The following is a 61,841-nucleotide window of genomic DNA, read 5'->3' as shown; positions in this document are numbered from 1 at the left end:
ACGTTTTCCCTTTTTCTAATACTTTCTTATCTAGAGATATTCACAGCAATCAATTTCGCATGTCCTGACATAAAAAGCTCTATCGCCATTACCTATGTTATTATGAAAATTGGCTTTTGGCTAGAGTAATTTATGTTTTTATGCTTTTCAAAATCAAAATTGGTTCCTAATTTTTTTTTTTGGATATGTATTTACTTTTTTTTTATACATTTTTATGTAACATAGCATTTATTTAATTTATTATTTTAAAATACGGAACTTATAATAATAACCAGCTTATAGAAGTATGAATGTAGAACGACTTAACTATATCCATTTGGTGAAACTGACAACAATTGATTTAAATATACAATACAATACTTACAAATCAATTTATTTGCCTATAAAAATTAAGACTTAGAAAATGTCGGCTTACAACATGGTCGGTAGCAATGTCAATTCCTAAACATTGTTTTAAAATCAGATTGAATGAGATATACGTTCAATCATACAACCAACATTATAGTAAAGTTTACTTAAACTACAACAACATAGAGTCTACACATGTTATGTTATGCCACCCAAGTAATACGCACTTTTATCTAACCCAAGTGCAGACACCTTTATGGAAATGTGATAAAAATATTGTTATGAATGCTGTTTATATTACGTCTCGTGTTGGCTACGTGTAAATATAATATAGTGGTCGGTTGATAACACGACCGTAGAGGACACCTCAGAGAAGGGATGTTTGGGAGCTCCGAAACGTTTGGATATCCGATTACAATATCCGAAACCATATCTTAAAGATTCGGATTATCCGAATTATTATGAGTATAAATAATTATCTTTTTATTTAAATGATGACATATCTATAGAACCATTTTTTAAGGAATTTCAAAGTTAAATACATAGGTTAGTTAGGTAGGTATTTTATATTGCTTAAAAATATAATATCTGTTACCGAAACTAACAGATAATCGAAAATAATTTAATATCCGTTTTAGATTATCTATCGTATCCGATTTCATATCCAAAACATTCCTGCCTCGGAGTAAAATAAAAAAGTTTGTCACCATAAAAACAAGGGTGTGATGCTAGTTTCAAATTAAAAAAGATAAAAAAAAACTTAATCATTAAAAACATTATCCAAATCGTTTATTGAACAATTTCTAAATCCATCGCCAAATGTTAAACGGGGTCAGAATCCGAATGGCAATAAATCGCAAACAATTGATTCGCCATTGACATCAAGCGGGAAGTATATAATCCTGCAAATGATGATCAGCGGCCACGCAAACACAGTTTCAGGTGCTCCAATCCTGGCGCTTTAAGGATTTACAGGAGGATTTGCTTTCAATATTAGCCGGGCGAGCCAGCTATTCCGTTCCACCGCACCTTTTTTATTATTTTGTCGCGTCGTTTTGGCTCTAAATGGAATCATTCCGCCATCTACATTTTTATTTTTCAATTGCCCTCCGATTAGTCGGATTAGCCGTATCGCTTTCCGATTCTTTGCTCCTTTTGTTGGCGTTCGCGGACTAGCGCGCGCTCTAATGACTTTTTAGATGGGATTGGACGCTGGTTTTTAGAACTATTCGATGGCAGTTTAGTCTCTCTAGACATAATGTTTTTAGATGTGAATTCAAAAACTCCAGAGAATTTAACGTAAAGCTATGTGATAAACAAATTTTCATAAGTTTTCACGCACATACCTTCATCTTATTCTACAACAGAGTTTTAGTTACTTAAAGAAATCGCGTTTTATCTCATACGGGGTAGACATAGATAATAGTCACTAAGAGTCGAACGTGCTTAGCTAAAGCTTGAGAATCTAAAGCAAGGTGGAATTGAAATTGAGAAAGGAACCAGCTAAATAAATTCAGGTTACGAAGTAGCTCATCACCTAAAAGGAGACTCCCAAGCTCTTGTGTTTGTTGTTTGAATCGTACCGTAAGTCGTTACCGTAAGAGATAAAGACGTGATATATGAATGTATGTAGATATTTGAACATACATATGTGTGTTTGTTTATTCTTCTTTTACTTAATTTAACTAATTCGGCTAACAAATTATTTAGAGACTTCCCTTGAAAACAATTTTTTTATCGTTTAAGAATAAAGTTTTGGGAAGTTAAGAAATTTAGAAACTAACAGATAATACGAAATCATTTGATATTCGTATTAGATTATTATTCCTATATTCGTATCCAACTCGCATCCATAATTTAATGTCCATAACATTCCTGCTTCAGAGGATTCTACATAAAGTAAATAAAGTTTGCCGCCATAAAGATAAGGGCGTGACGCTAGTTTCTACCACGACCACCGCACACGTAAGGCAACCGTAAGTAAATACTAATTTAAATGAAGCAAATAATACAAATGCGGTTTAGACTTTTTAAATAGTTTACAAATAGTGACGTCCTTTGACGTCAACGATAAATAGTTTGTTTTCAATGAAAGTGTTTAGTAATTTCTTACTTCCCAAATACTACCAAATTTCGCTCTTAAGTTAGAAGGTGAAGGGTAAACAAACACACATATGTTCAAATATCTATTAGTAAGTTTACGATTAAGAAGTAATAGTAAGTACATGAAATTACGGGGCGGATTAACGAAAAATCTAGAAAACGGCGATAAGCTAGCAATCTGAATTTATTTAGCTGATCACTACTAACCTCAATTTGAATTTAAACGCATTTGAGTCTGAATTACCATTATCTACATATGTCTACTCCGTAAGAGATACTAGCTTTATTTCAATTTTCTTCAGACCCTTTGAAGCTATAACTATAAATGGAAAATATTATGAATAGAAAGACTACCATATACTTAGTTCTAAAAACCAGCGCTCTGTCCAATCGGAAAGTGATTAGAGTGCGCGCTAGTCCGCGAACGCCAACAAAAGTAGTAAAGAATCGAAAAGTAATACGGCTAATCTGACTAGTCGGAGTGCAATTGAAAAATAAAAATGTAGATGGCAGAATGAGATTAATTTAGAGCCAAAACGACGCGCCAAAATAATAAAAACGGTGCGGTGGAACGGAATAGCTGGCTCGCCCGGCTAATATTGAAAGCAAATCCTCCTGTAAATGCTTAAGGCCTGAGCATACTAAACACAGGTCAGAAGCAGCGCAGTTTGAAAGAGGAGGAGCACCAAGAAGCTCTTCGAACTCATCACACCAAATTAAAATGGGGAGCCTTTCTCGTATTGTTCTGCCGCCGCGCCGCAGTGTGACGACTTTGAATAGTATCTTGTTTTACAAATTGGTGGGAGCTTTCTAACTGCGCTGCTTCTGTATTTGGTGTGCTTGGGCCTTAAGATCCAGGGTTGGAGCACCTGAAATTGTGTTTGCGTGGCCGCTAATCATCATTTGCAGGATTATATACTTCCCGCGCTATGTCAATGGCGAATCAATTGTTTGCAATTTATTGCCATTAGAATTCTAACCCCGTTTAACTTTTGGAGATGGATTAAGAGATTTGGTGCTTACTGTTCAAAAAACGATTTGGATTTTGCTATTTATTAATAAAGTGTCATTTTAATATAAATTATTGCGTAACAGTTGTATTACTTAGTTTATGCGTAGGTATTTCAACAGTCAATCAAATATCAAATGAAAGTAAGTAACTATTTTTCTGCCACATGACGGGGAAATATATGAATAAAATTGAAAAAAATATCTTTTTAATATCTTCTAAGTGCTGCAGTTAGCTAAGTATTTTCTGTTTTAGTCAAGTTAATCTTTGTAAATTGGCATACATACATATCTCCTGTTTACCATTGGGATAGGCAGAGAATATGGATTTCCAAATCGAATATGGAGTTTCTTCGGTTTTTCTATTCTTTTATTTTGGAAGTCTTACTACTAGTTCGCGTAGTGTAAGTACATATACATATATTCTTTGGTACGTGCATATTTCTGAAATGAATTGCATCCTCACCCCTCTGGAGTATGCCTTTGACCATGGATCCTGGATTGGGTGAATTAGGTTTTTCCAAGAAGCGATACAATTTCTGTTTCGCGTCGCATATACCAATTTTGATTTTGAAATCTTGTATCCAAAAATTTGTTTTTGTTATAACTTCTTTGTTGAAGGTTTCTTATAAGGAATGTTGCCTGAGCAGACGCTGCCGTCATATCATCGCAATCTATCTTGCAGTCACCGCTCTACGAAATACATAGCTCAGAGTAATGCGAAATTTATTTCCATTCCCATTTAATGCACATCCACTGCAACTTTCTAAAGGCGAGTTTATCCTGCATTCGGAAATATCTTATTGAGTGGTCTTGATACTTTTACAATCGATTTTAGATAAATATTTGAGACGGTATTGTAATATTAAGTAAAGAAACAAAATAGAATGTCATTTTTCATGAATTATTTAGCGTTGAATAAGTTTCCATACCTCAAAAATAATAAAAAGCATCCCAAACTTATAAATAAACCTTCGGCATTATAGATATTTTCAGTTTTCACTTGCTCCGTAATCATGTGAATGCATTTGCAGTTGTAACCTCAGCTTTAATTCATATCACAACTGTGGACCAACATGACCCATGTGCAATGCAACCTGACCAAAGATAGTAAGACCGAAACCTTAGCACCAAGGTTAATTAACCTTTATAAAGGCTCTGATATAAGTACAGTTTATAATCAGAATTACCCTCAGATTAAGAATTTACCTACTTCCTCTTTCATCAGGGAAGTTATATCAATTACTTGATCTAATCATCAGCTTCAAATTTTACTTCACTATAAATAACTTTTGCAAAAAGAGCACCGTTTCCAATCAAAATTCTCCTTTTTGAAGTATGTTAAATTTACAAAATCTTATAAGTGTAATAAACATTTTTCTGATAACCACATCAAAATCGGTTCAACGAAACGCGCAATAATCGGAGGCAAACATACATACGTTCAGATCATTCGGATCGGATTTTTCGATATACTTATGTTTCGATATACGCCAGCTGAGCTACGTAGCTGTGCCGTGTAGTTCCCGGCACCAATACAAAAAAGAATTGGACCACTCCATCTCTTTCCCATGGATGTCGTAAAAGAAGACTAAGGGATAGGCTTACAAAATTGGGAGTCTTTTTTTAGGCGATGGGCTAGCAACCTGTCACTATTTGAATCTCAATTCTATCATTAAGTCAAATAGCTGGATGTGGCCATTCAGTCTTTTCAAGACTGTTGGCTCTGTCTACCCCGCAAGGGATATAGACGTGACCATATGTATGTATAAGACTATAAGTACTTACAGGATTTTTCGATATACGCCAGCTGAGCTATGTAAAGTCTTCTCTAGTGAAATAACAAAGGCCAAAAGTACTTGGTGATATTTTTTTATTATGACTAGAGGTTTTTAAGTTACAAAACAATATGTTCCTTAAGATATTTTACAAAATAACAATCGATTGCAGATATTTTCTTGATATGTATAAAACGAAAACCTCGATTAGTTAACTTTTGATTAACGTTAAGTTTAATTTATTTACAATATTCATTCATTTCATACGTCCTAAATGATCACAACATTCTGATTCGGTTAAAATTTTATAGAGTTATTTTACATCATATTCTTATCAGAGTTTGTTCAGGTTGCATCCTGCTCTCTGTCTTCTGTGACCATGATTCAGGATCAGGTAATCCAATTTTTACATGAGGAAATCCCGTCTGACTTCTTTATAACATGCAGTTGCCTGAGGAATGGTTAGCAATGAAACTATGTACGAACTTAGACAAGAGACATTATCCGCTGTAAGTAAGGTAAGTGTTCCAATATTTTTAATAATCAATTTGGTTTTCTTCTTTTAGGCGATGGGCTAGCGACCTGTTACTATTTTTTTTATTTTATCATTAAGCCAGACAGTTAAATGTGACCTCTCACTGTTTTTAAGACTATGGGCACTGTCTACCCTGTATAATATATGTGTATAAACACAAGCACGCTGTACAAGCGTTATTTACGCGTCATCTTTACTTTATAAACAGTACAAAAATATTAAAATCACAATTATTACAGCGCATGAAACACAATACCTTTAAATAGAAATTAAGATTACCTTTAAGGACACCCAAAAGATATAATGAACTAGGCTTTTTTTTAAATAAAAAACAAAATTAACCTTTCAGAATGTCGTTACATTTGGGCTTAGAATCCATCAATAGGCACACTGATTTAGATATTTATAAGTCCTGCCTTACTTTCATTATTTACAATTAAGCTTGTGTCCATAAATGCAAAGTTTTCAAATTTTGCTAAATTTCAATACAAATATGCATCGATGTTGAATAAACGTAATGATAATTTAATTGATGATTAAATGCATAACACGAAAATTTACACATACGAGCATGTAACGCATAAAAATGTGTAAAAACTTCATGTCTATGGACAGAAGACCTAATGATCTTTCATATTATGTACACCGCAATTGGGCAATAAATATTAAATAAATAATGAGATCCTAGTTATATTAATCTCATATGCGTAGGCGGTAGTAATGATATGAATGAATTTTAATAACTTAAATACTCCAATGAATTTCGTAGGCTTTAACTGACATAATTAAATGTTTTGGCTGTAACATATAAGGTATAATTATTTACATTTATTTTATTTTATAAATAAACTAGCTTTACCCGCAAATTTAGCGCCACCAACAGAAGAATGCAGGCTTTTCTCAAATCCCACGGGAACTAAAGTTTTTACCGTATTCGATGGCCTTCTCCAGACTCTTAATTATATATAGATACGCAAAATTTCAAGAAGATTGGTTCAGCAGATAACACATTAAGAGAAAACAAACAAAAAAAAATTCTTTCGCATTTAATATATTAATTAGTTGGGATTAATATGATACAGTCCGTGGTTATACAAAACAACTTTCAATCACATGTTGGAAATGAAGTATTGTTTCATTTAAACCATTTTTGCTTTCACATCCCTCATCCCTTTTATAAAGTTACAATCAGCCTTCTCAACACACAATCTACTTGTACGTATTTCAAAACTTGTTACATTAACATTTTTGTAAAAACATTTAATTACTGGATATTTCGCCATAAAACGCCCGCTACGCCATTACTTAGCCCGTGTGATACGGGTCGTAAGGCCGTGCTACGAAAGTTGAAGAGCTACAAATTATTGTAGACCTTAAAAAATTGCGCACGAGCAATGGTATGTAAGAAAAGATATATTAAAACATAATTTCTGTTGTCAGTCAGTTTTATAATAAAACAAGTTTTGTCTTTATCAAAAGTACTGTTCGCTACATTATGCAAAAAAAGTCTTTATGAATGAAAATATTGAAAAGTTTTCTAATTACAAATCAGTCTACAATAAAACAGAACTACTGTAAATTAATTATGATTTAATTATATCCATTCAACCGGATTACGACAAGCCAAAGGTAGTTTAAGCCAAAAGCATTGTAAAGTCACCCAAATTATCAGAAAATATTACATTTTGAACACAATTTTATCAAGTTGTTGATAAAATTCTGGTTTGAAAACATAATATCTTCATTACTTCGTTTTGCCTGAATGGGTTTAATAAATTTATTTTTAAAATAGGTAAGTATTCCAGTCGCTATACTTATGTAAGTTTTTTATATACCATCTTGACATTTATGGCGCCTTTAAAACCACTTAACAAAATAACATATAAGTACAAACCGGACAACAATGGGTAATGGCACAGTTACCAATAACTTACTTCATACAATTTCGCATGATACGAAACAAATAAATAATCTAATAAGTGTATATTTACAGCTTCAAATAAGCTACACTCTTAAAAGTAACTTCGTAACCTAACTACATAGTAAGCTTGTAAAAATTGCACACATCGCTTTGGTATACGTACATACATAACTACATATTTACAAACTAGACCGAATCGTTAAATTTATTGCCCGAAGTTTCGAAACGAACCTTGATCAATAGGAAAACACCGGCACGGCACACGGCGGGAACAGAGCGTACGTTAACCTTCCATCGCACACGGGGTTTCAATCGAACCAGTCCCACAGATGTCTGTAGAGGCCGTGCGTGGCGTGTGCGGCGTCGGGTTGCGGCGACTAGGAGGCGCGCGCGGCGGCCAGCAGAGCGGGCGAGCGCGCCTCCTCGCGGCCGCGGGCCTCCTCTCAGAGCACGCGGTCCGAGACGCCCACGCCGCCCGCGTACTGGCACGCCGACAGCGGCGCCGACCCGGCCCGCGACACCGGCGACACGGCTCCATAGCCGCCCACGAACCCGGTGGAGTGCTGCTTCGCTTTTAACCTTAACGACGCTATAGACGAGGACATCGCGGGACACGGCTCCGTGCGGTACATGCTGTACGGGTTGGGAGGCGCGGTGTACGGACACGGCGCGACTCCGCCGCCGACGCCGGCCGAACTGCCCACGCCGGCCATCCCGCTGCCCCCCACCCCGCCCATCGACGTCGCGGTGTTGAAGCAGTTCACGGAACCCTGGTGATGACTCGCTGGAACTACGGACCCGAGCGGATTAACGGGCCACGGAAAACTTTTTGTGCCTAAAGGACTAGGCACCTTAGCTGCCCAGTTGTTGTATGGATATGATGAGTATAGCGCGTCGGTGTCGGGGAAGGGTTGCATCAACCCATTGAATTGCGTGCTGAAGCCATTTTTGAAGTCTGCTGCGGCCGCCGCAGCTGCATTCATAGCGTTACGTTCTCGTTTCCGCCATTTAGCTCTCCGATTTTTAAACCATACCTGCCAAAGAAAAATAAATATTAATAGAGGGCTTTTATTTTAGGACAAGATTACAATTGAAGATAAAAAGGGCAAGTGAGAAGGGAACCATTTATACGACATTACCTATGCTACCTTCGTACTCTATTAGGGCAAGAGGCAACTTCATGTAAGGGGCGCAACTAACTGCCGTGGACCGCCACAGCGAAATCTAGAAACTTTTAACGAGATTCAGAACGAGGACGCGACCTGCGTGTAGCTATTAACTTTACTCATTACAAAGTTGACAGAGCGGCGCGGTGTATTCGAGCCACGTAGTGTTAGCAAACGACTCCCCGCGCCCGCAGCCAACGACCCGTCTAATTGCGGCCGCGAAATGAAGATAAACGAGCATCGCGATTGGACGGGACGCGGGACTCGCCGCGAGCCCGCGGCCGAGCCCCGACTCGAGCCTCCGAATCGATGTTGTTATTTAGCGCAGGCGGAGGCGGACTGATGCCAGCGATAAGTTGCAGATAACGCGTACTGATGTATGGTGCGCGTCCGTCAGCGCGATCGATCGACGACACCTCGGCGATAAATTGCGCAATCCACGTAGCGAGCGCAATAAATATCTCCGGCGGCATATTTGTCTCACTCACAGTGGCGGGTTCACCCGGGCGAAACGGTAAATAATACCCTCTTTCCTCGGTTAAGTGAACATAAACGGTCGTTTCCACCCCATATACAAACGTTTATTTTTCGAAACATAAATTTCTCTAATTCACAAACTCGTGTTTCGTTCTCAGGTTAATATGCGATGAGAAACGTTTATCATATAAATAAATTTGGCAGAAATCGTAACGCTACTTATCATAAAAATAACTCAAACAATCAAGAAAAACAATGCCCTAATGAGGTAATCTCCATAGCAATCCGTAAACATATTGGAGCACGTCGCATAATAAAAAGTTTCATACCATACGTCGCTTCCCATGAAAACCGCGAACAGTGGGTGAAAATGCCTCCGCTGGGGCGTCCAATAATGACAATGATATTTATTTAGGTGCACATATGTGGAAATAATTTTCATTATTTGAATAGCGAGAGAAGGGTCGCGATATTGCGACGGGTTAATCTTTTAAATATATTATGGTCGTGCGCGCCCTACCGCGGGGAAGACTTCTTTTTAACGTTCTGAAATCGATAGCAATGTTTGTGAGATTTGTAAAGAGATATTTGATCTCTTTTTTTCTTGAATGTTACTGGCTGCAAAGTTATTTTAGCTAAATCACTTAAATTAGCTATATCACACATTATACGTGATGCATGCTGTTAAACAATAATTACTATATCTTTTTCTGGAGAGAAGCCGAGGTTGATCCTTTTTGACCATAATCCTGGACTGGGAGAGTCCGGTTTTTACACTAAACGACCCCCGTCTGACCTTAGCAACCTTTGCCTAACACATATTAGATCATGCAAAAAGCTGCACAAGAGGAATGCGCATACTCCCTTAGTTGCCTTTACGTTATTCATTGGAAAGAGATGAAGTGGTCGGCCGTAAAAGGCTGGAACCACACGACACTCGGGAAGTTATTTAAAAGGTGATTTGCCTGATTTTCTCAACCTATCAAGTGGAAATTGTATTTTGAAAATCTATCACAGACCTCAAATACGTAAAAATAATGAAGGATTCCCAGGAATCATAACATTTGATTATTTATCTATATTTATAATTATTATATAAGTTATTATTCTATCATTAAGCCACTCAGCTGAACGTAGCTTTTTAGTCTTTTCAAGACTGTTAGCGCTGTCTACCCCGCAAGGGATATAGGCGTGATCATATGTATGTATGTATGAATAAGTTTAATTTAACTAGATTTATAATTATTCATATTTACAGAACTTAATATTTTTATAGTTTACATTATTCCATCTCAACATGTAGGTACAGTACACAACATCCACTTTAATTATATGGCTTGTTTATCTTCTGCCATTGCCAGTCAATTGGACCATATCGAACAGAATACGTATAGCGCATTACAGATATCCCCTTTATTGTAACGGCTAGGTCGCAGCAAATACGATGATCTCTATATTGGAAATGTCTGGGTAGCTCGAAGTCACCGATTTGATTTTGACTTGATTATAGAAATGCCGTGTGGTTCCCGGCACCAATACAAAAAAGAATAGGACCACTCCATCTTTTTCCAATGAAAATGTCGTAAAAAGCGACTAAGGGTAGGATAGGCTTACAAACTTGGGATTCTTTTTTAGGCGATGGGTTAGCAACCTGTCACTATTTGAATCTCAATTCTATCAAGACTGTTGACTCTGTCTACCCCACAAAGGATATAGACGTGACCATATGTATGTACATATATATGTATTATAGGAATTAATCCTCTCAAATAAGACAATGGTTTTTTGTAGAATATGTCATGTTATTTGATTCGATTGATTAAAATATTTTTTATATATATTGCTAATAAATAATTTTTATTAATATATCGCAGTATGAAGTCGCCAACATAAATGTTAATCGCCAAATGTTATGCTTCAAAAAGGTAAATATTTCAATTTTATAAAAAGCGTGGTTTTTGAAAACTTATTTAAGTACCTATTTTAAAATTTAAAAGTACTGACTAAGTATCCCAAATTACTAGAATTTCAGTTTGAATTATTAGCCATTAAGTGTAATTAGTCTAACAGTTTTATTCAACAGGCCGTGAAAGGCGTTCAGCATTCTATTCGGACAAAAAGACAGTGCCTAGCGACTGGCCTGTATTTTCCATATTTTCGAATGAAGTGATCGATCAACTTATGACCGTTTGTTCACTATAAATTATATTAAAAACAGAAAAAAATACGTAATTTATAAATTGTTTAGTTCCTGTAAATCGTTTGCCCATGGCAACGTACCCAGAAGGCTGGTTGCATTTCGTATGTTCACTTAAATTACAAGCAGAGCCTAAGTTCGAATAATCAATCGTAAGTTTTCCTACATTACATATATGATCTTTGAACTACCATGATTACACCCAAAAGGAGCAATGGGTTAAGAGCAGAATTGCACAGCGAATGGGTTGGCACGTGACAAATTCGCGGGTAATCTTGATGGATGACGCGTCGGCCGGTTTCCAATAATGAAGCCATTTTACGGTCAGCAAGACCGCAGGGTCTCCAAATTGCCTTAAATTTAAATTAAACTGGAATCACAGTTTTATTAGTGTCATCAATCAAACAACGCTTTATCCGAACTGGTGCTTAGTTTGGACTAAATCAAGAACAGTTCGTATTGTCTAGTCTTAAAGTTTAGTTTCGTGTGGAGAGACACTATCCCAAAGTCAAATAAACACTCGCTCGTATAAATGGATAGAGAATATAAACTCGGAATTGACACGTGGCAGGGCTGACACTGCTCATTTTAGCGAAATGAGAAAAGGAATGGTAATTTTATGGAGCGGCGGAGAAAGTTTATAACTGATTTTACTATTCCGTGACTCATGTAGAGAAAAGGTCGCCACTGTGTCTACGAAAAATGTGACAATCTTAAAACCTGCCAAGTGTGTGTCGGTCGATGAGTAACTTGTATTTCCGAGTTGCCAATCACAATAAGCTACTTGTTTTGCACCGCTCCAGTGTTATGTAATTATAATGTTAAATATTTGTAATACGACATAATATTATTTTTCTTGGTGGTAATTTACTTCTCATTTCATTATAATTGGATTTTTTTTACAAAGAGTCATTAGGAAAAGAAATACTTTATGATCCACTCAATGTTTTAGAAAATCTATTAATTGACTCCAAGTTACAAAATGCAATATTTTTTTCATTTTAAGTATCACGAAGGTATAACATGAACCTTATTAATACAGCTTTATCCTTCCACAATTTTAATATTACTCTCCGCAGACTAAACATAAAATAATAACAATAAAAATAACAGTGGGCTTCATAAACGATTCCCTGTGTCATAACTGTCACATATCAGCCGCCGTGACAGCGTGGCGGGCGGCCGTCGACAACCCTATTCGGTTGGAGGTAGATTATATTAAATGCGCCCTGCGGAGACGCGGCGACTTGCTCCGCGGAACTCTTTGCTAATGACACCAAGTTTATGTACGACTAGCGCTCCACTACTGCTTCGCCCGAGGTACGCACATAGCCTATATCACCGGCAGATAATGTACCTTTTTTAACGGTGAAAGCATTTTTATGATCGGTTTAGTAGTTTCAAAGATTATGCCAAATAATCAAGGTGCGAACTTTACCTCTTCTAAATATTATTTATAAAAATAATATTATAAATAAATGTCGTTAACCTTTAGAAATCCATTAATAGTAGGTATGTAGAGGTTCTTGCATAGCTCCATTCATGCTGATATGCTTATTAGCCCATAGCCTTAAAGAAGAATTCCAAGCTTATAAGTTTACCTTAATTGACTTTTGCAATCTACATGATCAGCCAAGCAACACTCTGTTTTTCTTTTCTAAAGACAGCGTGAAATTCTTCTACTTACACGAGTAAAATTACAATACAAACTAAGAACTACGATATAAAATGATAGGACTACTTACTAAAATATAATAAACGTCTTCAATATCTTTGTAAAGTTATCTCTTCAAAGATATTTAAACCCGATCGGACACATGAAATCCGTTCTATCACAACTAGACTATGCTCCTATCAAAACACCACAGAATAAATACTAGATGTTTTACATTCATGCAAATACCGACTCTATTATTCATGTAATAGAGCTCTAATCTAAATAACATGGATATTTGGCATTTGAATCAGATGGATAAATCTGAAATTGAAGTGAACTAATGCGGAATCACTTGTTTACTGAAACAAGGTCTTAACCGGGATTTTATTAGGCTTTGCTTTGGGCCGAAGCCAATCAGTGTTATTTGATAATTGCATAACGTCTTCGTTTCACATCACTTTGTGATTTTACATCATGTTATGTATGAGGAGTTCAGCTGAGCTTATGACGACAGATTTTCATGTTTAATTTTGGACACTTCAAAATATGTTCTTTTCCATGATATTTATATTCTGAGTTTATTATCCGCATTAGTTTGATAGAGAGACGTATGATTTTTGCGTTAAATAAACATACATATGTCTTTATTCTTCACGCAGTAGACAGAACTAACCATCTTTAAAATACTGAAAGGCCACGTTCAGCTGTGTGGTTTTATTAATGACTTTAGCATAAATCCGTTTTTCAATATTGCTGTATAAACAAATGCGTTCTTCAAAATTTTTCGAACATCCATAGACCATGTTGGAAAAGTACTAAATTGTTTGAAATGCCGGTATACAAAAAGCACAGAAAAACAGCGGTTCGGGTGGCGTGGACGGTTACCACGTAAAATAAATAATGTCGTTTGTACAAACTCGCCCTGTCCGCGCCGAACGTTTTTTGCACCTAAAATATTAAAATGTTGTCCGTCCGTGTGTAGGTTTTGCAGGAAAATAAACGTGTAACCTTTATCAACGTCAGGGAAATTCGTTGTGGAAATGTTACCTACCTTTTACATATCTACGTCGTATGGCGATTAATAATAATAAAAAAAACATTAGGTAGTAAAAAAGTGTAAAAAGAATATAAAAAAACTACTAAAATAATACTTATTGTAACTGGAAATGTTAAATCAAAAATTTTTTAAGGGGGTGAAGCTGGCAGGTAACAAAATGAAAACTAACATCGGAAAGAATGTTACACCAAAAACACTCTCATTCACTATCAAATAAGCAAAGCGTCAGGAAAATAATTTATTTGTATCGATTTCGAGAGGCGGGCGCGAGATTCGCACCAAATGAAATGTGTCAAGAGCTGTTTCATGGTCGGTTGGAGTCGTTTCTCCGCCTAACGTACCGTGTCTCACAAAAACTATAGACATAAATAATGTTGTTGTATTTTCTGTTTATAAGAATTTTTTTTTAACTAGCATTCGTCCGAATGAAGAAATCGCCGAAAATCTTTTAAAGTTTAGTGAGAAAGAAAGTGATGTTAAGAGTACCGCTTCACATATTGTTAATTGATGAACTACTATTAAGCTCAATTTAAACTTGTGTATAAATGAAAATTGTATCTACATGAATACTGAACATGTATTAATTGATCTAGTTTACTCATTTACATTCCTAAAAGACGATTAAGGTAAGTAGAGAGATCAAGGCAAGCATTCAAGTTTCGTACATAAAATATTATTATTAGATTTCATGGAAAATAGTTGACAAGAGAATTAATAAGACGGGTACCTAGTAAAAAAGTTTCTAAGAGCCTGAACACCTTGGCCAGTAGTTATACCATCAACTTTATTATCACACCCTAATTTCGTCACAATTTTAACTATTTATTAGTCATCTTTTCTAGCAATTTGCGTAGTCAAATTAAGACTTAACTTCACGAAATTGATGTTTGATTTGACATTTATAATTTTCAGCTAAACGGTTGAAGGAGATAAAAGACCTCATATTTAACGGTCTAATTGAGATATGCAAGCAATGACCCTAATGAGACTGAAACAAAAATAATACTTTAAACCAAGGAGTTGTAATTTTTTGGAGATTGTATTTATTAGTTTAAAATAAACGATGATTGGGTATTTTTAGTGTCGTAGATTACAAGAGATGACTATAGTAATGGATAAGATTGGGTAAGTTACTTGTATACAAACAGAATCATATTAATTAATTGGATTTACGAATAGCAGGAACTTAGGTAGTTTTTAAACAATCAAAGTATAAAAAAATATAATTTGAAACTTTATAAAATAGTCAAATGAATACGTATATGTAATATAAGTAATGTAGAATAAATCCTTAATTGTATTTATTTAAAAGAAAACTTGGTATAATTCTCAGCTTCTTGGGCGGCAACAAAAATAATACGCAACGATTTATCGGCGCACGCGCACCCAGATTTATGCGAGTGCGAGCCGCCTAATCCCATGTCAGGGCTGCTAGGCTAAATTAATAAATATACTCATAAATTTAACTATAATAAAAAAAGTAAGTCGTGTTTTACGGCTGATACCGAAGAAAACATAGTAAAAGATAGTATTTATGTTTCTTTTTTGTGAAACCCAGTATTAGATTATTTATCCCTTTCTCACTTTTCATAGGATATGCAACCGAGAAATTTATTTTCAGGCACTTGACTCAAAGTTCAGAGTCCGTGACGTGCTGTCAATTTTTTACGATCGGCCACCCACTAGTCATCCGGGTTGGTGTGGTGATCCTTTAAATAATCTTGACTAGCACTAGTAGTTAAACATTTTTGTCCTTCAGTCGCTCCTTTCGATAGTGGATAGTGGACCACAAAGCAATTCTGTGGGTGCAATCGAGGACATAGAGAGAGAGGTGTCCGTCAGAAATTAAAAAAAAAATAGTTATCAATATAAATAGTTAAGTACGTGCTACTTATTTAAACAAAGCTTTCTTTGAACTTTTAAACTTATGATATTATTACGTAAATAAATTAAGTGAATGATGAAAAAGAGGGCAGAGGTAACCCTATATAATACTCTATCGAATGCTGTTACAAAAACACAGTATGCTACAAAATGCATGCATGTGAGCTGCGAGGCATATAAAGCCATATCGACCTCTTGATTTGAAACTGAAGACATGCATTTGCTTATATAGATAGGGATACTGAAAATTTGGCTTACGAGTAACCTATTTCGTTACTCGTTATTAAACAAAAGGCCCCGTAGCATTCTTCATAGATTTTTTTTAAACAAACTTTACCACAGTGAACAACTTAAAAATAAAATTTTACTTAATACTTTTAAAAAACATAAACATAAAAATTTCCAAAAAACCCAACAGTATTTTACGGAAAATTCTAAGCCCATTTTAAACAACTATTGAGAAACAAGAATTCGTCGAATACACATGTTTTTAAGATTATCTGATCAAGAACGGAATACCGAAGAAACCGAAAAGTATGCTCTGAATCCGGCCCTGTTGTAAATACACAGGGCCGGCGGCGACCGCAGAATCTAACGGGCCTTCCAAAACTATTGACAGTGAGTGTGGATGCGATCAAAATTAAGCTAGGGATTATGAAGAGACCGAAATAGACGGTTCAAATCCAGTAGGATTAAGGGATTCCGTGTTCCGTCCGACGGTACGGCACAAAAATATCGAAGATGCGCCGGATGAGACGATTAGCCTGAACATCTAGAGCGTTAATTTGTGATGCCCTCAGCTGTCACAATCCACATAAGGTAAATAAGTGCTCAAAACGTGCATGCAGTTATAATTTCCAAACTCGCGAATGTAAACAACGGATTTGCTGCAACGCGCAATGTTTTTATACGATGTTTTTACTGAGCTGTTTTTATAATTGATCAATTTATTGATTCAAGATGCTTTATTTTATTATAAAGTGTAAGTGATAACATTCATACAAGATTGAGCATAATGTTGTCAGATAATTATTTGTTAAAATTTGCAAGAAGACAAAATACAACTGAAATTCGAACGACTTTCTTCATAGAACGACTAGGCTAAGGGCAGGTAGCACAGGTATTGTATGACTTTCATATATATCATCATCATAATTTAAACTTAAAAAAAAATCTATTTTGTCCACTCACCCTCACTCGCGCTTCCGTCAAATTAGTCCACATAGCGATCTCTTCCCTCGTGGACATATCAGGGTATCTGTTCCTCGCGAAGGTAGCTTCCAATTCCTGGAGCTGCTGGCTGGTGAAGTGGGTCCTCTGACGTCGCTGCCTCTTGTTCTTCTTGTCCCCTTTGTCGTCCATAGAAGGCTCGTCGGGACCAATGCCAGGGGTCGTTGACTCCGTTTTTATCGTTGGTTCCGATGTTAGGGGACGATTGCCTGAAACAATACGGTTGATTAAGTTTTCTGTACGTTGTAATACAATTTTTAATAATAACAAATACATTATACATGAACATCTTAATAAACTATAGTATTCTGAAGGTCTCAGGCAGAAATCGGATGATTTTTGACAAAACAATAAATCCCTACTTCACTAAAACTATTTCAACTTCCTTACTAATATTATAAATGCGAAGGTTACTCTGTCTTAACTAATCCTAAACCATTGAACCAATTTTAATCAAATTTGGTACATAGTTTACCTTAAATTGTAAAAAAAAACACGCGGAAAAATTTTGATTACGTACGTACAATTTATATGTAAAATAGCTCTTTGAAAATAACATTTCACTTAATTCCACCCAACTACAACAAAACAGACTATCACTTGGATGACAAAAGCAACTTACTCACGGAAAGAGGTAAGGTTATTTGATTAAAAATAAAATGATAAAATATAAAATAAAAAATAAAAAGTAGGGTGAAAATAAAAAACAGATCTATAGTGTTATAAATCAATGATCTATATATATATACATACTCGACATTGAAATTATCAGGGTCTTAACTGCCAACACGGTAGCGGTTGGTAAGCGCGGATTAGTAGGTACGCAAATAATTCCTTTATGACGTCTTGTCAATTCGCTGTTAAGATACGTCGATCTTTTGTAATTTTTTCACAATTCCTGCACATTCCTTCGCTTTATCCACATTCACAAGTTTTTTACTAACATTTTTAACTAGGACCGTCTTTTCATGACTGTAACTTTTTTTTTTTTTTTTTTTTTTTTTTTTTTTTTAAATAGGTCAAAATATCTCAGAGCCACTCAAATGGAGATATGGAATTGACAGATGGCTTCATATACCACGTAATTATAATGGGTGTCATCGAAACGAGTATCGCGGGTTCGATACGGAATATTACATCAATTCGTTACTGATAACAGCGATTGTAATCTGTCATATTGCTTTTATTTGTGTCTGTGGAGGTGTTCAGAAAAAAATTGCCATGTTACGTCTGAGGATTAGGCCCATAGCTGCGCCATATTTGATTAAAAATCAGTCAGACTTGATGACTGAAGTTTTGACTTCATCCACACTTTATAATAATAAAGAAATAAAATATTTGTATTTTTGTATATTTTAAGTAAAAATTAAGATAATGTGAAGCTTGAGTAAGAGATCATATAGGAAAGAACAGTAGAATTTACTATTCCCGGCATAGTCATGCTAGAGTTCGCCCGCAGCTCGTGCACAAACCAAAAAAAATGGTTTGTTTCTTGCCCAAATAAGTATCTTAATAAAATTTTAGATACATAGCACCGTTCTTGTTGAATTGGTCACTAGCAAAGAACTAGGAATTTAATAGTCTTATATGATTCGGATTTCTATGGAGGAAATTCTGATAGGATTTCTAATGGACATTGAATTGGGTCTTCAGCTACCTACATACCAAATTTCATGGTAATCAGTTCAGTAGTTTTTGCGTGAAAGAGTAACAAACATCCATACATCCATACAAACTTTCGCCTTTATAATAGTAGTAGGATTCAAAGACCATGTGCTACGTATCACAGTTGTAATTCTTGATTATATCTGCTATCGTTATCAAAAGGAATGTATATAAACAGAATTTTAGTACCAATAAATGTAGCAACGACACAGATATAAAATATCCAAAAAAATATATTGATTAAATTTTTCAAAATAAACTGAAACGGAGATATAATCGTATAGGCTTAGTCGAATGTTTTTAATTATCGTTTGCGTGTTAATTTACTCATATACTGTACGTTCTAGTTCTAGATTTTTATCGTAATTAGGCCTCATTTGTTTTTAAGTTTTACAGGTTGCCTAAACATCATTTAGGCAACCTGTAAAACTTAACTAAGTTCCTATTCTTTAGAGATTCAGATAAAACCTTATGAAAAATACAGATGATACACATTCAATTGCCTGAATGTGCAGGTTTCCTTACGATGTTTTCCATCACCAACTTGTACAAGGAGAAGACTACTATTAAACTGGTAATTAAAGCGAGTAATAACCGCACGTAGACAATTAAATCAATTCCTAAACTTATTGATAACATGCGAAGTTAATACACATGACTCGATTTAGGCAGGATTAAACTGCGCGGCATAAATTGAACAACTTTATTAAAACCATCAATCTACACGCTTGGCAATCTGGCGTGTAATGATCAGCCTGGATTAAAGTCGCCAAGTTTGCGGTCCGCCTAAATAGCTATCGTCGTTTATAAGGTGGAAGCCGATTCTTGACCGTGAAAATTTCAGAGATCATCGCTTCTATGCCGGTTTGCAAGGTCAATGAAAAAAATAATTGTATGTCAGTTACTTCTCCTCGTAGATTATAAAACAGGCTTCTAGTTTTAGGCGATGGACTAGTAACCTAGCAGCATCTCTGAATCTTAACGTCATGTTATGTACGCTGTATGTTATCATCATCCTTCTGGCGTTCTTTCTCGGGAGAAACCCGTGGTCAAACCACGTGTTGGATCTCTTTGGCTGCGCTTGACGCTAAATGGTTGGAGTTCGAAACTGATATCCGACGGTCTACGAACAATTTGCAACATAGCGTTTTCCACGGACGGAATGGACTCCTACTTTTTTGTCGACAAATCGGTTGAAAGTAAAAAGTCCTGTCGCCTAATCATATCTCGATGATGAAAAATAATTACGTAGTTGAACCGTTCGTAGGCGAAAGAACCACTTATATCGGAAAACTATTTCAGACATGTTGTAACAGCGATGGTGGCGCTAATTCTACGTGAATTTCCATAAACTAATTCGTAATTTGAATATCTTAATTCATATTTAGAATCATTCTAATTCTAAACACGAAGTAAATAGATTTGTACATGCACTTTTATCGTGAAGTGTCGACTCGATATCTGTAACATATGTTAGCCGATATTTACCTAGGTTGTCGGCGGCCGCAAAGGCTGCAGTGATCGATGAGTCGGTCGCTCAAAGCTGTGATAACGTATCGACATCGATATCGTGGATAGGGTTGCTGAATTTATTTAATATAGTTTTCTTGTCATTTGCGTGCGACATTTCGTAGTGCTATGTGGAATAACTACATATATGTTCGAAAATATTTCGTTTAGGAATTGAACTATGGATAACAAATTCAAAATCGGAAATTTTTCTTCTCGCAGATTGGAGGTTGCATTCTTAAGGTTATTTAGCCAACGGGCTCAAACTGTACCGACACACGTAAATATCATTCCTGGTAACGAGATCATGTTAAATAAATTTTTTTTAGTCTGCCCTTTTACTTCGGGTCCGATAGCTTTTGCAGAGGTCCAGACAATTGTTTCACAACCTAACTTACATGATTCCGTACAACGTGATTGTACTAACGTAGCATCATCATCTTGCATTTTATTTAGTTGTTTTGGTAATTCCCGTCCAAAATTATAAGTCCGACAAGTTAACACAAAATAAATGTTAATAAAAAGATAGATTACAAAACAGTGTCATAATAACATGAACTGAAATATAATGAAAAATATATTAGTAAATAATAGTATACTCAGATTAAACACTTTACACAGAAAAATATATATATCACTACATAAAAAAAATGTAAATAACAATCGTGGAGATTACACGAAATAAAACAAACGAACTGTAGCACGTAGCGTAACGCGTCGCCCTCGGCATGTTTGCGCACGCATTAGTAGAATAACGCGTCGGTATTTGCCATAGTTTCACCGGCTTACTCGGTTTGCTAACAGTTTTAAGTTTGTCACTTTGGTGGTCCGGCAATGAATGCCGACATTTTCAATCGGTAAAAACTGTCGCTTCGATTTGAATGGAATGCGCTTTCTATGCGCAGTGTGAGCTTTGTCAAGCAATGAAGTAAGTATAATGTAGAAATTTCGGATATCTTGGAAAATGTGTAGAGTATGACTTTTCATACTCTACTATACTTCCTGCACACTTATTACTCTTTAGTAATAAGTATGCAGGAAGCAAGATAAATCTACATAGATCGTAGCAAGTAAAAAATCAAAGTCTCTGCCTACCCCTCTGAAGGAAGGCATAATTTCATTTATAACAAAGTGGTTATGCGACTTGGAAACTAAAATTAGCGAGTTTAAATCTCTGAAATACTTAACTCTTCTCTTAGTGACATCAATGAAGTCACAGAAGAAAAATTTCTTTGTTAAATACAAAGAAATTTAAATTATCTGAAACACTCCTTACATAATTTATGTCGTAAGTCGAATGCACATTTTTATGCTCGTGACTCCGATAATGTTATCTTACAATTCAAGATTATTTTCAGCTCGATCAATTGTAAGTAATTCGGGAATCTTGACAGGTCGGCACAACAAAGCACATAAATCGGTGTAAAGTCGAAGCTCTTTACAACCTTTATGTATCGAGACTTCAAGAATCCCTTATAATGTTATAGTAATAACACTTTAGATATGAGAAGAATTTTATTGATAACATAAGTATAAATCAAAATAAAATGATGTACTTGAATATTTGATTTAGACGGCTGATTACGAACCTTTTTAGGATAACAAATGGCGAAATGGCTCTCATACTTTCGTCTTGCATAGTAAGGCTCTGAATAAGCATGCGTTGACAAATGTAGTACGACACCTCTCTACTATAAATAATTATGTGGTATCCACATAAGTTTAAGGCAGGTGTATTTCATGAACCGCTTAAAAATGTGCAGTAGGATATCAAATAATATCCTTAAAAGGGTCTTTGTTAATGATATTATGTTACTTTAAAAGACAATTGGTATGGAAAAATCGATCTTGACTACGTATTCTTAATGAATTATAGGATCATTTTGATGATTTAACATAAAATGTTACGGAAAGACGCTCTTGCGCGATTCCGACTTCACCTAGCCTGTTTAAAAGTCCCGAGCACACCAAACACAGGTCATTAACAGAGCAGTTTGAAAGTGAATCCGCACCCAGTTGTAATACAAGAAAGTCTTCATAATCGTCATACAGCTGCGGTGTTTCAATTTGATGTGACGAGTTTGAGGTGCGTGCCTGCTTTAAAACTGCGCTGCGCTTGATGTGCTAATTACAAATGTCCTGTTGTAAATCTAACTACTCACTATCATCGGTATGCTTACGGTCCCGCCGGGGTCTGGGCGGCGCGTACAGAGACTGCTCCACCCCGGAGCCCCCGGATGCGAGTGACGAGTGCCCGCTGTCTCGGAATTCCCCGGTTTCTGCCCATACTGTAAACAAAATTTTTTTTATTGTTTTCAATCATTCACATTATTATAAAAATCCTCTTTCCCAAAGGAGTAGGCAGACACTATATCTTTACAAACCACTTGCGAAATATACCCTACTTCTATATTGTGTGAAATATGCCCTTCCTATGTCTTTTTGCCTTTGTTCACAACTATAAGTTATGGACAGCGTTTCTGTTTAAAAAGGTAATCATGAAACTCACTTTCGTATTGATATGGCTCGTATGGATTAGAATAGCTGAACCTTGTATTTCCAAAATGCGCTCCACTGTAATAATGATGTAAACATTATCAACACATAAACCGCGCGAGCGCGGAACGCCCAAAACGTTAACGTGCGCGCATAAATTCAATTAACGTTACTAATAGCTTCATTATTTACCGCGGAAATCTTGACAAAGTAATGTTTTCGCTGAGAGACGATGACGCCCCGTCGCTGTACGGTAATTAAGTGCCCCCGAACACTTGTTAACAAATTAGTCACGGGAGACCGTGTGCGCTCGCCCTTATTTATAGCGCCCGCCAGATGAGTTGCATGTGCATGTTTGTTTTGGACTTTTTTAAAGTTATGTTAAAGAGTTGGAGTATTTTTAATGTGTAAGAATTTAGGTTTGTATTTTTAACATGAAACAACTTATTCAAACCAAAAACTTATGAACAAGAATAACTGTGCCCGCGACTTTGTCCGCGTGGAATAGTTATTTTGGGCATCATTAAAGCCCTCAAGGATGAATAATTTTCCCCGGTTTTTTTCACATTTTCCATTATTTCTTTGCTCCTTATAGTTGCAGCGTATTATATAGCCTAAAGCCTTCCTTGATAAATGGCCTATTCAACGCAAAAAGAATTTTTCAATTCGACCCAGTAGTTCCTGAGATTAGCGCGTTCAAACAAACTCTTCAGCTTTATAATATTAGTAAAGACTTGTTATCAATTAAGGTTTTTTTTTGGCATCCTGCGATAGTAGAACTATTAGATTGCCAGTATTGTCAAAAGATGGAGCCTAATGTGAACGGACTGTGTAGCTATGCAGAAACAATATAGGTATACCGAATGAGTATTCCTACAAAAAATGCTTATATTTTTTTGTCATGATTCACAAGACAAATAATTTGAAACCCGAAAATATGCTAACAATTAATCTCACACTACATTATCACACCACCCATGCTGCTACAAAACCATTTACAAACAAACCACAGAGAAAAAGACACTAAATAAATAACAGTACATTCTTTATTCCTATGCCCGGTTTTCATTCAAAACTGTCGTGTTCTAAATTTAATTTGTATCAAAAAATAAATGCACATCTTTTCCCATTGTTATTTTTTACACTGTATTTTATTTATAGTAGCCTAGCGCTTAAGCTATTGAGCCGTTTGTTTTGGGAAAAGTCACGAACAATCGCGATTGACAATTGCAATTAAAAATACGTAACTGTCAGAGGATTCCTTTGTTTTTTCTTTCACATTTTCCGTTCGAAATGATTGCTGTATTCATGGCAATAAAGTTTATTAGACTCACGTGCGTCAAATTGACGCATTGGATTCGAGATAAGATATTCGTATGTATATTCAGAATGAACTTTTCATTAAATAATTTATATAGTATTATTTGATTAGTTTCAAACACAATATCTTGAACATCTGAATTATTATTGTGAATCTCACCATAGTTCTAGTTTACCAAATTTTATGTTAAAGTTAACTTTGGTAGTATCAATAAAGGTCGACAAAAGTATAATAAAAATTATAGTGGCGCTTTTAATTTTACTGAACCGGAGACTTGACGGCTTGTTTTGATTTGGTTATTGTTATAGTCATATGGTGCAATCAAATCTTAAAATAAATCGAACCCTCAGATAAGTCAATATAACTAACATAACCTAACCAAAAACTACATCTGGATTGTATATAAAATTTAAACAAAGGTATACTCGTTTTTAAATCCTAGTAATTTAATTAAAATTATTATAAAATCAACATAATAATTTGATATTATTTTTAAATTTTGTAATAGAAACCCTGACCTGTCCCGTAAACTACATATTGACCATGACTTTTCATATTATTTCAACAAAAAAATAATCATATTAATAAATGACTGTAGGAAAAGGAACATATGTGACGTTATCGCTTCAAAACAAACGCCGGCACAAACGTACAGAGCAAACGACACACGTTCAAATAAATTTAATGTTTGCAGGTTTGATAAGAGTGATAAAGAGGTACGTTCATTGTTTTATTGGGGCCATAAAGTGGTCCACGCACGTTTATAGCGACGACTCGTGAACCCTCGCTCAGCTGAGACACAGATTAAAAGCTTGCTACTGTGGTCGCGATAACTTGTTATTCCAATCAAATGCGATCAAATCAGTGGCAATCAAAGATTAAAAATTAATGCTTCCCTAAAGGCAAAATAACTTATTACTTAGTTACAGTCTTAAACTTATAATATGTATCTATACAGACATTTCAAATGTGCTGTCTTGACTTTATTTAGTTTCACCTTAGATTAAAAGTTTTCCACGGTAATCATAATAAATAATTTGAATGTTTGTTTTCAAATTTCAAAGAAAATTGAAGAGATCATGAGAAATTTGTTTATATATTGATAAAATGGAATAAATAGTCATAATTTGTAGTAATTTTTTACATAATTCATTATGAACTGTTAAACATATGATTACAGGCATCATAAAAATTATATTTATTATGACACCTGTATTTCTTATTTCTTACTCCACAAAAATATTATGAAAACGTTATATGAAATGACATTTTGTGTTCGAGTGTACCATTCCACAGTCACTGTAATTGTATCACGGCTATTACACGACGGTTCATATCTTTTATGACGGAACATTTACACATGTTTTTGAAAAAGGGAGTGTAACACATTAAAGTTAATAATGCAATATCCAAGAAAAGCGTATTTGTAATTCAGAAGACATTAAATTAAAAGTTTACGGCTCGAATATATGTATATTTCAGGTTGTAAACTGTAAAAATATATTTCTAATAAGATGTAGTAAAAGAGTGAGAATAATTTACGGCGTAGGTAACCGTGGTATATTTGAATACAAGACGGGTTTTATTTCACTTGTGGTCGTATCTTTCATGGATTTTACAATGTTTTTATAGCTTTTCTGCTGGAGCCACAATCAACTTTTTGATTCTTCTATAATGTAAAGTTGAATTATGTTTAGCTCTTAGACAATTTGTGACACAAATTTTTAAAAAGTCAAAATAAGTTTTTAAAAGTCAAAGAAATATAATAATACTAGCTTTTGCCCGCGGCTTCGCCCGCGCAAATGTATTTTTGATTATAAGGATATGCCATAAAATTTCACCCATTTTTTAATCCCGTATCGTGCGGGACTGTTTTAAGTTAATATTTGATTTAAATTCATAATGGCTTCTCCCGTCTTGTCCCGTCTCTTCTCGTTCTGTTCCGTCCCGTCCCAAACTGCTGTGTCTCGTCCTGCCCCGTCCAGTCCTATCCTGTCCCATCCCATCCTATTTAGTGCCATCCTGCTTTCCGCAACTGATACGATTTTTTTACTAACCAATATTTAAGACTTCTCGCACTTCGACGCCCATCAGAAAACGAAGTTTCATACAAACTTCCAACCCTCATTTTTCGCCCTTAAGATGCAGTTTTCAAAATCCAATGTTTTAATGATTATTTCATACTAACCAAAATTTAATTCTAAAATTTCATGTTCAAAAATACTAAAACTACCATACACATAAACATACCAAATTTCATCAAAATCGGTCTAGATAGGCTGTAAAAGCGGAACGATGATTCACCCCCCTTTAACTGTTTTGGAGGTTATTTTTTGAAAAAAAAAGTAGCCTATGTTTGAACGCGTATCTTAATCTATATGCATTTCAAATTTCATTAAAATCGGTTCAGCGGTTCAGGCGTGAAAGCCGAACGATGATTTTCATACAAACTTTCACCCCCCCATTTGACTTTTTTGGAGGTCGATTTTAGAAAAAAAGTAGCCTATGTTTGAACGCGTATCTTAATCTATATGCATTTCAAATTTCATTAAAATCGGTTCAGCGGTTCAGGCGTGAAAGCCGAACGATGATTTTCATACAAACTTTCACCCCCCATTTGACTTTTTTGGAGGTCGATTTTCGAAAAAAAGTAGCCTATGTTTGAACGCGATTCTTAAACTATATACATATTAAATTTCATCAAAATCAGTCCAGCGGTTCAGGTGTGAAAGCGGAACGATGATTTGGAATACTTTGGGGGTCGATTTTTGAAAAAAAAAATAGCCTATGTTTGAACGCGGGTCTTAAACTATATAAATACCAAATGTCATCAAAATCGGTTCAGCGGGTCAGGCGTGAAAGCGGAACGATGATTTTCATACAAACTTTCACCCCCCCCATTTGAGTAATTTGGGGGTCGATTTTTCAAAAAAAAAAAGTAGCCTATGTTTGAACGCGGGTTTTAAACTAAATACATACCAAATTTCATCAAAATTGGTTCAGTGGTTCAGGCGTGAAAGCGGAACGATGATTTTCATACAAACTTTCAATCCCCCATTTGACTATTTAGGGGGTCGATTTTTCAAAAAAAACGTAGCCTTTACTTGAACGCGGGTCTTTAACTATATAAATACCAAATTTCAACAAAATCGGTTCAGCGGGTCAGGCGTGAAAGCGGAACGATGATTTTCATACAGACTTTCAACCCCCCATTTGACTATTATGGGGGTCAATTTTTGAAAAAAAAAGTAGCCTATGTTTGAACGCGTATCTTAGTCTATATGCATTTCAAATTTCATTAAAATCGGTTCAGCGGTTCAGGCGTGAAAGCCGAACGATGATTTTCATACAAACTTTCACCCCCCCATTTGACTATTTTGGAGGTCGATTTTCCAAAAAAAGTAGCCTATGTTTGAACGCGATTCTTAAACTATATACATATTAAATTTCATCAAAATCAGTTCAGCGGTTCAGGCATGAAAGCGGAACGATGATTTTGAATACTTTGGGGGTAGATTTTTGAAAAACAAAAAAAGGCTATGTTTGAACGCGGATATTAAACTATATAAATACCAAATTTCATCATAATCGGTTCAGCGGGTCAGGCGTGAAAGCGGAACGATGATTTTCATACAAACTTTCATCCTCCCATTTGAGTATTTTGGGGGTCGATTTTTGAAAAAAAAACGTAGCCTATGTTTGAACGCGGGTTTTAAACTATATACATACCAAATTTCATCATAATCGGTTCAGCGGGTCAGGCGTGAAAGCGGAACGATGATTTTCATACAAACTTTCATCCCCCCATTTGAGTATTTTGGGGGTCGATTTTTGAAAAAAAACGTAGCCTATGTTTGAACGCGGGTTTTAAACTATATACATACCAAATTTCATCAAAATTGGTTCTGCGGTTCAGGCGTGAAAGCGGAACGATGATTTTCATACAAACTTTCATCCCCCCATTTGAGTATTTTGGGGGTCGAATTTTGAAAAAAAAACGTAGCCTATGTTTGAACGCGGGTTTTAAACTATATACATACCAAATATCATCAAAATTGGTTCAGCGGTTCAGGCGTGAAAGCGGAACGATGATTTTCATACAAACTTTCAATCCCCCATTTGACTATTTAGGGGGTCGATTTTTGAAAAAAAAAGTAGCCTATGTTTGAACGCGGGTCTTTAACTATATACATACCAAATTTCATTATAATCGGTTCAGCGGTTCAAGCGTGAAAGCGGAACGATGATTTTCATACAAACTTTCAACCCCCCATTTGACAATTTTGGGGGTCGATTTTTGAAAAAAAAAGTAGCCTATGTTTGAACGCGGGTTTTAAACTATATACATACCAAATTTCATCAAAATCGGTTCAGTGGTTCGGCCGTGAAAGAGGAACAGACAGACAGACAGACAGACAGACAGACAGACTTTCGCATTTATAATATTAGTACGGATACCAAATATCATCAAAATTGGTTCAGCGGTTCAGGCGTGAAAGCGGAACGATGATTTTCATACAAACTTTCAATCCCCCATTTGACTATTTAGGGGGTCGATTTTTGAAAAAAAAAGTAGCCTATGTTTGAACGCGGGTCTTTAACTATATACATACCAAATTTCATTATAATCGGTTCAGCGGTTCAAGCGTGAAAGCGGAACGATGATTTTCATACAAACTTTCAACCCCCCATTTGACAATTTTGGGGGTCGATTTTTGAAAAAAAAAGTAGCCTATGTTTGAACGCGGGTTTTAAACTATATACATACCAAATTTCATCAAAATCGGTTCAGTGGTTCGGCCGTGAAAGAGGAACAGACAGACAGACAGACAGACAGACAGACAGACTTTCGCATTTATAATATTAGTACGGACATACCAAATTTCATCATAATCGGTTCAGCGGGTCAGGCGTGAAAGCGGAACGATGATTTTCATACAAACTTTCATCCCCCCATTTGAGTATTTTGGGGGTCGATTTTTGAAAAAAACGTAGCCTATGTTTGAACGCGGGTTTTAAACTATATACATACCAAATTTCATCAAAATTGGTTCTGCGGTTCAGGCGTGAAAGCGGAACGATGATTTTCATACAAACTTTCATCCCCCCATTTGAGTATTTTGGGGGTCGAATTTTGAAAAAAAAACGTAGCCTATGTTTGAACGCGGGTTTTAAACTATATACATACCAAATATCATCAAAATTGGTTCAGCGGTTCAGGCGTGAAAGCGGAACGATGATTTTCATACAAACTTTCAATCCCCCATTTGACTATTTAGGGGGTCGATTTTTGAAAAAAAAAGTAGCCTATGTTTGAACGCGGGTCTTTAACTATATACATACCAAATTTCATTATAATCGGTTCAGCGGTTCAAGCGTGAAAGCGGAACGATGATTTTCATACAAACTTTCAACCCCCCATTTGACAATTTTGGGGGTCGATTTTTGAAAAAAAAAGTAGCCTATGTTTGAACGCGGGTTTTAAACTATATACATACCAAATTTCATCAAAATCGGTTCAGTGGTTCGGCCGTGAAAGAGGAACAGACAGACAGACAGACAGACAGACAGACAGACTTTCGCATTTATAATATTAGTACGGACATACCAAATTTCATCATAATCGGTTCAGCGGGTCAGGCGTGAAAGCGGAACGATGATTTTCATACAAACTTTCATCCCCCCATTTGAGTATTTTGGGGGTCGATTTTTGAAAAAAGCGTAGCCTATGTTTGAACGCGGGTTTTAAACTATATACATACCAAATATCATCAAAATTGGTTCTGCGGTTCAGGCGTGAAAGCGGAACGATGATTTTCATACAAACTTTCAATCCCCCATTTGACTATTTAGGGGGTCGATTTTTGAAAAAAAAAGTAGCCTATGTTTGAACGCGGGTCTTTAACTATATACATACCAAATTTCATTATAATCGGTTCAGCGGTTCAAGCGTGAAAGCGGAACGATGATTTTCATACAAACTTTCAACCCCCCATTTGACAATTTTGGGGGTCGATTTTTGAAAAAAAAAGTAGCCTATGTTTGAACGCGGGTTTTAAACTATATACATACCAAATTTCATCAAAATCGGTTCAGTGGTTCGGCCGTGAAAGAGGAACAGACAGACAGACAGACAGACAGACAGACAGACTTTCGCATTTATAATATTAGTACGGATTACACATTTGGCTGCCTCCTTCACTTGCATTCACTTGTTATTTTTTTATACATTGTGTAAGAGCTTTTTCTATTTAGTCGCCTCCTATGACAAATGAAAATGTAAAGGATTACTAGAATATGCCCGCTTAACATGAAAAATGGCATTAAATTCTTTTTTCAGGAATTCCTTTCTTAATAATCCCTTGGGCCACATAAGGTTCCTAATCTACATAAAAACTTTACAATATCCAGACCCAGCGTTTCGAACTGTCCGTTGACATGTCACTCAATCAGTCAGTCAGTGTCTTCTTTTATTAAATGAGATTATAATAATGAATGCATGTGCACCGTAGATACAAGTATAACAGGTTATCATCTGCCGTCATAGAGTATTACAGTAATCAAAGACCACACGGTCTGCTTCATATCGTAATCCTGTTAACCGGATGTGGTCCGAGTGTCAGTTTCCTGTCCACTCCTGAAATCATAGTCTGTGGGGGGCTATCTTGAATGGTGTAACGATTAACAAACATTTGACCTGGTGATAAAGCAACTGCTTAATATAATGAAGCAAGCAACATAATGCAGCTTTGTATGAACTGCCACGTTTTTATTAACTCGTTTCTTGATAGATTATATTGATGTACAATTCAGAGGTGGGATAAAAAATCTTTTGTAATTAATATTCGACAAAATTGGGTTATAGTTTGACGTTGTCTAGGTGTTTGTCTCTTTAATCGTAACTTACAAATAGATACTGATGCATAATAATTGTCTTTAGAGGCGCTGTGGCTACATTAGTTCTTTAGCTAAGTAAATCATAGATCCGTGTAGTTCCCGGAACATGTTAAAAGAACCACTCTGTTCCGTGGATGTTGTAAAAGGCGACTAAAGGATATGCGAAATCACTTAAGATTTTAATTTTGGGCGAAGGGCCAGTAAACTGTCATTATTTGAATCTCAATTCCACCATTGAGTAATACAGCTGAAAGTGGCCTTTCAGTTTTTTCAAGACTGTTGACTCTGTTTACCCTGCAAGCGATATAGACGTGACAATATGTATGTATGTAAGAAGGTTTTACTGCAGATATAAAAATCTTCACTATGAAATTTAAGTCATAATAATAATGGGAGATTTCAAAGTTAACTATATCAATAGGATCATTTAAGGATCAATTTCTATCAAATAAAAAGATTTAATGAAACTTTTCATGAATATTTATTGAAGTTTCTGGGATATCTAATACAAACAAACTCGCCGCGGAATGGGACTTAATAACACGAATATGTAGTGATAATAATAAACATATACATAGAATATCATTGGTATATCAGTAGGCACAGTAGCTTCATGTCGGCAAACACTTTCCTTACGAAATTACTACAAAAATTGATTAGATATCCCGTGATAAGCGAATTGTGAAGGGCCGAGTAGCTACCGTTTTACCAAAACCAATATCTACGGCCAATCGCGTTGCTATTCACGAATTATCACTCAAATTAATGGAGTGTAAGTTATAAATGGCCGTCGGATTACGTCGATCCGTTTTATTCCTATTTTACCTACCGTAAAGAACCTTCATTGAAAACGTACACAAATTCACGGGAGCATCCACTAATTTTGAGGTGCTCTGTCTCCTTTGCTCTTATAAAGAGGGACTCGCTCTGTCTCACTCCCACGACCCTCCTCTGTAACGTGATTCATCATCATTTCTCGGTTTGCTGGTTTTCCATTCACGCTGCGCCATTGGCGTTTCCCGTACAATGTCCGCGCTGGATTTATGATCTTAATTTTCTTGCTACCTGGCCTTAATAAATATCTGAATATTAATACTTAGAATTACTTTTCTATTTTCCACTTACATTTCTTCCAAAAAATATTTTTAGCTACCTCATCCCATTTTATTAAACTCTTGTTTCTACGGAATTGCATATTCATGAGTTTACATATAAGTAATATATCATCATCGTAGTCCTGGCGTTTTATTTTATGCCAATTATATCTTTGTTATGAGATACCAATCAGATTTCTTATATATATATATATATATACGGGACAAAACAACAGCCGTACAGCATTTATCGCGAATTATCATGAAAAAGTTTTAGATTTTCTTGTATAACATCGGACGCAATCTTCGTTTGCTACAAAACAATGATAATAAAGTAAATGTCCGAAAAAATAATAAAAAGACCATTTAGAATCCCTAGATGCTCCCAATTAGTATTCCAAATAGTCGCCGACACGACATATCGTACACGTATAATGTAAAGAGTGGACCGCTCCCGAGGCACGAACCGCGCATAACTTTTGCACAACCGACCCTACATACACTAACTCCAATCTTAAAATAAGGTGCATAAGTACCAAACTTGTCCGCAACGCCTCGGCGACTTCGCCCCAGACGCGGTTTCTATTTCACCGAAGCAATAACAGTCTTACCGTTCTTGTAAATAGGTTCAGAATGATGAAGTTGCTACGGCCGTTCGTGGAGTGCGGGACTTTGAGGCTTATGGTAATTGTAATAAAGCGGAGTGCAGCAGTTATGGCACGTGAGAGGTTCTAGACCAAATCCCGAGTAAGCTGTAACTTCCTTTTGGATTTTCGGAAGCCATTTATCAGTCTGATGTGAGCGTCTGGAAATTTTTCATGTTTCGTTATTGTTGCGAGACGTGACGCGTACGCGAGGATGCCTCTCGTTTTGTTTATTGACCACGTAGGATATGTAAGTACGTTTCAAGGTCATTCTAATTCGTTTATAAATAGATATTATGGCGTCTTTATCTTTTATGGGGTAGACAGAGCTTACAGTTTCAGTGACAGGTTGCTAGCCCATGTCTTTAAAGGAGAAAGCCTTTCATTTAATGGTTTTTTACAATCTTCAAGGGAAGAGAATGCAGCTCATAGTTTGTTTTTTCTTTGCTAAGAGACAAGCATGGAGGTTTGTATATAATTTAATGTAGGTAATTGTAATTTGCGTCATGCAATCAGTATCTATGAAAGATAATGTAGTTGTACATACACTAATGAGTTAGTAACGGCAGAAGCTTCTGAATGTGATGAATCACAAAATACATAATTATTTGTATAATTTTTTTTATATAAAAATCCTCATTATACTGTCGTTTTGCCCTGGCTGCGCGCTCTCTGGGGAGGACCGAGTAAGACGGCCTGAAAGTACTGGGGTCAAATAATTACTATAGAATGACTACTGTCTTGAATTTTGTGACCGTGTTTACAGAGGAATCTCAGATATCAGATCATGATTCTTTGATGATTCATGATTGATCATGATAAACATACATATTCAGTTTCCTATATATACAGTGCCGGTTTCCTTTCAGTATAATAATAACAAAATACAACATAATATCACTTTCAAATTTATAGCTGAACGTAGCCTATCAAATTTTTGAAGACTGTTGGCTCTGTTTACCCCAAATGGGATAAAGACCTGACTATATGTATTTATATTAATATGGTGAAATACTTGGCTTTTTATTATAATTTAGTATAATATTGGTTAGTTAAGTACCAAAAATAGCTCGTTTGTCTCTATTTCTACGTCTAGATAAATATTTTATGAGCGGCTACAAACTAGTAGGTCCCTCGCGGGTATTACAGTGAGATAAATCAGTAACCCTTCTACCACAAGCAAATTACAGACCACCTGAGACTGGTAAAAATGCCCCACAAAATTATTAGCGACTAGCTGGGGTGGATCATGCCCCATGCCTAACTAATGGTGATTTAATTTTAAAGTTTGAAAAAGATGTTGTTTTGAGTATAAAACCATTTAAATAATGAAAGAATGAACCACATAAAAGCACGCCTCTTTCCCGAAGGGGTAGGCAGAGGCATTTTTATGAATACTTCTTTCGCTTCATCCATATCCACAAGTATCTTAGAGATTATCTTCGTAAAAGCTCGTCGGTTTTGGATACTCTTGACCTGACCATTCGCCAGGACGTCCTTGATTTGATCAAATTACGTAAGGTAAAATATGAAATAGTAAAAAATTGGTATTAAGAGATACTTCTATATTTAGAGCTGTCTTGCCACTAGCAGTGTTACCGAAAGGTCCGGCCAAAAATACCCTAAACTGAAAAGTTTGCATGAATGCAATGACAGTAATGAATTAGGACGAACTGAAAGAAATACGTAGGGCAGGAGTAAAAAATGTTATAGCTTATAACAGAGAATATTACATAATACACAACGAAGAAAATCTGTATCGTTCAACGGTTATTACCGCTTACAACTCGCTAAACAACACAACAGCTTCAAAAACTGACCCGTTCTCATAACACAAATGTTATTTCGTTCGCAACCCTACCACAACGACATCGTAGACACCGCAATATTAAAGATCTAAGGAAATGAGTTGAGGGGACACAGAATTGGCCTCCGAGTGACTATTCCGGCCGGGTCGAGGGTGAAAGTATTCAGAAGGCAATCACTGGTCCCATATGGGCTCAAATTACTTTGCAGTCTCTAGCACGATGAGAACATGACAAGTGGAATGGGGTGTCGTGATTTGGAGCATGCGGTCTGGTTATTGTAATAGAGGCCCTGTACAAACTGAGTGCAATAGGGTTTTTATTGCAAATTATTACGATTACTTTCTTGTTTTATTAGCTGAAATGATGTTCATAAAAATATGTTCATATTTTGTTTGTATATATACAACGGTTTTTTTTTTCAAAGGAATAGAGAAAGTTTTTTATTATATTGAAAAAATTTAATAAATGAAGGAATGATATAAGCTTATCTGTTCCTAACAAAATGGTTGGATAGCATCTTACATGAATGTAATTGATTTGGTTTCGTTTCGGTTATATACCTACAGAATATTTGTAATTTATTACATACATAAGTTTATTACATACAAAGTAGTTTAGAAAGTCCCTCATGAGTGAAAAAGTCACGGGAAAAAGCTTGTGAACCACAGCACAAACAAATCAATTATTAAATGCAAATAGACAAACAAAAATACATCAGAACTCACATTGTTTCTTCACCATCCATTGCGGAGGATTAGGGACGCGAGCGCCATTTTCATTTTCAATTTGCATAAATATTAGTGGGAGCTATAATGTCATAAATATATTAGTGCGGTGGTACAGATTTTATGGTGATTACGAAATTATAGCCGACCCGTTTGGGGTGGAGACCGCAATATGCCGCCGTTGTCAAGAGCCTTATCAAATGATTTTTGCTGGTGCACTTGGTTTGAAATAAAATAAATAAATACTTATAGATATAATTAGATAAACTTTCGCTTTCTTTGAGCATTATTCAACTTTCATGAAATATCGCTAACGATGAAACTATTGTTGTGCCGTGTGGTTCCCGGCACCAATAGAAGAAAGGATAAGACCACTGTATCTCTTTCCCATGGATGTCGAAACAAGCGACTAAGATATAGGCTTATGAATATGGGATTCTTCTTTTAGGCGATGGGATAGCAATCTGTTACTATTTGAATCTCAATTCTATGATTTAGCCTAACAGCTAAGCGTTGTCTTTCAGTCTTTCGGGACTGTTGGCTCTATCTACCCCGCAGGGGATATAGACGTGATTATATGTATGTACGTATGAGAAACTATTTTTATGAGCTTCTTTCGTATGTGGTCATATGGTTTAAATAGGCACTTGTGTTAAAAACCTTGATAGTAAAGAAGATTATGAACGGTCAAATCGATTCTCATTAAAATTCTACATTCAACGACCAATTTCATTTAATGTGGGGTATCAAACAAACTCGAAAAGTTTAGATTGCTCCTAGTATCAAAATGAGTACCAAATTATATTCGTTAAACTTCTAGAATGACACAATTCATCTTTTTTATCCTGGCGTAAGTCTCAGTTACGTCTGGAGAGGAATTCGGGAGTCTTTGACCATGATCCCGGTTGGGGTAAGTCAGGTTTTAACACGAAGCGACACTCATGTGTTGAAACTACTCGGATTATATTTTTATTTTCTTTCTAAATCCTAAGCATTGTCTACCTTTTACAGTCTAATACTTACACATATTTTATTATTATTAAAATTTATTATGAAAATAAGCAATAATGCACATCCCATTCCTTAAGCTAGGTATGCATTATTTGGGGAATAATGGTGGAGTCATAATAATATAATTACGTGGGGCGGAGGCTGTCATAAAGCGGTGTCATCCGCCATTGTCGGTAGTTCATATATCACAGGACACGTCACTGTGTTTTATACAGTGAACCTAAATTAGACTCAAATTCTGTGTGCGAAATTTCACAATGTCATCGTGATTATTATGGGATTTGAATAGGAAATTTAGTTAGGTACGGAGGGCCAAGGTGTAGTGAGGTTTCATATAAAACTACGCGTGGTCACATAAAATTAAAATTTGATCTGTAAAAATCTTAGTAACTTCTTAGTGATGTGTAGAAATAAGCACTTAAAGATTCCCACAGGTATAGGAAAGAACCTATTACTGGAGAATAATTATCAAAATCAAGTAAACGATTTTTAAATCTGTTTATTAATTTTTGGATTAATAATTAGTAGTTGTTCTTTTTAATAATACTTCCACAGTTGAAAAGTAATTAACTATCATAGAAATCAAAACAACCAAAAAAGAATTCTAAACAAAAGTTGTAAAATGTTCTTAAAACTACACTAGGGAAAGTTTTTCACAGATCACTAGAGGCAATAAATATAAAATACAATACAATATTTTGTGTACTCTCCAACCGATATTAGGGCAAACATTGTAGTCATTACAATGTGGCATTGTCGTATTGTGACTTTCGGCCATCAGGGCATTACGGGACTATTTGTTCTAGATCTTTTGTACGAGGGCGAACAGACAACAATTTGTCATAAAGTATAAAGATTTATTGCCCGATGTGTGTACAATGTGCGCTACTCTTTAACAACCGTTATTCCTCCCTTTTATAGCGGCAAATAAAATGAAAATAAACGGAAAGTAATAACAGAGATGGGGACATTATTTTGGGAATATTATATGCCTAGGTCTGGGTTTGTTCTTTTATTCAGGGTTGTAAAAAATGTTGCATAAATACCTAAGTACCTAGTTTTGTATAGTAACTAAAATTACAATATAGCTATCATCCGTAGATCCGCTAGTTCTACTACATTCTCGTTTTTAAAAAATTTGAGGTAACAGGTTAGTCAAGAATATAAAACGAGATGAAGGGATGACCAACAAATAAACGAACACTTTAAAAATTTATATGTATGTTCAGCTTTATTAAGATTGGATAAAAGATTTTTATTGGGAAGTCGAATCAGCCAATAGATAAAATAAACAGAATAAGTCAGTTAAGTTTATTAAAGACCACAAGACAAATTCTCAAAACCCATTACACACTAACAAGTCGAAATCCCACACCATTGATCACCGAAATAACTCGGAAAGAAATGAAATCTAACCCTATCTACAACAGATTGTCCTAAAAATGGCAATGAGAGTGAAAGTGCAGAAAGGGCTGACCACCTAACGGGTTGACAGATGGTCGGCTAGGGTTGGCATCTGTGACCATCAATCACTGGGCTGGTAAATATTGTCTACTGTTGACTTATTGTTTGCCAATACAAATGCGATTTCATGCTGGGCAATTCATTACTTGACTTCGATTGATAGTCGATGGTGATAAGTTAAATGGTTTCCGATACCTTGATATCCTTACTAATGACATGACATTTTCGAATGCACGGAAATAGTTTGAAAAAGTTTACTTTCACTAGATTTTGATGGGAATGCTAAACAGATGCACAGAAAAACTGTTACATGAAAAATATATAGTACACACGGCTCAGGAGATACCTGGGCCACCTTCAAGACACAAATCAAGGCAATGTAGCAAACCTATCTTACATTGTATTTTTGTGAAATTTTGAGTGATTAAATTATTGTGGTTAAAGTAATGTTGTTCTTTTTTTACACAGGGAGGAAAATAGGGATACCATCTATCTGATGGTAATGGTTTGTCGAGCCTGTAGCATATTAGAACTTCTTAAGTATAAAATGGAATTTATTTAACAATTTTTATCTTAATTCCTTGCCCAAATGAAAAAAGAAATAGGTACCCAGTTTGTAAATATTATCAAAATTCATAAGATCCACGAGAGGGCGTGAGCGGCAGATGTTGCATCCGCCCCTAGGCTTGCACCAAAAAACGCTGCGAAGGCGTGGTAGTCATAAATTTTGTCAAAATATGCTCCACGCTAACACTTCCCATATCTCTCCCTATTAGAATAACACTACAATTTGTTAACAGAATGCGTGTCATATGTCTCGTAGCTATGCCACATATTTAGCGGACTAATTGCCGACGACAAAGTTTAATAGCCCGTGCACATGTTAATAGTTGTGGAGATATTAATAACGAGACAACCCTATTATAGATTAACTGTGGTGCAGTCATCTAAGATGAACGAGCTACTCGTAAGTCCAAAAACAAAAGACGACGAAGACGAGGAATTCTTACATTTTTACCGCTAACTATTTGATTAGAGCTTCAATATATTTAAGTACAACATATATTCAATTATAAGCTTAAGTTCAAGTAAAGGGTAAAAACTTGTAATCAAGAGAACCTTCTCTGCAACTTTAATTTTACTTGGAAGCCTACGCAGAGTAAAATGAAAGAAATAATGAAAGAAGATTACTCTTTCCAGTTTACATCCCGTCTGATAATAAGTTTATTTTTAGCCTGAAATTTAATTCATTCCTTCTATGAAAGCTTTAAGCTAAAGTTATACTTAGTAATCCCCAATTTTTTATTTGCTTCTTAGCTGCTTACCTACAGACAGATACGATATCGTAGATAACGTGTTTTAAAAATCGGACAATAAGTTACAATAAGTATATACTTATACAATATATAATACAAAGACAAGACAGATGCTAAACCGAAACACTTTTGACATAACTTAGCTCGTAAACAAGCGTAAGTATAAAATGTTCCAATCGTTGCAACATCGAAATATTGTAAACATGCAAATCCTGACGCCATAAAAAAGGGAGGTAAAAAATACAATTTATCATGACGCGATCAAAGTGAGCGACAGACCGGCCCATGTTGCATAGGGCTGCAAATTTTTTGTAACAAATGGTATAAAAAAAATCTTTATAGTGACGTCGGCTTACGCACAGACAGCGTGGCACCGTTTATTTTTTTATATTAATAAATCACACCCACTAATCAGACCGAAGTTAAAAACAGACACAAGAAAATTTGTTACAAAAATAAATGACGCATAGTATTTTAGTATTTGCATTAGCTCAGCAACAGCAAAAATAGATGCACTATTATCATTAAAATAAGAAAAAAACAACTTCTTGTACTTAGGAATATGGGGAATCATTAGAGAACCATTCAAATTACGAATATAGAGTTTGTTTTTTTTTTTAATATTAATACCCGGTCTATGACTTGACTTTCGCAGGTAAGCTCTTCTGGAAAAAGTCTATGTTACTCCTATTGGTATACCCTTTTCTATTACATCAAGATTGGTGATTGTGAGCCTATTCGTTCCAAGTAGTCTCTCTTTAGTTTTAATAAAGAATTATGGATAAATTAATCACATCACTCAAATATTTCCCCACTAAATTCCTTAGCGCAGGTCATAAGTATGTCGTTGACAGTGAGATGCGGTCGTATGAAGGCAAATATTTGTGGTGGAGATAATCGTGTATCTACCTGGACGGCGCACGCGCACTTACGTCACAATGTTTGTCTGTCTCGCTTATCCCGGGATCTGTTTGACAGTTTCCGGAGGGACCTCACCCGGTAAGATTTTGTAATTCTCTTGTGACATTTTTAGTTTACAGTCATTAACTATGTAAATCATGTTTACAGTTATAAACCTGATGGGTAATTCGGGTTTGTAACTGTTAACACATTTGATGTAAAAAGATCCAGGATCATGATCAAAACGCGCACCTTGGGCTCCTCTCCAGAAAATGAGGAAGTCAGCGGAACTATGGCCTAGTCGCTAGATAATACCACGATTGACAGTATATCTCTAAAAAGTGCAAGATTTCGGTCTCCAGATCTCCCAGTAATTTATACCAGATGTGTGACCGCAAACGTATATTTATTTGTCAGATTAGCTACGCCTGAAAATTTATTTGTTTAAGTAATTTGTTGATACCAAACAGAGAAGAAGAAATACTAATATAAAATTAACAATTTAATATTGATTCCAATTGCCTATTCAGACAACAAATAATTTTTACTATTTAATATATGCGATAACAAACTCCGGCTAATTCCAACCTCTAAACCACTCTATATTAAAAACTCCCTGGACGTGCCGAGGTCCCATCCAATAAATGATGATAAGCAAGTAAAGACATCCGCGTGGAACTCTTTTATTAAAAACCCAGACAAATCCCTCATAATTAATTTTTCATATTTTTTTCGAAAAAAGGTAATGAGATTTCGATTAAGCTACAACGTAAAAAAGCGGGGTCTTCGACAAAACCAACGCTGCCGAAGCTTTGGTAAGATTCCGCAAAACCTGCTCAATTTAAAATTAAAGCCACGAAACGTGTTTTTCGCCTATTTTATAAAAATCGCGGGATATGAGAACAATCTTCAACGGATAAGCGAGGAGCCAGAGATGATGATATTTTTAGCTTAAATAAAGAGGGAAGCATTTTGTTATATTTCACATACTGATCGTAGTAATATCAAATTTTTGTGAACAAAAATACATTGGTTTAGCTAATCGAGAGTCATCTTTAGGGCGTAAGTACATTTTTCCACTCCCCACGATTCCTGCATACTTCTTCTTCTACTTTTCTGACAGTACGAAATTTTTATCCTAGTTAACGCCAGGAGAAGTCTCTTTTGCGTCTTGTTGTGATGTATTAAGAAAATGCGTTGGAATCATAACTAATTACTTAAATTATTAATTATAATTGCCGTGTGGTTGCCGGCACCAATAGAAAAAGAATAGGATCATTCCCATGGATGTTGTAAGAGGCGATTAAGGGATAGGCGAACTAGGGATTCTTCTTAATCTCAATTCTATCATTAAGCTGAACGTGGCCTACCTTTTTAAGACTGCTGGCTCTGTCTACCCCGCAGGAAATGAAGACGTGATTATATGTAGGTATTTATTTATTCAAATTCAAAATTTTTATTCATTATTATAGGATATTATTATATCGCTTAATAATTGTCGTATGGTTTAACAACTTGGTAGACGTCAAATAAATTACTTAAAAACTAAGTTTACTGCCGCTTCCAAGGCGTCAGTGCAGAAGAAGCGGTAACAAACTGCACTGCAGCATTTTCATCAACAACGTCAACTTCACAATATTATAATTATTTGACTTTGAATAGTTCTAATTGCCACCACGTGAGCTAGTTGACTCAGTTTACGAATATATACAGCAAAATGAATCTGCAAAAACGCATTATCTAATAAGCTCCATTAATCATGGATAGACAATTTCCAAAACTAACAAAGAAGTGTTGGCGACAATCGGCTAATGAACTTAAACACAATGGGCCTTAATAAATAAAATGCCGTTTTAATCCCCCATTTAAATTCAATGCTGCAAGTGCAAGAATAATCATTGCAATATAATGCTTCACCGGCTTTGAAGGGGCCCTTTTTTAATGTGCGAGGGAGATAAAAAGCTTTATTAAAGGAGGGTTGTGAATGAAGGAAAGAGAGGTGTAGTGACATTATGTTCGGTTCATCCGAATTGACTTTAAATGATTGGCTCAGTTGCGCTTTTTGTGCATCGGTGATGGATTGCAAATCATTCAGCTTGTGTCGCCTTCACGTGCATAATGCGATGGAAGGATGCTTCACTTCAGTATTAAATTAAAAAGTATTTTAAATTATTTTTTGTTTGAGGTTTAAGATAAAGTAAAACTCTTTTAACTTTTATTTGAAAAGGAATCAATTATGTCAATCTAATTATTATATAATTAATTTCAAATTAATCTCTCTCGTATTGTGGATTTTTAAGCGACTGTAAACTCTACTAAATTTTCATAAATTAATTTTCAATAAAAGTTTTACCTAAAATTAAAATCCAACTACATAAGTATATACTGTTCCTAGAGACATAAACACGATATAGATATAGACAAAGTTTTTGCCGTGTGGTTACCGGCACCAATATAAAAAAGTATAGGACCACTCCATATCTTTCCCATGGACGTCGTAAAAAACGACTAGGGGATAGGCTTATAAACTTAGAGTTTTTTATAGGCGACGGGCTAGTAACCTGTCAGTATTTGAATCTCAATTCTATTATTAGGACCAGCTGAACGTAGCCTGTCAGCCTTTCGAGACTGCTGGCTCTGTCTACCGCGCAAGAGATATAGACGTGATTATATGAATTAATGAATGAACAACATTTTAACACAAATCTCGTGTACTACTACTACAGTTTATACGTTATATTGCAGCACGCAATTTTAATTGAGAATTTAAATTACACAAAGTAGAGCATCTCTCAATACGGACAGAGCGCCCCCTATCGGCATGACTAATTGCGTAACTAAACAGCCGGGGGTAGTAATCCGGCATTGATGTGTTTGTAAAAACTATCAGATTAGCCGTTCGGGGCCCAGGGCCCTCGCCAACATCTATTTGTATGCAATTTGTCTCGACTGTACAGGTTGCAAGATTTTTTTTTAATAGGTCAAATGTTTTCTTTGTGATAGATAATCGTGTGATGACATGTATATGGAATGACTTTACTTAGTTTGTCTAGAAATTATCTATCTATCTTAGGTATTATGTTTTTGGCGACAAACAATCAAAATCTCTTTCAAAAGTTAGTAAGTAATTGAAATCGTCATAAATACTTCAGGATACAATAAAATACATACATACAAACATACAACTAATCCATTACGAGGTATACTTAGATATTTAAATAGCTACTTATCACTAAAACTGCAAGTACTAGCCTCATACTATCTTGTATTGATACGCTGAAATACAAAGTGATATAGACATCAAAATTCGATATACCACTGAACTGTGAAGATATGAATATTCTCCAAATGAGGGTGTTGAATGGTAGCTAATTTTGTATAGGTTCAGCCTGGGTAAAGTTGCCCGCATCACGTCACAGGGGTTTTGTCATCCACACGTGTTTTATGTCATTTACGACATTATTATATTTGATATGATTATGTCTATAATTGTAATGTAACTAGAGTGCGCCCGCTCAACTTGCATGGAAAAATCCGACTTATTCCGTTCCTGCAGGAATTTTGGAAAACCCTCTCTTAGTGAACTAGACTCCACTTTTATAAAATTTATTAGAAGATGGAATGGTATGATTATTTCATGGATTTCTTGGTTATCCACTAAAGTTCATCAGCAATATGTTTGGCTAATGGTTTAGTGTGTCCATAATATAGTTTACAAATGTCACTGATTATAAAATGATTTAATATCATTTTATAAGCTTAAAATTAGGGTGTCAACTTGTTAAATACTTGGCTATATGTCAATTCCTGTGGATATCGGATAAGGGCAAAAATGTACTGAAAATCTTAGGCAACCATTAATACTTGGCTAGATAATTGTAAATTGTCTCTTACTTTTATTTGATGGATTTCTATCTCATACTGAAAACTCTCATACTGAAAAAATCGCAATCAGAATGCATACAGAGAAAGAATCATTTGATGAATTTTGAGTTCAAATGATCCGTAAGTATACGAATTCGATTGAATACGAAGCCGTACTTGTAATAAAGGCGAAAAAAAAATCTTATTTATTTACCCTTTTTAAATCCGAACAGTATCCAATGTTCTCGGATAGAGCAGCGAACATATCTTCATAAAATAAAACGGATAAAGAAACGTAGAGTTCATTACGTTATAGAAAAGACAACACGAAAGTACAGTAATCTTATTGCGTAAACAATATTTAGGATCACCTTTACTTATTTTATCGTTTAATAATAATTAAATAAGGTATAAGTTGATAAAAAAAATAACTTTTGTGTTTTCATTCACTTTGAACTTGCATGACTGGAGCTTTGAAATCTTTCAAATTACTTTAATTTTTACCACTTTGTTTAGATTTGATTTGATTAGATTTGATGTTAACTTTCAATTTATCTACTCGTGTAATGCAGGCAATCATGGCAAAGGCCTCATCTATTTTGCTTCTGACATTTTCTAATAACGTCGCGCTCACAAGAATACAAATGTAAATGTCAGTTCCATTCCACTTCGACTCCATCGTATACGAAACGTTGGGACAGAAGTCGCGTTGATTTTATTCGGGAGCGGAGTTTAAAATGGATTTATTTGCCAATATAAAACAGAAGCCTGTCGTCCGACCAGTCGATCTGTTTGTTTTATAAAAAAGCCTGTAAAATGCGAACAAATGATTGGACGTTCGGTATTGAAATAACTGACACATTTTTATTGGTTTTCTAGAGTGTAAGTATTCGGAATTGCCAGACAGAATGTAAATGAATTGAGTGTATTTTTAAATATCGTCACAAGTTGGTGTAGGTATATTTGTCTGAAAGGACTCAAATATGGGTTGGTGGAACGTTGACTTATCTTAAGAAATCAACTGCAGGACATAGGCTTGCTTCCATGATCTCCACCTTGAGTGGTGGATCGACCTGCATCCAAATCTTTCTAATTCATTAAGATTTAGGAAAGTCTCAGGAAGAATTAAGTTGTATAAAAAGTAATCATAAAACTCCTAATGCTTATCTTTTGTGTCAGTATAGCTGTTTTTCTAAATATCTAAATGTATCTTGTAGAATATGAAATAGATTGGTAAGACGACACGACGATACACGAATACAAAGCTTTTTTATAAAAACTTACAAAACTATAAGTACCTAAATAATCTCGGTTTGACCCATTGATTGATTGATATTAATTTTGTGCAATCTTCTTAGCGTGTCGATTCTGCCGGATCATATTTGAGAAGATTAATATGACGCCACCGATATTTTATTATACAGATCCTTCAGTGAACAAAGCTCCGTGCAACTGCTATACAGAGACTAATAAATGAGACATTGACTCATTAAATTGCATATCAATGCATAGTTCAAAACAATGGGTCTAGAGATTTGAAATTTAGAAGATAGGTCCTTATGTATCTGGTCTAGGACCTGTAATTTCGGGAAATCCTCTCTTAACTCTTCATTAAGACAGATATATCCCAAAATTCCAGCAGGACTAGCGGGACTTTATAAATATACTCGAGTAGGTAAATAAATAAAAACTTACATTTCAGCTTCTCCAACGGCTCGTGGTGTAACGGAGGCGCGTGATGCAACGGTGCATGCTGCGGTTCGTGGTGCAACGGGGCCATCAGACTGGAGATGGCCGAGCCAACAGAGGCCGCCACTGACTCGTGCAGGTGCCCGCCGTGGAGGTCTAACTCGGATAGACAGAGCCCGTTCTCGCTTAGCGGCTCCATGCCGGCCGCCAGCGCTTCCTTGTACACGCGGAGGTGAATGGTGATGCCTGGTGGTGACGCGGAGGGAAGTGGTCGCGACGGCGACTAGGGATTCCGGGTTAACCGTGGAGCATCCGGCTGGAAGAATGTTATTAGCATATTATTATTATTTTCTTGACGTTTTTCATTGTAACAACCTCTCTGGAGGCAGGAGTACGCTAACATTAAGACCCAAAAATATAGTATCCAGGGTAGCTGCTATCTTTGTTTTCTTACACCAACTTTGAGGCAGGTGTCCTTTTATGCCAAGATCATGAAGTGGTAATGGTGGCAATAACTAGAAGTGACTCACGCCAATTAGGAATCTAATACATTTTTGTGTCATGTTAATTGCACTAAGTGAAAGTGCTCACAATCTTAATAATCTTAAAACATAAGTAAGAGTTGAAGTGATCCTAATCGTATTCTAAAGACTGAAAGTGTTAACTTTGCCAAATCTTTTCACAACAACTTAAATGCTGTGTGTAGCAGACTACGGGCTTCGAGGTCAACAGCTGGTAATAAAACGTGAAATGCGCTTGGCATAATTAGAGAGAAAGAGAGCATGCACATATTTATGGAAAATTCATTGACTGACCAAAACGCATCAGTGCAGCCAGAGTTACAAAGAATAAATCAATCCCATGAGCGTGATTTAAAGCGATACACAGGACTTTGTTTGAGCGATAAAAAAGGCAAGCGTCATAAAAAATGGTGCGTCGAGATATATACCTTTACTGCTTTCATAATTCAAATAGACGCGTCAGTGCATAGGCGTCGTTTCGTAAAATATCGCAGGAAAAAGGCATACATAATGATTTATAGGTTTAATTGTCTTTTTTACATGCAGCCGGCAGCCGACGGAATTGAATATGCAGAGAAAAAAAGAAAAAAGCGTCGAAACGTGAATGTTCTCGGTTTTCCGATGGTTTTCCGACTTCCCGTTAGAAAGAACGGTAATAGTGAAACTCTATAGTGAAATACGCTTTGACCTCTATGGCGTATCGGTTTGGTGGTCAGGGATTTTGGGTTCAGACATCACGATGAACACGGCCTTTCAGTGTGCGAGACTATTGGCTCTGTCTATCTCTAAAAGGATAAAGACGTGGTTATATGTCTGTGTGAATGTTGTTCGTTACTTGTGATTTTTACCAATAAATGGTTTTTAGATATCACTGTCAATTGTCGTTTAGTGAAAACTTAACACCGGCCATCTTTCTCATAACCTTTTATTTATTTACCATTAGCTTTAAAGCTATTTATCTTCAAAGAATTAAAATTAATAAGCTTTTAATCTTCAACTAATTTAAATTAATAAGTTGAAAGTATTATCAAATAGATAACAATTGAGTACATATTAATACAATATTAAGGTTTATTGCAGTTATATAACATCATTTTATTAAGTTTATTCATCCAAAGCGATATTATAATTTTTTAAACAAGCTCCAATAAAGTTTATCATTAATTCGATCACGCCAAACACCCAACAGGTTTTGTAAATTTTTAAACTCAAGTACGAAATAAAACGTTTTTGAAAATCAATAATTAAATTAATTTTCAATAAAATAGAAATAATAGATTTATTTTCAAAATATGTACGTGATACCATTGACGTCAATTTAACTTAAATATAAAAATCTCTTCAAATATTAGACAAATTAAACTAGTATCTAATAATAAGATCCAAAAAAGAAAAATGTTTCTAGTTTATCTTCAATCAGTAATATTCAATCAACATCACTTTAAATATTATATTATTAAAAAATATATATATTTATAAATTTTGCCTAACTAGATTTTGTTATAATATGTAAAGGGTTTCTTCATCAAGTTTATTCCTTTACGAACCTACTAAATAAAAAATTATCAAATATAAAATACATTATCCCAACCACCTAAATGTGGCCATCAAGTCTTGTGTCTTATGGCTCTGTTAATCCCGTAAGCGAAAAAGACTGACACTAGAGACATTCACTTTCACCTTAACCTAGCACGACTGTGTATCAGAAGCCGTGACGTCATTAATTTCAATTAAAACCTCTCATACCTAAATGCGTGTGATTTATGAACCTTCCATCCAATATTTTTATTTACATAACCCAGTTACACCGAAGAACATCAACAAAACAATAACAATAGTCGGTAAGTAATTGAGTCATCCGAAGCCAGCAATCGGCCGACTTGAGCCGCTCTCATCCGCTTAAACCGATGTAAAGCCTTTTTTAAGCCCGAAGCTTTAAGTTGGCGAAAGTGGATCTCTATTAAAACGCCATCTCATTCCGATTTCGTCGGTTACGATTCAACTCTTGTCCTTTTGTTCCTGTGTTAAAAGTGGCAATAGATTTTGGGCACTATTCATTAGCAATTTTTTGTATTTGAATTGACTTAAAAAGTATTGGGATCTATGCTTATTTAATTATTTGGGTATTAAAACAGTTCGGACAAGGACAAGAACTAACGGCATTATAGTCTGGAGCAGAAATGTTTGTCAAAAATCAAAAAATTATGTCATACATTTTTTCTACATATTTATAAATACTATAATAGGATTAGTGTGAATTTCTCTATAGCGTGGCTTATAGTTATAGCTTATTGAAAATACGATATTAACGGTAATAAGTGAGTTAATAGTATAAAACATTTAAGTGGTGTAACACAAAGATTTGATGGCTTGTTATAGTTAAGCTGTTTCTATCCATAATATTTTTAACAGACGTATTTGTTTTTTTCACCGATTACTCACGCACTTGTTACTTGAATCATTGTTTATAGTAATTACAACGTTCATCTTTTGTTTGCGCATATTTCGTTATACTTATTTAACGCACCGCAAGTACATAAAACTATGCCACTTAAATACATTCAGGACACTACTTGTAATTGTGAAAACGATACCTTATCACGTAGTAAACTTGAAAGACGCCGAAGGAATAACACTGCACTCAAAACCAACTCGTATCACCTATATTAGTCTTGTAAAACATGTGTTTCAAATGTTCGACACGACACATCAAATATTTGTGACTATATCTATTTGTATCACTATCTACTGATAACAAACTTTATGGCATTGTCAATGACTTGATACTGTCATGTAACTGGAAAAGTAACACGTGCCGTGTGGTTCCCGGCACCAATACAAAAAAGAATAGGACCACTCCATCTCGTTCCCATGGATTTCGTAAAAGGCGACTAAGGGATAGGCTTATAAACTTGGGATTCTTCTTTTAGGCGATGGGCTAGCAACCCGTCACTATTTGAATCTCAACTCTATCATTGAGCCAAACAGCTGAGCGTGGCCTATCAGTCTTTTCAAGACTGTTGGCTCTGTCTACCCCGTAAGGGATAAAGACGTGATCATATGTATGTATGTATGTAACACGTATTCTGATGGGAATTGTTTTTGTGTACTTATGTTTTAACACGGGACCGCTAAGGGCCGAATATAGCCCTAAAAAACGTCACGCTGGCTTATCAACGTGTTATCAATTTAACATGTTGATAAAATTATCGTTCGGGAGATATGTGCGGCGAATTCGTGGATCGCAAGGGCATTGGCAGTACCTATTTTTATTTGGTATGAGCGCGATTGCAATATTTTAATCGTAGTACTAATACTAGGTGATTTGGGCCGTGTAGTTTCAAGGTAGTGCCTCTCCAACTGTTTCCCATGGATGTCATAAAAGACGACTAAGGGAATAGGCAGATTCATCTAGTGCTAGCTACCATACTGGTCTTGTAGAGAAAAAGAAATATAGTGTGCGCCGGCTGCTTTTCTTCCCAAGCAAATTATGAAAGATAATCACGGGTAAGGATACTTAAGATCATTCTATTAGGCGATGGGTTAGCACGCTGGACACTATCTAGATTTCAATTACATAATACCCAGCAGTATGTGGCTTTTTAGTCTTTTACGAAACGGTTGGCTCTGTCTTTCCCTTAAAAGATAAAGACGTTATATGTACTACATGAATGCTTTTTGTCAGTTGTGAGATACTAAATCTATGCTAAACACCATTAAATGATGGGAAGTTCTTTGACTGGCTGCGTGATAAGTGATAACGCTCACTGAGTTTACAATTGTAGTTAAACTCCAAGTCAATAAGCGATACCTTGAATACTATTTTGAAAATAAATCTATACCTCAAAGTGGAAATAAAGGTCCACCTCAAAGTACATATAAATGGTGAAAGAATATTCAAAACAAAAAAGGACTACATTTTAAAGGTAAAAGAAATTTCAAAACAAAAAAAAGTATAGTAAGTACAGTAGGTATAGATTCCGAGTAAGTCAGATAAGTACACAAAGCTTCTCCTGTCTGACATCCGTGACTCTGTATATAATTCCAAATCCATCGTGGATTATGGTTATTGCACTAAAGTTCTTATTACCTTAGTGGCCTCTTACAATGTCTACGAAAAAGAGATAACGACATATCAATTCTATAGTATGACGGCCTCTGTGGCGCAGCGGTAGTGCGCTTGTCTGTGTCACCGGAGGTCCCGGGTTCGAATCCCGGCCGGGGCATGATGAGAAACGAACTTTCTCTTATTGGCCTGGGTCTTGGATGTTTATCTATATAAGTATTTATTATAAAATATAGTATCGTTGAGTTAGTATCTCGTAACACAAGTCTCGAACTTACTTCGAGGCTAACTCAATCTGTGTAATTTGTCCCGTATATATATTATATTATAGTTTCTGTTGCAATATGTCATAAGGTAATTTGTCCAGAAAGTTAATAGCAAATGATATAGTAATACCTATGTTTGAATAAAATCAACCCTATTATTTTCAACCCACTTCAAAAAGAAAGTCACTGTCAATTAACAAAGTTTTTTTTTTTACTTATTTCACGATAAGCTATCCAGCTGAGCATAGTAGCCTTTCAGATTTTTCATTTCTGTCGGCTCTGTCTACCCGGTAAAATGGTATAAGCAAGTACATTTTTTTTCTTTAAGTTCACGGATACGTATAGCCAATAGTCACAACCAGAAGGCTAAGTTTAGGAGAGAGATAGTAAAATGTTCCAAAGATATAGGTACTGCCCCCTCTAGCCACAATTTTAATCGACAAACAATGGCGCCGTCGTCAAAGCGATAGGCATAGACAAATAATTGTACCATACGAGTAAAATAAACATAACAGCAAAAAAGGCACAGAGATGGTACAAAGGCGGACTTAATGCTGATGTGATGTGATCTCTTCCAGTCAACCTTTGGGTGGGTGGAAACAAAACAGAAGATTAGATTTTGCGCCGAGCAGTTCATGTGTATGTTGTACCAGCGAAACTTAGCGACGTTATAAGACTATATACGAATATTACGCGTTACTTTTTACAAAGATTTTTTATTTTTATTAAATAGGTTCAATGTGATTTCACAATTATCCTTTCAATAATGAACACGTAGTTAAGATAATTTCGTGATAAGATGTGTGATTTTATAAGTCGTAGCGTTTCATAGTATTTGCTACGCCATCGACCGCTACGGGACCTCTACGTGTGTGTAGGCCTCGTAGCACGTGCTACGAAATGCTACTACATAATAAACTATATTGTTATTTTTCCAACAGTTTTCATTTTGTCGTTCTACCTATAATTTAGAAGTAATTTTGTACGTGACTTGGGTTTTGTAAAATATTTTTTTATAAATAATACACTATAGAATAGAATTCATTTATCCAAATTCACATTTACTACTCACATCTGATAATCAACAAACTATAATAAAGTATTATATAAGTACTGTTTTAAGAATAGGAATCAAAAGTAAAAGATAATATTTGCTTGAAATGTTATCTGGTTTGATAAAGGAAGTGTTTTTTGGTTACTTGCAACAGTTTCGAATTTTAGTATTTATTAATACATACATACATACATACATAAACTCACGCCTCTTTCCCGGAGGGGTAGGCAGAGACTACCTCTTTCCACTTGCCACGATCCCTGCATACTTCCTTTGCTTCATCCACATTCATAACTCTCTTCATGCAAGCTCGGCGGTTTCGGGCACTTTTGACCTGACCCTTCACCAGGACGTCCTTAATTTGATAAAAATCTTTTATTATTTATTAATAATTAATCTTAAATAAAAAAATCATAATCAATAAAATAAACTACTTACTTACTTAATTAACAAAAATAGATTATCAGTACTTAGCACAGTTATTTAGTAAACTGTATTATCAAATAGTTTTAATGATCAAAGTAAAAAAATATTTTAAAATTCCTATGTAGGTAGGTCGTACTTATTACCTACAGATAAGACGTTGAAATTTTATCAAACCAAAAACAATTTAGTAATATACTAATATCATGTAGTATTGTTAGTACGTGATCCAACTATATTTTTATAAACCTAGGATCTACCTATTGGAAAAGACTTGATTTATAAAAGTAGGTATAGATATAGTTTCGTATACGATATCTGAGACAATTTATATACTTGATACCCACCTATCTACTTAATCACTGATACAAGTAGGTATCAACGTAGATTAGGAGGTATCCTATACACAGTCCTAAGGTTATGTTTTCAAAGTATTGGAATTCTTAAGATTTCTTCTTTCTTTTGCATAAACGCCATTTAAGTCATTTTTGTTAATTCCATGTGTACATACTTAAATATTTATTATTTTATTTTCATTAACACAGTCAACTCAGTTAAATGAAAAATTGATTTATGCGTGTGTGTACGTAAATATAACTGAGAAACAGTGAGAAACGTAAGCACTTTATCATTAAGGGGTTGCCAACAACACTAATGAAATTGTTTTTTCATAACATTGTATAGTCGACGGCTAACCTCGAAATACTTACAGCACAAAATTAATTACGCTGACTGTACGCCGGTGAGTATAGCTCGTTTCAGTGATTCCTCGTGATGTAGATTTTCACAGTGCACGAAATCCGGTGATATCCGTTATAATCTGGTACAAGCCGCGGGATTACGCGTCCACTCGCCACCGGCCGTCACCCACTAACGTAAACACCAGAAAACAAACCAATTCCGAATCCGAAACCGATAAATCAAAGCGCACGATCGCGACGACGTCGCTTATCCGCTAAATCCTGTCGGGATCGCGTAAAAAATACTAGTATTAAAAACAGTCTTAAGTGGGCTTACGATCGCGGCGCGGTGCGGCCCGCGTTGGCTCTAATCTCGGCCACTTCCCGGAGCAATTTGAACCTAACTCCACCACTCTATACATCATCCGGCGGCTACCCGCCTACCGCGCCGCAGTGCGACCCACACTAATATATATTTCACTCTTTCACTCACGCCGCATTTCGAATATTCCGTCCCCCTCTTGCTGAAATCTCGCCGCTACAAAATTTCAGTGCGTGCGCGGAGCGGGGGATGCAGTCAGCTGGGCGAACTTGTGCGAATAAAATCGACTTTTTATCGGCTCGATGACGCTTCGTGACGTCACTGTTTACTTCAGCCGTGTGGACAGTAGGTCTTGAACGGACTCTCGTGACGTGACTTTTACGATTACGCACCATATTTATTGCATTTTCAAACAGAATATTTGATTTTAATACTTAATTTTTAGAAGTTGTAGTTATTATATGATGGATATGTAAATCAAGATTTAAATATTATATACATAAATCTTTCAGTTAAGTACTTACAACATATTTCAACAATATTGTTAAGAATGTTGAATAAAAATGTTTTCCAAGTGACAACAAAATCCTAGCAGCTATAATCTCATAACTCATGTAGAGTCTCAGTGCTATCTTCAGTATTTTATTATTCGGAACAATTTAAATCGTGCAATATGTTTTACTTATTGTACAAAATAATTGCAATTTAAATCGCGCTCCGTGCACCGAGTCACAGCAATAAATAAAAGCCGGGCGCTCGCAACGTAAACAGATCGAGCGCATTAACCGCCGTCGGCGTACATAAAGAGAGCGGTATAAATATAAAGTTCCCACTCGCCGAGCGCGAACTTAGCTAAACAACGCCATAATTGCCTTCATTACTTAAATTACTGAAATTATTTATTCAAAAAGCTGGCAACATTTAGGCGGAGGCCCCGCCTTGCGTTGCGAGCCAATGGGCGCAGAGGCGGGGCGCGATTCAATATGGCGGCGAGAAACTCCGCGCGCGTTCCGACGGCTACTCGTTCGCGTCACTTTTTCACGTGTTAGTTAGTGTTTAATTAATTTAGCCTGGTTAATGAGTGTGATCCTTAGGGTCTTACAATTATATAATGTGTTTTTTTTTAATCAAGAAGTCAGCAGTCGATGTTGAGATTGCCGACGGGAAAGTGCCGACGGGAAGTGACAGTTAGTTTCTATATTATCTGTGGTGCCACCTGGAGTTTCTTTTCAATAATTACTTTTTTAGCTATTATTTTTATACAATCATTTATAACATCTTTTATTTTTATTTTGAAAGGCATAAGACTGTAAACTTTAAGCGATACTTATATTTTTTTTTGTCGAAATTTATAAATTTAGGTAAATTTTCATTTTGTCAATGAAAATGAACAACTTTTTCAACTGAAAAGCGTCGAAAAGTGAAACACTTTTTTGTTTATTAATATTTATTACATAGAAATTGACTGGTCAGCTGATGCCACATTCTATGGAAAATCTGAATTTTAAGTTTTCATAAGACATTTTAAAAAGTTTTTGTGTCCAGTGTTAAACTACTAAGGCTATTCTGAATAATGCTATGCAAATTTTTACAAATTGTTTTTTTTTCTAAAGCATACCTATAATTACTCTGCTGAAATACCTACGTCAGATTTTGATTGTTTTCACTTGGTTGTTCACACACACACCTACAGCCATAATAATTAATATACCTACGTGATAAATAAATACTAACTTAGTGCCTACTACCTAAATAAAATCCATATTACCTACCTATTATAAAAATTGTTTCATATTTTTTTTTATAACTACAAAGTTATAAAAAAAATTATGAAGTACACAAGTCCTTCCATCTTGGATAGGTATTAAATAGATAGTTCAATTTATTTAAGCACTGCAAATATTATTTAACAACAATTTATTTAGCAGAGTAGGTACTAATAATTACTAATAGGTAAATTATCTATATGTTACGCAAATCATGGTTACCTACACATGAATGAATTTAGTTTCAATATGGGTTAGGATTCCCTACAAAGGTTAAGCAGGTCCGGACAGGAGTCGCATTGTCTAAAAACCTGACTTAGCCAATCCCGTATCATGGTTAAAACACCATGGGGTTCCTCTCCAGAGGGGTGAAGTTGTAAACGGGACTAAGGCCTGGACGAAAAAGAAGACCATACTGGATGGGTATAATTTTTCTACACTTTTTTTTTACTTTAATTCGAGAATGAAGTTGAATTAAATTCGAGACTACAGTTTGGGGCCGCTTTTAGTTTTAATCATTTGCATGCATACATCGTATTAAGCTTAATGCCCACATACATATAATCACGTTTTTATATTTTACGGGTTAGCCAGAGTCAACAGGCCCGAAAATAGGTTTCTAGTGCAAGGCCACGTTCAGAGTGTCTTCTATGTATAAAACATTGTTCCTATTCTCTGTCTCGATGGGTACCACATCTACATTTTTTAAAATAAAAGTCTTATTTTCTTACAAAGCATTTTTATTTACAGTTTTTACTTACCTATATTAGACTACAATATTATCAATAAGTTGATTATAACGATATCCGTTTGAAAAAGAAACAACATACATACATACATACATATAATCACGTCTATATCCCTTGCGGAGTAGACAGAGCCTACAGTCTTGTAAAGACTGATAAGCCACGTTCAGCTATTTGGCTTTAAGATAGGATTGAGATGCAAATAGTGACAGGTTGCTAGCCCATCGCCTAAAAGAAGAATCCCAAGTTTATAAGCCTACCCCTTAGTCGGCTTTTACGACATCCATGGGAAAGAGATGGAGTGGTCCTATTCTTTTTTGCATTGGTGCCGGGAACCACACGGCACAAAAAGATACAAAATTTATTTAATCATAAAATAGATACTAGCGTCAAAGTTCTAGTGAAGAGGTCGTGTGAGAAGAACCACCGTGAGGAAACTTCACCTGAAGACAACTCAATAAATGAGCATGAATTAATAAATAAAACAAAAAAAAAGTTCTTTTACCATCGGGATTGGACTAGGGATCGAACCCAGGACCTATAAGAACTGGCTGTCTTACAATGAATGCATGAAAATTTTAGTTAAAATGCATGTATGATACAGTCAGGTTTTTTAAAGAACAGAGGAAGTAATATCGTGTAAGAACCTGACTGAAGAAAATTCTTCTTATTCGTAGGTATGCCTACCTAGGTTAAAAAAATATATTCCCAGAAATGGTACAAAGTGTTTTGAGTTCCCGACACTAAGCATAGGAACTCTCCATTTTTCCCCGTCAATTGCGTTAAAGGCGATTATGGGAATAGGCCTACATTCATCTAGTAAAAACTTTCACACTAGTCTAGTAGCATAGAAAAAACAAAGTGAGCTGAACGTGGTCTTCCAGTCTTTTCAAGAATGTCAGTTTTGTCTACCCCGAAAGGGATTACATTACGGTAAGTATAAAGTATCACTTACATGAGAACAATAACTGTATCTTAGTACTACTGTATTTTGGTAAGTATCTTTACTTCGGTAACATAATAAAAAAAATTTTTTTGCTGGAAATGTAAATAAAATGCATAAAAAAAATGTTCCTCCTCTCATTCAAAAATTATGTTTAACATCAACTCGTTATTTACATGCCCAATGACAAATATATAACTTTCCATTTAACTTTAATGGTGCAATACAGCGAAAACAACTTACCTATTTACAAACTAGATAAAAATACACCCATTAATACGAATAATTAGGTACTTATATAAGTAAAATTTTTACTGGTTACCTGAAAGAGATTGCATTGCGATAATTTTGTATTTTTTTCTTCTTCAAAATATCCATTTGTAACGATAATGGTACAATACTACTTACATTATATTATCCCTTTAGTGAACCGGTAAAAATATATAATTGTCCGTATTAACTGAAATTGTTAACTGTTGTTGTGGTTAACTGAAAGAGATAATTTAATATTTTCTTTCTCAAAATATCCTTTTGTATATTTTATTTATTTATTCAATACATCTTACAAGCTAACAGATGTTCATCCAAAATGCTTTATCTATGGTGCAATAAAGAGTTAAGTACTAACCTACTTAAGAACTACATAAAAAATATGTATGCTATCTCAGTTTTATGCTGACAAAATTGACGTTAACGTATCTTGCAAACAGACGCGAGCTTACTCCAGATTAGCGTTAAGAACATAATACCACCATCATCGTTGAACTTGACCGACGCCGGACATAACTTATGTCACTATTGAATATGCCATCTTAGCACTTCCTATCTTCTAATTATTGAGAATTCCACGATGTTTTGCCTTCGCTCCGAACGCATCGGTAAGAATAATGGATGTTAAGTAAGTACTCAGAAAAATTGATACCAGTGCAATCTGAACCGAGTTTATCTTAGTACTTACCGTAAGAGGCATCCAAAAAATCAATTTGTCTTAGTTCAACAACCATAGTCTTAGCTAGGTCAAGTTAAGAAAAGATGGAAGTCACTTCGTGTATTTACCTGACTAACTTCTCTTAGATAGCCTTCTGCCCTAAGGGTCTGCATTCGAACGCCTGTACGTATAGTCAAAATAAAAAAACGGTTGAATCGAAAACCTCCTTTTTTTCAAGAATGTTCAAAGAGCAGAGGAAACTGATTTAAGCCACACATAATTTAAATAACGTTAAAAATGTATGTTATGAAAATGTTTTGATAGAGCTTTCGCAGAGGACGACACACCTATGGTTTAAATACAATACAGAATTTTATATTCCAATTTTATTCCGATGTCTATGGTATCATACATACCATCACGCCTGTTTCCCATTGGGATAGTCAGAATGGATTTCCACGTGCTACGATCCCTGCAGACCTCCCCTGCTGCCTCCTTACTCATAACTCTTTTATCATACATACAAATACAAACATATAATAACGTATATACTATATCTCCCACGGGGTATACAAAGCCAACGGTTTTGAAAAGAATAAAAGGCTCTATAGCTTAATAGTAATAGTAACAGGTTGCTAGCCCATCGCCAACCAAAATCTCCTGTTTATTAGCCCTTTGTCTTCTTTTACAACATCCATGGGAGTGAAATGGTCCTATTCTAAAGTGCCAGGAATCACACGGCACTACTCGTGGTAAATAATTCTATGCTATCATCAATCAATATTATGCTTATAGTTATACCCAAATATTATATAGCGACTAACCCTGTGTATATCTAAGTAAGATAACTGAAGTCCCGTCTCCCCCTCCCCGCCCCCTCTCTAAATTTATTCCCGCTGAATATTCAAAGCGTTGCTCCTCAATAGGTACTCGTTAAATTTTCTAATATAGCAATACCGACTCTGGAGATAATATTTTGTTAAAATCTCCCAATTGTTCGTCTACTGCGAGGGTGACTATTATTTTAGTGATCCCTAATATTCATAGAAGAAACTTTTTGTAGAATGAAAGTAGAAATTTTTTATAAAAGTAATCCAATCTTCTCAAATCCTGAATCTACTGATTCATATAGGTACTTGTAATTTAGACTTATTAAGGATAGAATAGTTTTTATATCCATTATAATTTAATCTCGTTGAGATAAATGTGTATTATACATTACTTACATATATTACTGGACTTTTATTTATGCCACTATTTTAAAGTCAACATTCGAATGTCAAAACTCGGATATGATTCAGATAGTGACAGTTAGCTAATCTCGTAGCTACGTTCCTTGCTAAGGTTGCGGAGGTCGAATGCGGCTTCACGTAAAAACCTGACCCAATCCAGGATCCATGGTCCAAGGCATTTCCTCATCATAATCAACAGGAAGAGAGAGACAGTTAGTCAATTGCCTAAATCTTTCTTAAGATCTATTTTTATGCCTTATTATCATAAAATTTGTAAACGATTTGCAAGGTATTTAAAATTTAGTTTATCCTAAATGAGACAAGAAACTTGGGCACCGTACAGCGGACGTAGGCCCAGAAATCCCGTTATTAATCATTTCTGCTTTAATGAAGCGAAATTATGCAGATTCAACATCACAATGCCGCGATCTTGGCAAGATAAAGGCTTTCATAATATTCAAAGCCTTGTTTTATTGAGATAAATTAATGTTGGGTAATATTAAAAACAATATTTACAGAATTATTGTTAAGAAACAATCAAATTCAAAACTTTTATTCATTATAGTTCCCCATAAATTTTTCGAAAAAATGCTTACATTTTTTTAAGGTTTTAGAGTTTCGTGACATAAAGATATAAGTAAAACTTTGTCTATGCCTTCAATCAATATTATAACCTCACCTCTGAGGTTGACTCCCATCTGAAGCCCGTAACATTTGCAGAGGAACCTAGGCCGAATTGGATCATGGTTCAGCACCCAGATAGCTAAATGTCCAGGATTCTTTACGATGTTTTCCCTCACCGTTAGCAAACAATGTATTATAAAAAATAAATATCTAATTCTAAACAACTAATGCTTGGGGAAACGTAAAAGGCTGACGACGTTGTCGTAATTACGGCGGTGGTGAGATAGTAAAATGGGCAAACAACGGAAGGACCTAAATTAATTTAGTGGGGTACAGGTACGCTCCCACTGCCACTGAAATGATATCGGGCTTCTTGAAATTATTAATTTATAACACAACCATTTTACGGCAAAAACAAAAATATAATTAACTGTATTCAGTGAAAAACTTCGTGAAGAAATCTACACATTCAGGCAACTGGATGTTTAACCATGCATGGTCCAAAATGAATTACGTTCCTAAAGATTGCGGAGATGAAGCTTGCTTCGTTTAGAAACCTGACTTATCCAATGCATGATCGTGGACATTCTGTCAAAAGAGCAAGGGAAAGTCCAGACTTTGGCTAACGCCAAGAACATGATGAGTTTAGGAAAGATTTAAGTACCAAATTCCACGACTATAACCAGAAAAGTATGTTGGATTAAATTAAAATATGTCACATGTCAATGTTTATCAATAAAAATTTATGCCTTTGTGCTCGCATGACCTATAATGAACTCAATTAGAAAAAATCTAAATAGTACCAACGAGAAAGTTCCGCTGGTGCACATTGAACTTCGTAAATTGAGATCTTATCTTTTAATGCTCTCTCGACGACCATCGCACGTTGCTGATTTATTTAACAAATTGTACTTTATCTAACAATTGACTGCAACTTTCCTTAGTCTGACTTCAACTTTCTTTAAAAAGTTTTAGAGTGATATTATTTTGTATAAATGTAAACTGTTGATTACGAATACAATTTATCTTTCTTATGTATACTCTACATAGGTATATTCATTACTGGTTATTCTAAAATAAGCAAAATAAAAAAATTGTTCGAGTAAAAATCCCACTTCTCTGGATCGGTTATTGAAATTGCTTAATTTTATTCCTATTAATTTAATTCTTATTCTTATTAATTCAATTCTTATTCTTATTAATCTAGTTAGTACCTAATCACAGATCATCAAATCGTTCTCCGTCTAAAGACCAACAGAATCACACCAATAAACTCAGTTAATCGAGAAACTGAGCCGGGGGACGTAAACCCAACGCGATAGTTCAGTAGTTACTTCCACTACATATAATTACGATTGAAATTATGGCGCGCTGCGTCGTAAACCGACTGTGTAATTAATTCAATCTCAAGTAATTGCATTGTCTTTTTATTTGGCATGCAATGACGCTGGGTTTGGACTAACGATAAAGTGAATTACTTAATAAAGTAGGTACCTATTCCTTTATTTAATTCTACTGTAAGTAAGGATTACAATATCAGCAGTCTATACGATAAATTTATAGTTTTAATGTTGTTATTTCATGAGATCAAGGCTGCTCCTTAGGTTTAGGTCAAATTATTATATAAATAAAAGGAACTTCAAAATAGAGATTTGCAGCATACACTTTAAAACATTTTTCCTGTTTAGAGGAATTAGATAGCCTGCCAAAGAAGTTAAAAATCAATTTTACTCTGTAAGTCAAATAGACATGTTCAACTTTTTGAAGAAACAAGTTTTCTTAGTAATTTTACCGACATCATTATATTCCTTCAATATAAAACGTATTAAGGAAACAAACAAAACCAATATCATCAATTTTATCCCTCACCACAAAATCAATCTACACGCCAAACGCGACAAAATTAGCGTGTAATATTTCCTTTTCGAATTATAAATGCCCCATTTTTGGGGCAAACATTGTTCTGTGAACGAGGGCGTAGGATGGACCGATACTGCGCGAGAACACGCGACGACACGCGACCGCCACGCGACAGCCTCGTGTCTCTCAGAATATTACCAATCCCTTTAAGTATTTATCTTACTATCCTCTCGTTTAGGACTCATGTCACCCGGACGCAACACCCTGTGTAAATTCAGTTTAGATTTCATCAACGTCACCCCCCCTTGTTGGAACAAAACAAATACAGTGCCCAGATTGCATTATTATATAATTGTTTCGAGTGATACTTCCTTTGTTCGGGTTGAAAGGGAATTTAAAATTCGATGAGCTTGTTTTTATTGCATATTTTATAGTTCAGAGTTGTCTGAAATATTTTTTCAATTTTATTTGGATGAAAAAAAAATATTGTGTAAGTAATTTTCAGTGACTTGAATTTGCATTTGACTAAGTTTTTATTTTACCATTTTACCAAGACGATCGAAATAAGTATGAAAATGAAATGGTTATTTATTTCTAAAAATTATTAAAATATCTTTTTCAAACATTTGACATGTTTGTACCACTT

The 61,841-nt window shown here is 35.4% G+C and overlaps 1 protein-coding gene across 3 annotated transcripts; it reads right to left on the bottom strand.

Annotated features, from left to right (window-relative positions):
• Window positions 1-6,932: 6,932 nt before the first annotated feature.
• Window positions 6,933-53,188, bottom strand: LOC106130928 (pituitary homeobox homolog Ptx1). Of its 3 annotated transcripts, none has more exons than XM_013329878.2 (5): window positions 52,805-53,188; window positions 45,771-46,080; window positions 22,716-22,823; window positions 17,323-17,570; window positions 6,933-8,727 (listed from the first exon to the last, which is right to left on the bottom strand). In XM_013329878.2, exons 2-5 carry the CDS (start codon window positions 45,961-45,963, stop codon window positions 8,137-8,139), a joined length of 1,140 nt encoding a protein of 379 aa, XP_013185332.2. In that variant the 5' UTR covers window positions 45,964-46,080; window positions 52,805-53,188; the 3' UTR covers window positions 6,933-8,136. The 3 variants fall into 3 exon arrangements, with proteins under 3 accessions (XP_013185332.2, XP_013185330.2, XP_013185331.2); XM_013329876.2 differs by having other exon boundaries at window positions 22,698-22,823; window positions 52,805-53,187; XM_013329877.2 differs by lacking the exon at window positions 52,805-53,188 and adding an exon at window positions 48,880-49,067 and having other exon boundaries at window positions 22,698-22,823.
• Window positions 53,189-61,841: the final 8,653 nt, after the last annotated feature.

Source organism: Amyelois transitella, chromosome 14 (assembly GCF_032362555.1).
Source record: "Amyelois transitella isolate CPQ chromosome 14, ilAmyTran1.1, whole genome shotgun sequence".
In the NCBI taxonomy this organism is placed as follows: Eukaryota; Metazoa; Arthropoda; class Insecta; order Lepidoptera; family Pyralidae; genus Amyelois; species Amyelois transitella.
Note: the sequence above shows the minus strand (reverse complement) of the source record. Positions and strands in the feature narration are given on the sequence as shown.

Coding starts and splice junctions, on each gene's coding strand:
- LOC106130928 (XM_013329876.2), bottom strand. CDS start 45,963: ATGGAGCCGCTAAGCGAGAACGGGCTCTGTCTATCCGAGTTAGACCTC. Junction 22,824..45,770: donor GCCGTTGGAGAAGCTGAAAT/GTAAGTTTTTAT, acceptor TTTTGTTTACAG/TATGGGCAGAAACCGGGGAA. Junction 8,728..17,322: donor TGACGGAAGCGCGAGTGAGG/GTGAGTGGACAA, acceptor TTTCTTTGGCAG/GTATGGTTTAAAAATCGGAG.